The 60958-nt window shown below is 41.3% G+C and overlaps 1 protein-coding gene across 5 annotated transcripts; it reads right to left on the bottom strand.

The window, feature by feature from the left end:
- Positions 1 to 10445: 10445 nt before the first annotated feature.
- Positions 10446 to 46986, bottom strand: siah1 (siah E3 ubiquitin protein ligase 1). 5 transcript variants are annotated; one of them, XM_078257833.1, is made up of 6 exons: positions 46835 to 46986; positions 45833 to 45917; positions 20301 to 20357; positions 15391 to 15572; positions 13296 to 13592; positions 10447 to 11100 (listed from the first exon to the last, which is right to left on the bottom strand). In XM_078257833.1, the coding sequence occupies exons 3-6, from the start codon at positions 20308 to 20310 to the stop codon at positions 10729 to 10731; spliced, it is 861 nt and encodes a 286-aa protein (XP_078113959.1). In that variant the 5' UTR covers positions 20311 to 20357; positions 45833 to 45917; positions 46835 to 46986; the 3' UTR covers positions 10447 to 10728. The 5 variants fall into 5 exon arrangements, with proteins under 5 accessions (XP_078113962.1, XP_078113959.1, XP_078113958.1 ...); XM_078257832.1 differs by lacking the exon at positions 45833 to 45917; XM_078257834.1 differs by lacking the exons at positions 45833 to 45917; positions 46835 to 46986 and adding an exon at positions 29414 to 29550.
- Positions 46987 to 60958: the final 13972 nt, after the last annotated feature.

Raw genomic sequence — 60958 nt, 5'->3', positions numbered from 1 at the left:
GCGCCATTGCTCCGTCCGGTGTTTAGCGCCACCCAAAGACGATTCTGATTGGTTTAAAGAAATGCCAATAAACCGGAGCACATTTTTCTCCCAACCCGGAATGTTGTGTGGACTAGTCAGACCTTCCTCAGCAGCGCTGTGGAGGAAGGTCTGGCAATGCGAGACTAACCAGTCGCTAACTGTGCCAGCCTGCCATTTGGTGCTGGGCAGCTAGTATTCAATGGGGTTTTAAAGCTTTTTTTTTTGCTTAAAACAGCTGCCTGCTGCTGCCGTAAAAACAATGCAGTGAGAGTGTACCAAAAGCAGTAAAGTTGCGAGTGAGAAAACCAATATAATCTCATAATGTGAGACTTTGAGTAATGGATCTGTTGGACTGGCCCAGGATCAGGTGGAGGGGACCTTGGAGGTGACTGTGAGTCACAGAGTAAGTGAGTAGGATTATCTCAAGAAATGGATCAAGCCTTGCATTCACCATTTAAAAAAAACTCATCTTAACCCAGTAAGTTTACAAGAGAGACTTGCAGTTACTCTGAGAGTCCTGGCATCCGGTTGCCCTCGAACTCGTCCATGCTTCCTGTTTCTGCTTTGTCGTGCGGCGCTGAAGAAAATAGTGTAAAAAAAAAAGAAATAGACTTAAAATCCTGGTGCGCCAGCGCGATCTACGTCATTTTGACGTCACATTGGCACACGACGGTTCGGGTGCGCCGACTGTAAAGAAGCCCTTAGTCTATCTTCTCTTAAAGTAGGCTACACACATTCCACATTCTGACACCGCAGCCTCTGCATTGGTTGTACCGTGTGAGGGAGTTCTCCCCTCCCAGATAGAGTTGTTGGGTCCATAGCCCGTCTTTTCCAAAAAGTTTGCTCAGATAGGCTACCGATAGCTGGGCCAGCCCTACCGTAATGACACACGGATGGATGGTCGGAAGAGGACAGGAGGGGCTGAAAAAGCCAGGTTGAAAAAAAGAGGCATTGGAGGAGGAGGATGCCAAATGTGCCAAGCTTACCGATTTATTTTCAAGAGGACAAACACAAGTGTCAACTGGTAAAGAGAGCTATAAGCCTAATCATTAGCATTAGCAACGTAATTATTCGGCTAATATCGTTGTAGCAACCTCAACTCAACCTCTTCGCAAGCAAAATATTAAATTTAATTAAAAAATGTGCCTTTTTCTATCACCCAATATATGGCGATTCATAGACTTTGCAAATATTGATAACAAAACTCAAGCTTGATCTGTGTATGCAGTAAAATGACCTCGTAATTATTTGTTTGTAGCTTCTGAGCAGCAGATATGCTGCAATGAGGAGGCCATGACTACAGGGACAGGTAGAGAGGATAACAGAGTAAACAATATGAACGTGGAATAATGGAATATTTTTTGTTAACTTCTCAGCTTAAGTGAATTATTATTTAACCTTTACATTATTTGTTGAACCATGGTATTAATAAAAACTACTGAAACTCCCGGGCTGAAAAGCGGCCCCACTCCGGTACACACTGAAGTTTGTATGTATTTCCTGTTGATATTTTCTGTCCCCAAAGATCTATTGTTTTCAATCAATCCCTGACCATTCTTGCAACCACATTTCCATTTGTACACACAAATAAAAATTTCATTTTCCATTCATGCTCTCCTCCAGGAGCCTAAATGTCAACTTTGCACGCACGATATCTCATAATCTCACAGGCCGTGTCATGTGTTGAGCATCTTAGAATGTAGTCCTTTCTGGTGTAATGATGATTTCTGCCTCTTGGGGCTGCTATTTAGTTGAAAAAGGAAAGAAGCACAGAGGCCCTGCAGATGGTGCTGGGTGCTCTCTCTGTACTTTACCACAACATATATCACCTGCATTTCACATCCCTCCTTGGTCACGAAACACTTAAGCCAGAGTATTACGGTGTTTGCATGTGGCTCTTTTACTATGTCTATGTCCATGTATGTACACTGCATGTGTGTCACAGAGAGTTCACTGCAGACACACCCAGTATTAGGACTCCCTCTCTAAGCCCCCTGGATTCAACATTCACCGTCACCGCAAGCACACATGCACACATTTTCCCTCTAGTGAATGGAGGACCTTAATGTATAACATAATTACCCAGAAGCCCTTGGGGGGTGGTTAGCGTACTTGCGGCATGCCCACTTCACGTGGCAGAGCACCCCTACACACACACACACACACACACACACACACACACACACACACACACAGCGCTCATACTGTATGCTCTTACTTCAGCTAATTTCAGGTGTGGTCCCTGCAGAGCGGCTGGACCTCTGTGACCACATGAGGCAGGGAAGGGAAGGTGTAGTAAGGGTTGAACCATCATGTCTGGATTTGTCTTACACCCCACTTCAGGTTGCAGATGGTACTGTCCAGTTCAGAACGTTCAAATATTTGATGTATGTGCACCAGTCTTTTACAGAGATAAAATACATAAACTAATATGTGTTTCTGTAGGATTTAAATGGGTTCTTTTGAAGGAGAAGGATCATTAGGGACTGTAGGAAAGTTATTTGTGTGTGTGTGTGTGTGTGTGTGTGTGTGTGTTCAAAATGAGCAATTATCACATTTTTATCAAACAAATAAACCTCTCTGTTTACTAGTGTCCCAGCCACTCTCTTTCTTTAATCCATGAGCTACAAATGTTTGTTTGTTTTATGCACAAGTGATTATATAAACGTAGCCTTAAGTGTCTTGGTTACAGTGGGACAGTGGACAATAAAGTGTGTGTGTGTTCAGATAGCCCAGGGACTGGAGAATATGAAGTGATCATAACGGCAACGTATCAAACTGTAAATGATCAACGATCATTTTTGCTTCTCGATTAGTGGAACATTTTGGTGGAAACTCTAATTATAACTTAAGATGACACATTTTACCGAATATGTATTTAAAAGTGATGCCACGTGTTTTTTAGGCTACAACATTTTTTTTCACATACAGCAAACATTGCCTCACTATCCACGAGCTGCCTGTCCCTGAACACACTGTAAAAAAAACCATAGACTGTATATAGAATGGACCAACAGATCCCGTTGCTCTGGACGGAGACTCAGTGAAGGATATTAGAAGCACTTTTCCAGTGAGCGAAAGCGTCACTGCGCAGCCTCCAACTGAGAGAGACGACGTAAATGTGACGTGAGCAACATGTCTGAAAGTTGGAAGTCTTCTGGTAGCTGTGCCAAGAGAAATCTCAATCATTCCCAATATTATATTATATTATAAATATATTTTTGTATATACGGTAATTCCTCTACTATGCGACAGTAAGTCCCGTGGTTATGACACAATCGTTAGCCTATTTTTTACAAAAGCGTATACCACAGAGCCATAATGTGAGATACAAGGTAATGGAGCCTTTTGTACATTGTTGTGTTTCTTTAGAAATAAACAATGGACAAATAAAGTCTTTAAACGCTTCAGATGTAAAGTTATTCGCTGTCAAAGTGACGTCACAATGAATGGCAGTCAATGGGATGCTAACGGGAGGGGGGGTGAGTGCTTGTTAGCATCAAAATGGCGCCATAGGAGCTACGCGTTGTGAGGAGAAGCTTACCCCCTTGAAAAAACCGAGGTCTCTGTAGACAGCCCAGGCTCCACAAATGGCAACAAAAACAAACTGCTGCCAGCCAATAACCGACAAGAAGGATTTGGGGGTGGGGGTTGGGGGGTTAGGGCGCGGAAAGGAGGGGGAGGGGACGGGATGAGGAGGAGGGAGGGGCGAGCTAGCCTCCGTTTTGTTTGACAATACTTCGAACGTCAACAAGAAGTGACGTCACCCGACATCGCTTAGAGCACCTTTAATGTGTAAATACTCACCATTAATGATGCAAAACAAAGGAGCGACTGTATAGGCTTGTTATAATACTTTAGAAAAAGAAAAAACATTAAGGACCTGTTAAGTTCCTGTGGTCTCAGCTGGTTGCATTTTTGCATGAATTGTCATTTTTACACTTTTGCTTTTGTACATATTAAACAAGATATTACACGTTAATTAGTGAGCTTTAGGTGTGCTAGTTGGCCATCGAGAACCGATTCCTACTTGGAATCGTTTCAAAAATTACGATTCCAGTGGAATCTTTTTTTATTGGAATCGTTTGGAGGATTTGGTTTCAAATCTGATCATGGGTTCCAAATTGAACATGTGCAAGTTTTGGTTTCCGTCCCGGCCAGGCTCTTGTTGTGTTGCAGCTTCGGAGCACGGTAAGCGTCGCTCTAGTGTGGCTTTATTTTACGTTGAAAAAGCCCGGTAAAACTGCAACCCACCATTCAATCAAAATAAAACGTTCCTCTTATTTGTGAAATAAGCATGTGACCCGTTCCAACTCCACCCCTCAAAGAATCAGAATCGATGAGAACCGGAATCGAAAGGAAGAATCGCAATTGGAATCAGAATCGTTAAAATCCAAACGATGCCCAACCCTAGTGCTAGTGAGTGTCACCTTCACATGAGCAGAGCCATGCATGAGAGACTGTTTCACCAGTCCCAGTCTTTAGGCAAAGTTAACCATTAACCGTTTTATAAAGTTTTTTATATCAGAAGTATGGGTTTTTTTCAAAATTGCCCAAAATGAACATTGATGCATGGAGAGCAGGTGAAATATATGATTACTTTAATTGATTTTGGGGTGTTTTATTACATTTTAAAGCATTTGAAAAAAAAATTTAAATAGTTTTCACAACAGGATATCCTGACTAAACTTTGACATAAAGCAGTCTGTAATATCCACTCAACATCCTCTGATCTTTACTATTTTTTTAACTAAAAAATAGGTATAATGTCATAAAAATTTGGTTTATTGACCATCAAACAAAAAAAGCTTTGAAAAAAAGTGACAAAAACATTGAGGAAAAAGAGCCAAAAAAAAAGTTCATTTTCAATTTTGACGCAAGTTAATGGTCGACGGGAAGACAACACAAGGGTTAAACTGACCAGCTGATGGTTACAGCTAAATATTTAGCCTACAGACATTAGGAGAGGTATGATCTTCTCATCTAACTTTTGGCAGGAAAGCAAATAATCATATTACCATGTCTTTTTGATGGAACAAATGTATCTCTTTTTAAATAGTAAATCTCCATCCCCCTTTTCTGACCTGCCATCACTCACAAATCATTTTGCTACAGACCCTAACCTCCAGACAGTGGGACAGACATTACTGCGTGAACGTTATTTTCAGCAAAATGCTTGTTCTCCTAGGCGCAAAACTATTCCTGTGTTCCACACTTCCTGTCTGATCTACCTATCTGACCTCACAGGCTGGCCTACATTCAAAGGCCTACTTAATGATAAACTTGGGAGGCTGGCCGATGCATCGAGGACAGTATCACTGGCTCAAGCTACAGAGTTTTGGCTCACACCTTTAAAGTGCTCATATTATGCTTTATGGCTTTTTCCTTTATTGTGTTATATATCTTTTTTTTGTGCACGTTATAGGTTTACAAAGTGAAAAAGCCCAAAGTCCACCCCAAAGGGACTCACCATCTCCAACAGAAAACACTGTTCACAATCTGCTCCAAGCAGCTCTATTGTAGTCCAGCCTTTACGTCCGGGACAAACGTGCGTCACTTTGTAACACGTTATAATGCTCGCCTAGCTGCTAGCGTGGCACGCCCTCATGCTCTGCTTCTGACTGGCTAGCAGTGCTGACCTAGGTACTGCGCATGTGCGACTCCCAACAAAGATGGAACAGAAGTGAGATGCCTCACTCTGGAGCTAAAACAGAGAGCTCAACACACAGGGTGAAAAGAGGAGCTGCAGCAATGTGCAGTAAAATATGGTATTTTTTGAAAATTAAACCATGTAAACCTAGTCTGGTACAACCTCTCAATACAATTATAAACCTGAAAATTAGCATAATATGAGGACTTTAAGTAACTGTAATGGTAATAAGCTCCCTGCACACTATGCAGCAGCCTCAAATCAAGTATCACTTCAACATCAAACAACATTAATTGTGTTTGTATTGAGGCGTTTATTTGACCTGGGTAAGAAGCTGAAATGAATGATTCATAATCATGGTTCATAATAAATGGCCTTGAAGTATTATTGAATATATTGAATTAGCAGTGTCAACATATTCAGCCGAAGCTTTGCTGAGACTGTGTTTTCCCCTGATGCGGTAATAAAGACTCACAGATTCACAGCTGGGGGCTGACCAGCACAACATGCAGCCTGACTGCACATAGCAGAGGCACTGTGGGAAATTAACCACCTAACGGCATCATTTAGCTTCCTTCTGATATCAGCACCAGTGAATTCCTGGTCTCACATATTCTACAGAAAATACCGAAATATTAATTTGATGACACATGAGACTTTGTTCTTAGCAGCTCTTGTGCTGTTCTGTAGCCAACGCAACTTTGATCTTTCTGTGAACCAAGGCTAGAGACAGGTAAGAAAGAAAAGGTTGTCCAATGTCTATACACTGAAATTTGCAAGCTCTAAGGGGTGATAGAATGCAAAACCGAGTTTAACTGGACTACCAAATGCTGCCACAGGCTGCCGGCCGCCCCGGCATTTGGTAGTAGAGTAACCCAGAAAACGGTTACTTTGCCCTGGGTATGGAGCGCCGCGGACTGCTGCTTTCTCGTCAGACTGTGTGGAGCTCCTAAAGTCCGACACCGTCTTACCAAATTTGCAATTAGCCATACATTTTTTCGTAAAACGGCCCATATTTGAGCTTTAGATAGTCGATTTTTCGCATAAAAAAGTCTCAGAAGTGAATTTAGTAATGAAATAGTAGACGAACAATGTACAACATTAGTGTCTGAAAGATAAGACCTGCTGTCTCCACTGTGTGTGTATGTGCTTCGCACAACCAATCAGCGCGCAGCTCATCTAAATATTCATGAGCATACCATATTTGGAAGAAAAGCTCTCGTTCCAAATAGGACCATTCCACAGGGTAGCATTAGGGCCCATAGAACAGCACCCGGGCCATTTTCAGCCCAACCAATGTTACATACCCTATTAGGAGACCTTAAGGAACAGTGTGAAATACCCTATATAATCAGTCTATCACCCCTTTAAAGATTTTATTTTTGACCTACAAGGTCTTTTGCAGGCAAAACGGGCTTTGTTTACTGATTCTTGTCCTTCCCCTGTACCGGTTGTGTGCACATTATCCACCTTCCACTAGTAAAATATTGTACGTTTGTACTCCTACCAGATTCTACCTATTTCTTCAGGTACTTTAATCCCACATCCATTACAGTTTCAATCATTTGAAATAAGAGCATTTCATTGCGCTTCAAAACGTCCTTCCCGACATGAAAACAGCTTGACAAAACAATCTTACCTCGAGCTCCATGGCACGCAGGATGCATTATGGGGCTTTTGATCACATTACATGGTCTTCAGCAGCAGTTTGCCCAGCTGTCATGGAAATTAACTTTAAAAACATCTACAATCCCAGGACAACTGGACAAGTACGATTTGCCGAGAACGCTCACGTGATATGATCGAAAGCCAGAAACAACACTAAATAGACCTTGAGGCGAGATTGTTTTTTCATTGACATTTCGTATCTTGAATGAGCAGGCTTGACAACCAGAGCGCTCGAGGGACTCTAAGGAAACTATCTCATATAAATATTTAAATAAGTGCCCTGTAGAGTTTTCTTGTAAACAAAGTTCTCAACCAAATGGATTGTATATCATGAGGTCCAACAGATGTGTCCTTCCTCAAAAAAGCATTTGCAAAGCTGATTTTTATTTTTTAAACATTGCCTTGTGTGCATCTAAAGGATGAGAACTTTCTTGCAGTCTTCTTCGCTCGATGGTGTTTTAAGTCCCCCCACGTCGACTTCAAGGCACCTAACCATTGCCTAATCCCAAGGGGCTAAGCGAGCGTCCACAAAGCGTAGCTCCTATGGAGCCATTTTGTTGCTATCAAGCCATCACCTGCCGTTAGCATTCCATTGACTACCATTCATTTTGACGTCACTTTGACAACGAATAACTTTACAGCTGAAGCGTTTAAAGACATTGATCCTTTGTTCATTTCTAAAGAAACACGACAATGCATAAAAGCGACCTTCCGTCGCATAGTAGAGGACAAACCGTACAGTACAGGAGAAGCTCACAGGCAGTTTCGACTTACAGTAGCTAGTTTAATTACTGTTAACTAACATTTTTGTTAGCAATAATTAGCCTGTGCCTATTGTTATCTCCTTACATGTACCTACGCTCTCTGTCTCTGCAAGATTCAGAGTGATTGAGATTTCTCTTGGCACAGCTACTAGAACACTTTCAACAACTTTCAGACAGGTTGCTCACGTCACATCTACGTTGGAGGCTGCGCAGTAACGCTCAGCCATCACCGGAAAAGTGCTTCTAATTCACTTCACTGGTCTCCGTAGAAAACAATGGTGTCACTTTGTCCACTTCAACTGTCTATGCCTAATCCTAGTGCCTTCCAGGCAGCGCTGCCTGGAAGACGACATTGGGGGCTTAAAACACCATCTTCTTCACTGCCTTTGCAAGTGCATTGGTACATTTTGCACATTACTGCCACCAATTGTCAATTAGTGGGATATTTTGAAACCCGCAGCAGAATAAGAATCGTGCCCATTATGTGCAGGTGCAATCTCATGCGGGGTACAAACAAAACAGGGACCCACTCAAAACACATTGCTCAATAACGCCACTAGTGGCCAAAAACTCCACAGGATACATTTAGGTATACAGACAAATACATTGGCACTCATTAGTACTGGATTAAAAAGACGCAGCCATAATCAGGATCTGAGGCCTACAATAAAAGAAGAAAAGGCACCAGGTATGAAAAAGATAGATTTATTTAATGACAAATTAAAACAGAAAAAGTCAAGGAGTTGAGGGGGAGCAGCAACATTACTGAGACTCCACATGAAGAGAAAGGGAGAGATGATTGGCTTGACCTCCCTCCCTCCTCATAGACGACAAAAAGAAAGGACTTGTCCACACAAACAAGAGGACGGAGAGACAAATAGATGAGTGAAAACAATCAAACTTCGGGGAAAACACAAACCTTCAGAAGAACACCACAACTTGCTTTTTAACTACAAACACTGAAGTTTAGCCACAAGTTTTACAACTGCCTTTTAATTTTTTTGTTTTTAAAAGTCATTACAAAAAATGATAATTATGATAATCTCCATTTAATAATAACAATAGCAACATTGTAACGGTAGAAACTGTCCCTCATTCCTGGTTGGGTGATCAGTCAATCAGTGGTTGAGGCCGACACTGGCAGACAGAAGAAAGGAAAAGAGAGCGGAGAGAGAAGGGAGAAAGTGAGCAGGCTTTTTGCCACATGTCCATCTCGCCTGCACACACACATACATACATACATACATACACACACACACACATATATATATGAGGAGTTCTTTCCTCATACAAAAAAAAAAAAGACACCTAAAATAATAAAAAGGCTTTAAAAACAGACTTAAACACAACCACAAAAGAAAACTGACTCAACTGAAATGCAGTGTTTTTTTCCTCGTTCGGAAAACCAAAAAAATAAAAAACAGAACCCTCTAATCCTCGGTCCAAAATGCTCCGACACGCACTCGACTCGCCCACTATTACACCTGCACACGCGGCCTGTAATGCAAGGAACAGGTGTGAGAACTCCACTGTTGTGCCCCCTCCCATGAAAATAATAACAATACAAACAAAAACAAAAATCCCAGGGCCTTCCTAAATTCATACAGTATGAGAGCAGAGTCTGTTCGATATAACTATGAACGTCTATTTTCAGAGCGTCCGAAGCACAATCTTTAGCCTTGGGTGGACCGATGTGGGCCCGGAAGCAAACCAGATGAGCCTGTACGGATGTTCTGTAGACAGGACGCCACCCGGGTGTCTATGGTTATGGCTGCTACTGCCATCCGTGCGTGCGGGCGACGGTTCCAGTCCCAGCCATCGATCGCTACGTCAGTCAAGGGTGAAGATAAATACCCAAATCTGCCATAAGGAACTCTTGTGGGCTCTGGGTTCCAGTCTGAGCTAGCCAATACACAATGACGCCCAACCGTGGTGCGTCCCAGCCACGGCTGTGAACCGTTCAATCCAGGAGGTTTGGGGGAGGAGGAGGAGAGCGAGCTAGCTGGCTGGACCTGACCGAAAGTCCATGTTGAAATTTTTGTAGTCTTGCTCAGTGTGTAGCTGTCAGCGCGTAGGGCCTGCTCCGTGGCGACCGGCCTCCAGTGGCTCTGAGTGACGGGCGGAAGGCTGTAGTGTCTGAAATGTCCGACGATCGAGGGAATGAAAAGAAAGAAAGACACTAAAAAAAAATAAATAAGAGGAGTGGTGGGAAATCACTTGGAGAGACGAGAGTTGACTGAACAACTTTGCCGTGTTTTATGACCAAGAGGGCAAGACAGCATGTTTGTTTATATATATATATATATATATATATATATATATATATATATATATATATATATATATATATAAATAAACACATTGTGTGTGTTTAGAAGTCTATAGCCATCACTACACAGTTATGTTCTTGGGTTTATTCATTCCTCCACTCATCCATCCATCCATCCATCCATCCATCCCCCTGGGGCTCCACGGCTGCCCGATCAGACAGTCCAGTTCCACGTCTCAAGGGGTGAGGCAGAGAGGGGGGCGGGGAGGCGCTGTGAGGTCACAACGGATTTGACCCACTTAAAAAAATGCCCCCTGACCACCTGTAACTTTTTGACCCTCTTTTCTTCAAAGTTCCTAGCACATGGAGATGGTGACGTTGATGCCCAGGTTGCCGTTTTCGGCGAACAGCTGTGCGATGGATGTGTCGAACACGAGGCAGTCGCTGTTCATGATGGCCGTGGCGATGCCCTCGTGGATGGAGCGCGGCGTGGCCTCCCAGGTAAGGCGGCGCCGGTGCCCGTTGAGCTCCAGCCGGTAGGCGAAGTTCTCCGCCTGCTTGCGCGTGCCGATGAGCTGCACGATGGCAAAGAACTGCTGGTGGCCGTCGTACTTCTCCTGCTTCTCCAGCACCAGCATGAAGTGGAAGCCGAAACACGACTGCATCATCACCCAGTCCACGGCGCCCGGCAGGTTGATGTCCGTGGCCAGGAACACAATGTCCTCCCCCTGGACAGAGACACACGCAGGTCAAAAAGGTTCAGTCTGCATTCATTAAGGCTACAATTAACTTAGGAATGGTATATCTAAAAAAAACTAATTTGTATACTCTTGAAAACGATGTCTCAGAGAGAGAGAGAGAGAGAGAGAGAGAGAGAGAGAGAGAGAGAGAGAGAGAGAGAGAGAGAGAGACTTGTTCAATTGTATTTGTCTGTTCAAAAATATAAACTATAAATCTACAAAAAAAAAAAAAGTCAGGCGACAGTCGAAACAGTCGGCGACATTAAAGAACGGCTTGTGTATCGCTAAGGCCACAGAGTCAAAATTAAATGATTTATTAAAAATGGAATAACAATAACTTATTTCACCAGTAAATTCCTGTTAAACGACAAAAACGACCACTGGATGGGTATTTCACAACAACTCTGAATGCCACACGAGGCTGGCAAGGCGAATTTCAAGTGAACGCAACATCTGTTGTTTTTCAGACAACGGCAGCTACAGACTGTTGGAATCCTCTCCAGTGAAATACAGACACTTTTACACCGGTTAGCTGTCGGCATTTTAACCGCGTTTACTCCAGCTGCTAGCTAACGGTAGGCTAACGTTAGCTGCTGTCAGGTGTAGTGTTGACTAGCGTCCCGTGCGGCGATGTTGCAGTTCCCTCCAACGTCCGTTTTTGGAGCATCAGAGAGAAGCGTAGGCATTTAAGTGGCACCTAAATAACTGAAATCTGCGTTGCTATTCGGACCGGTAGAGAAGCCCCCCCCCAAAATAAAAACTCTTCGGATCTACACGATTCACGTGGATGACATTTTCTGCCAAAAAGCGACTAGTTTGCAGGTTTTTTTTCTGAATTTACCAGACTGTTATTATATATTATATATTGCTTATGTCGATAAGCCATTGCTTATCAATATAAGCAATGGCCCGATGACCCGGGGCCAGTAAAAACGTATGTCGGGCTAGTTGATCATCATCAGCAAACGTCATACAGAGTGGCGCGAAGCGTGTTTATGTTAGTTAACATTTCACATTTTCACCTCAGGTAATTTATAACCAGTTCATTTGGATACAAGCGTTGCATTTTGGAAGATAGACGGGATTCTGAACAGCGATGCCCGTGCTATTGCACTCACACTCACAGCAGGGCCGAGGTGTGTGCGTTACTTCATGCCTGCAAAATGCCAGCATCTTATAAATTCCTCACTTTGTAGTTTGTAGTGACACATTCATAGTCTCCCTGCCAGCGCTGAGACAACCCTGATGGCATAATCAGTTATTTTCTCTGTGTGGACAAAAGCTCCTTCAGACCCTCAGAAGACGTACACCGTTTTCACAGGCTGAGTACTCCCTACGACAACTAAACCGACTTTACGTGTAAAGCCGTTATTGAAAATTGGAAACGACGGCAGAAGCATTTTGTAGCGCCTGAGTTTGGACCTACTGAAAAGGGAAACCACAAACCATTAGCTAAATTGATCAAAAACATCAACATAAATTTGGAATATGATCAGCTGTATTTTTATGAGACCAGTCTCTAGGACTAACAGGGTAGCCTGGGAAAACCCTGATGATCTTCCAGTAAATTTGAGATTTGCTCTGCAAGTCCGTCTGGCCAAGAGCCCATTTAAGCCCACTTCCAATTTTTCCAAATCGAGGCACCAATCACAACCGTTGAGGCGGGCTTTATACGATGACGATAGCGCAGCGACGCCAAGCAGCTTTTGGTTTACATTTAACATGATGGCCACTGAAGCGCAGCAACCCGTTGATGCCGCTGTCGCTGCTACGTCACCCGGATCGTTGGTCTGATTGGTTGAAGGACTATCCAACTGCGCCAAGAGGCATTTAAGCGGCGTCTGTTGGAAATGAGCTGTGAATGAACCTTCCCCAGACCCACTCTCAGTTACAACTGAGAAGGGTCTGGTGTCAACCAGGCTACTAACAGGGTACCACAAACAACAGAAAGCATGTCCCAGTATGGCAGCTAGGAGACCGGTCCAGGAGGAAATGCTAAATTCACTCAGGCTTTTCCTCGAAGGATTCATTCCTTAAAATCACCTAAAATGCAAAACGTGAATAAAATGGAGATTCTTCCTCCTGTGTCCCAACAGACTCCCATTTGCTGTGACAAATGTCACTCTCCCCCCCCCCCACGCGTAGTTTATAAAAGAAGCCGAGGAGACGGGTCGGTGTCTGACCTGCAGTGTGGTGATGGACTTATGCTGGTGCATCAGATGAGGCATGACGGCGTCCAGGGAGCCCTGCCACTTGCAGGAGGCGCCGGGGCAGGGGCAGGAGTATGGCCGAAACTCGCACAGCTCTTCGTGCTCCGTCTTGTCGGTGTGAGGCAGCGTGACTTCGCAGCCCGATGAGGCGTACTTGCAGGGGAAGAGGACAGAGTTGGCCACCTTCTCCATGGCCAGGTTCCTGATGGAGCCCAGGGGGCCTCGGCAGGTGGGACAGCAGGTGAGCTTGGGCCGGCAGTTGGAGCATACCTGGGAAGGGACACATGAAAACAAGTTAGCGTTTATCCTCCGCGAGATCTTAAGAGAACGTTCTGAAATGTCCTCATGGGCCCAAGCACCCACGGTTTGTTTTCATAATCGCTCTCATTGTATTCTGGTTGGCCAATTATACTTTTCTCAATATACTATAATAATAATTTTCTTTCTAGTGCCAGCAGTTTGAAGTAAAACTTACATTTGAGCCTGTAACTTGGAACATTTTCCTTGACTCTCGGTCAATCAGTGCATTCATTTGGCAGCCATCATGAGCTGTTACAACCTGCAGCCTATGCCAAAGGAAGCATCTTTAGGGATGACTATTACTGATTCGCCCACTCATGATCAAAACTGTTCAGCAGACATTGACATACCTGTATTCAAAAATCAGACTACCTTTTTGGGACTCTACCCCTTGAACCCTTGCACATATTTAAAAAAAAAAAAAGATTTTAATTTTTAAACCTAAAACAATATTTTAGGTAAGACAGTCAAACATAGTGGTTAAAAAAAAAAAAAAAAAATAGAGTGAAATGGTTACTATTTATTAGTTGAGAGCACCATGTCAAGGCTATATTAAAATATAAATGGATGTGTTATAATAGGAATAAATACAAATGAATATTATTTTAAGGTTAAGTCAAGCAATCGGTAGTGATGGCCAAATAAAGCTTCGTGAACCATTTTCTTTTTTTTTGAGCTCACTAGATGGTGCTCTCTGTTCAAAGAAAAAAGGTTAAAGGAATGGCAATTCAGTGTGTTTTCAACCTTTTGTTGAGAGAGCGCCATCTAGTGGGCTCAGAAAAAGGAGAAACTGGTTCACGAAGCTTCATTTGGCCATCACTAGCAATCGGCTTAATTTGACCAATTACTTATTATTAACACTGATTTCTGAAGGTCCTCCTGAATGAATATTGACCATGATTAGATTCATAACATTGGAATTCAGTATCTTGTCATTTATTTACTCCAACGGGACAGAATTTACCTTCAACTCAAATGCTTATAACTGCTGTCATGATGATGTACGACTGAACCGCAGACCTTACTAAAATGCTAATTTGCACACTTTATATATTTGTGCATAGCACAAACACACTGGTAGCTATAGCACTGAAAACCGTGTCATGCAGGTTCTCACTGAGCTTGAATGCAGTCCAATAGACTATTTTTGGTCTTCAAAAACCATGGTAACACGGGAAACTGTGCTATACACGACTATTAAGGGTATAGTGACTATTAAAGCAACACTAGTAAAGCCTGACTTGAGGGACCGTCCATGAGGGAATGTTGATTACTTTACACCAAGGCGTCCAAACTTGTGGCCCACGGGCCAAGTTTGGCCCGTGCTCCCTTTGTTTTGGCCCGCCATGGCATTTGACCTGCTCATGCTTATTCTCCTCTTAATTTGAAAGTGCTGTAAAAACCTTACTGTAAATGAGTACAAAATGTACATTTTCTGCAGCTGAACAGTACTTAATCTCAAATGTACAGCAATGTAAAGCTCAGTGCTGGTTAATTAAATTACATACATAAGTTTTATTCATGAAGATTTACAAGATTTATAGTATTCTCCAACATCGGCATTTATTTTTGGCCCGTGGCCTTCCATCCAGATACATTTTGGCCCTTCATTTGAAAGAATTTGGGCACCTCTGCTTTACACATTCAACTTTATGCAGTATGTGTACAGCACATTTACCTTAAAATGTAATGCAAGTGAGACACTCGACAGGACTGTAAAACGTACAACAACCGGCTCTGCTTACTTTCCATGCTGGTCAGTACATACCAGGTGTCCAGACTGGCACTGCAGGATGGGGGGTAGGACATAGTCGAAACAGACCGGGCACTCAAACAGGCTGGCCAGGTCGCTGTTGGAGGCAGTGGTGCCTGACAGGGTGGGCACGCGCTGGGAGGGGGGGCACTTGGAGGTTCCTGTGGGCAGCGCGGTGGCAGTCTGGCGACTCATTTCTGATAAAGGGAGAGGGCCATGATAAAAGTGTTCTGACATGATAAAGAGACTGACAACATGGGGCTGGCATGTGTGATATGACATCAAATCTTATTTGTAATTCCATGCAAAAAAACAAACAATAATAATAATTTCTTTATACCTTGTTTTTACCTTGGTGAATAAATACTGTATTGTAGAAATGTTTACTAGCTCATTCTAGTTGTAACCATTTCTGGTGTCAATTTGGTTTTTGTTTTGTCATCAGGTGAACAAGCTTTCATCATCATCGTCATCGCCATCATCATCACCATCATCATCATCATCATCAGGTGCAAGATTGCCATTTCAATGTGGCCCTCAAACAAATCTTGTGCTGCATGAAATATAACTTTCCTCCTCCTTGTTTGCCTTCACCAGTTGCACTATTCAGTTCACATGATGACATGCAGGTACTTGCTAATCTAACCTCGTGAGTGGCACTCGCTTCGCTTTGTAGCTCTGTGCAATAGATGCAGAGCCACATTCCACTGTGTGTGGGCCATATACTGCATGTTTAGCCATCAACAATAACACACACATCTGAATAAAGTATCCAATCTCTGTGATCAAATGTGTATTGTGACAGTTTTACTACGCATGTCATGGATTCCATAAGTGTATAAATGTAAACTCAAATGTCATACAATCCCAAACTGCTTTACAGAAGCATCCAGTGTGGTTACCCACTTGTCTCAAACTCTGTAGACTAGTCATCCTACCACACCTCCACATTTGTCTAACTGCTGTACAACAGTGCTTCAAACCAATTTGACTGTTCTTTTGGGAGTTTAGACACTGGTAACTGCAGGCATTTGGATTTCATTTGGACTCTTAAGGGGGTATATACCATCTCTCTATGCTACTATACTGTATGAGGATTGAGCACAGAACATGTCAGTATCCTCTCTGGCTGTCTCTTTATGGTCTTAACCTACCATGTGCAACATGACTATTATTGTCCCAGCAACAAGTCAGAGCTCTGCAGACTTTCTAAGTAAAATAAATAAAAATATATATATATATATAAAAAAATAAAGAACCACAAGACACTAAAGTGAATTCAGATGTGGTGTGTGGAGCTGCTGTTTCCTATCGTGCTGAGCAGTTGCCTTGGTAACAGGTTTGTGGTTAAGTATGGGATGGCCTGTGAAGCAGAGAAAAGGAGAGGGTAGAGAGGAGGACAGTAAAAATGATGGGCACTATGTGTTCAGGGGGAAAGAAGGAGAGTTACTGGAGACAAAGGAAAGCAGGGAGTGAGGAAGAGACGATAAACAGGGGGGGGGGGGGGGGAACGAGACAGCAAAGTTTAGAATCATGCAGGGAAAGTACATCAGCGGTGGACAGAAAGACCTTAAAACCCCCCCCCCCCCAAAAAAAAAAAAAAAAATTCAGTTTCAGTGTTCCTAATAATAGGAACACTGAAAAATAAATGAGGATGGGTTAAGAGGACACCGGAGGAGGATTGAAAAATGTGCAAATAAGCAAAGAGTGGACACAGCAGTGTGGGTGTGGAGATAAAAAGGGAGGGAAGGACAGGAGGATAAAGGGGATGTTTCACAAGTCAGGTCTTTTCTGAGCAGTACTACTCCCCCTACTCCGCTACCTGGCATAGTTCATCCTTTTTATAGCCCTACCCACAGACAGATGCAGCACACAGACCCAGAACAGAGAGGAGAACATGTGGAGAGAAGAGAGGATAGTATGTGTGGGAGGTGAAGACAAAAAGAAGAGAACCGGGTGGTGAGACAGCGCAGCAATATGTACAGACAGTACAACAGCTGGGAAATTAACACCCACCAGCAAAATCCTGCCAAAGCTTTAGTAATGGCGGCTCAATTTGCCTAACCTAGTGGCTAATTTAACAATGTGTAGGTGTTGACTGAAAGAATTCTGCTGGAATCTGGGGACATCATAGGTGGTCTTTGCATGCGTTTCAGGATCTTTGTGGTTAATGCAGCATTCAAGTCCTACTTTTTTTCTTTTGACCTTTTTGAGGATTCAATGTTGACTACTTCTAGGATTAGCACTTAACCATTAAAAAGAAATCTTACTTGTAATAGTTCTAGTACTCCTACAAAGGAGGCATTTTTAAAATTGTGATTTTCTGTTGACATCTTTGACCACTCCCAGAACGTTTCTGGTTGGTGAATACCAAATGTGATGCTTTTATCTACGTCATCACTACTTGCATAAGCTTCCCTTTTACGTCTAGCTTGGTAGCTGGCAGCACTGCCAGCAGGCAGACCACTTCTGTAAGTGCATCTGTTAGGGTAAAGCCTCTCTGCACGCACACATGCCAACTGCAGTGGTACAAACTGGACCTAATGAGAGACAGTATTAGCTAGCTGTAACTGTGTCTGCCGGCTTGTAAACACATCTGCTGTGGTGGAGATAATGCCTTAGCAGCTATTTATAGAACGTCTTAGCTAGCTAGCATGCTAGCAGCAGCCCTGCAGTAGCAGCAGGACCACATTATCCCAGGACATTCAGCTAGGCCAAGGCTAGGGTCACAGTCAGCTAGCATGCACGATTGAAATAACTAACACAGAGTAGCTTCATACAGGCAGTCACTAACCAGACAAATGCAGTTTGAAGACAATGCAATTCACCCTTAAAATGCTTCACATAGGGGTGATTTTATACGGTCTCTTTTTATACCGTCTCTTTAAGTATAATACCGTTTAGTAACATGGGCTAACAAGGTGCAGCACCGTACATTTTACAATTAGAGCAGGTCATTTCACAGTTTTTGAATTGGTCTGAAACTTGTCTTTCGACTGCCGCTTCTTAATCACGTTACCCGTCTGATAAATGTTTTAGACACACTGCTGTTTACACTTGTCTTTCAAGTTCCAGTGATTTCTCTGAATGGGTTCCACACGTGGATGTATACGTTTTAGCCAGGTGGTCCATTCATGTGTTCATGCAGTGCTTCCGGGAAGTCGTCCCACATTCCGCACATGACTCCGCACTGGTGCAGTTGTTGGCTGAATCTTATGAGACAATGCGGTTATTTGTGCTGGAATTTTCCGCATTAAAAAAAGGTACTGGATTTGCGGGGATCGATTTTTCAAAAAATATGTAAAAGAAATTATGCATAATCCAGCACTGAAATTCAGGCCCCGAGTAATCCTAAATATTTCTAAATATATGGTATTTATATAAAAATAACTACAACTGACCCATGGCAGCATTAAATATGTTGTGAATGTCCATGTGTGTATGTTAGGAAAATGATGTTAATGATTACTTGCTATATTTTGAAAAAGTCCTTGTGCTAAAACAGAACTAGTCATTTTTGTAAGAGTGGAGGCTTACTGCCAGCGGTGTGTGTCTGCGTGAAACACTGCAGTGCCATCTTTATGAAATGTGCGACCGCTTGAAATGACAAGTGTGAGTGGAGCTCAGAGAGAAATGTGTCAATCTGCCAAGCTGGACTGGCTGGATCCAAAATACTTGCATACTTAATTGTAACAAAAAGATACATTCCCTCTTTAAATTGGTGAAAGGAGCCTAGAAACGATAAATGGCTTACAGTTAATACAACTTGAAAAAACTGCTGCTCAGTCAGCAGAATTACTGTATGGCTAAACACACTTCACTGAAATAGAACACCACTGGACCTCAACCAGGAGGCCAGGAAATGGGGGGGTAAGTGTTGTAGTCTGAGTTGAGAAACGTTTGAGCTGCCACACCCAGTCCTGGTAGGAGTGAAGTAACGTATTGTTTTAAATGTATTGTAATTCCACTATGAGGATTTCATCTGTTTAGAGGTTATATTATGATATCAACTTAAAATTTGAATTCTGACGAGATCGTCAGTCACTGATTATCACTGGTGCACAGCAATGTTTGAAAAAGCCAGCTCAGTTGCGATTGATGTGATTAACGCATTGCTTCTGATTGGCTGAGCTATGGACACACTTTTGGGATTTGGGCACGCCACCAACAGCAGAACTGGTGATAGTATAATGGCTGTAAGAACAATATAAACATGTTCCATTCACTTTAAGGAAACGTTAAATAGTTTTGTTAGCGGTTTAACCTTATATTTAAACATTACTACTAACCCTAATCCTAAATCTTGCCTGGCTAACATTACCTACAATAGCTAGTAAAGCTACATCAAGTAGCAACAAGCCCAGCTAAAGAGAGCCAGTGGGGGGGGATAAACATAGTATCACTTTTTCAGTTGGCACACTGGGAGCTAAGAAGTGACCATAACAATAAAATGGACAGAAAGATCATTGAACTGTTGTAACACTGAAATGGTGATTGTAGTAAGTTGTCATGGTAACAACACGCATAAGTGTGGCCGTAAACACACAGCTCGGGAGACATCCTCCGGAGCAGTGGGGAGTAAAGAGGACAGTCAGACCCAGCGGCAGCAGGTCAGTGGACTGCAATATAACGATAAAAGGGAAAGGATTGAGCATAAACTATTCTGTGAGTGTTCTATTCATCTAACAAAAAAGCAAATTGGAGAGGCTGGTAGCAGACAGAAACATGTTGCACACCTCTCTCTGTGTTGGCGAAAGAGTAAATGGCGCTACATGTTGCCCAAATGGAGCAAACTTGTGTCACAAATTTGTCAACAGAAAAAGCAGCTGGAACCATTTTCATTAAATACAGTATATAATATAACAGTAGACGGACAGGGAGACAGACGAAGAGGGTGGAAAAGACACCAACAAACAAATACCAACCTTCGTCCATAAGATTTCCAAATAAGGCTTTCGTCTTCTCTTGAAATGTTGGGACCTCTGAAAAAGAGGAAAAAGAAAAACACAAGGTAAACCACATGACTTTGGGGACAGAGCTAGAAAGTACTGTGTGAGAATCATACCAACTAAATCACACCACAACAGTACACCTGCAATAACCACGCGACAGCGAGTAAAATACTCAGTGAATGAAGATGTTAATTTACCACAGAGTGATGGCCTGGTTCTGTTGTTTCTGACAGTGGGTATTACACATGCCCCAAGTCAGTTCACATATGAAGCAGATCAGATTTACACAATGACACAGTCTAATGTTTATGGTAACCATCTCTGCTGTGCCAACAGGCTATAAGAGACCAGTAAAAAGGCACTGCCCATCTTGTGCACTTCCATAGACTATGCAAAGCTCATTCAAGGCATTTAAGGCACTTACTGCACTGCTAATGCAATGTACATTAGACTAGACGTTTGAAAGCATTCCTAATGTGCCGTCTGTTGGCTCCACACTGGCTCCTATGCGGCCAGTGCATCACTTTCCAGAAGTGATCGAACAGCTGGCTGAACGCCGTTTCCTACGCCGATATTAATGTGATTTTAACTAACTTACTATCAGAACTAAGATGTTATAAAAAAATAATCTCTAGAATCTTGGCCCTACTGCGCATTTTCAGGTGTTTCTGGTGGAGCAGCAAGCCCACCTGCTGAGCCCTGTAAATAAGCACGAGTAACGAGTGAATTTTAAATCCTAAAATACAAACTAGTTTGCCGTCTCTTTCCCATGGATCTGACACCTGATGGGCTATGCTTCTTTCGGACTTCTGTAAATTGAATAATTAGCCGCTGTAATATCGGCGATACAAAATAGACGTTACAAAAATAGAAGTGATCGCCCAACCCTAGTTGATATGCTCACTTCTGACCACATAGCTGCCATCAGCCCAAGAAGATATACAATACACTAAGGACTGGAGCATATCTGTCATTTAAATAGAAACTTTATAAAGCAGTGTTAATTAGCTACGTTTTAGCAAAATACCCATCACCACTTTTGCAGCCACTGAAACCATAGCAACCTAGTATACCAGTCATTATTTTATGTGAAAAATACACCTACACTACTTCAACAACCGTGACAGAGCCCTGAAATACCTGTAATGAGATACGAGATCACTTCTGAAGTGGTAAACACAATCATGATACTTCTAAATTCACAATTTGGCCCTGGTTTCAAATGCACACGTAGTCCACAGTATAAGATCACCGTTACAAGGTTTCGACATTTTGGACACAATTAAAAACAGGTCAGTGTGTACACCATAAACAGAAAGAGATCACCAGCTTCCACTCTCCACTTGCAACACTGTTTCTTAAAAAAACACCACAGCAGGCATACCTAGCAGACAGAACGTTTATATTCTAAACAGTGTGTACCTGCAGGTCTTCTTTAGTCAATATGTTGAAAAACAGAAAAGATAACAGGGCATTCCTTTAAGAAGCACTGTGACATTCCCTCAGTTATTAAGAGTCACACAAATAGACAAATCATGTGACCGAGGCAGTGATGTAAACAATACACAATTTATAAACCTATACTTGTTTTACACAATGACAGGGCATCCTCATAGAAAGACGTAGAGAGTTTCCAATTTAGGAACATTAAAAAAAAAGGCATCTTTGCCATGTAGATGGATTAATCCAACTTCAGCAGATTATAGGGGTGGTACGGTTCATGAAAAAACATCTGAAACGCTCGGTTCGGAGCGTGTGCGTGCGTCGCACGGTACGTCAGCACACCGTTAATGTGCACTAACCACTTACTGCCGTAGTGCCCACTTTCAACACCTATGTTAAAACACTTACTGGAAACGACGAGGGGAATGAGCGTGACGAACGCAACACATGGCAGCTGATTGGACGAACGCGTCACGTGGTTCTTGCTGCTCCCGAATTTCAAAACGGACTCTAATGGCGTCTCGTTCTGAATACGATCTCGTATTTTACGAAAATAGTTCCCCGAAACGCGTTTCTGACAACATTTTAAGCGAGAAATAGGCCATACAGTTGCTGAATCTGTCTGTGATTTTTTGATCGACAAAGGTCAGTTTAAAAGATTTGTCAGATTTTGAGAGGCGCCGAGCCGAGCGCCCCTCGGGAGTGTGGAGTGCTGCAGGTCACGTCACATGCAGAAATGTCAAGTGGGAGAGAAAAGGAATTCTGTGAACCGTACCACCCCTAGCAGATTATTCACTGATTTATGCACCACAAATGGTAAACAAATGCCAAACGTGTTGCAACAGACAGACAGACAGACAGACATAAATAAAAGTCAATCTTCCAGTGGTTCAAGTTGCATTATAACGTAGTGTGTTTTTAAGGAGAAACATATTTGCTTTATCCATGTTGAATCCAATATAAACACAATGGCTTGAAGCAGCTTTAGTACAATATTTTTACACATCGCAAAAACTGTGTGCCATGTCAATAAAATCTAGTTTGAGCTAAAAGCTATAGTGCACGACTATTTTATATTAATGAACACCTGTTACAGTCAAGCAAATGCCAAGTGAGTTGAGACAATGCTAATTAAGCCTATCAGTTCCACAACACTCTCTGTATTTCTCAGTATGGCTATGTTCAGAAAGATGGTGTAGTCCGGCGACATCTGTGCGCAGAAACTCTTTACGTCACTGTTGAGAACGAACAACAGCAGCGTTCTGCTTTGCAACGCTTGCAGAGACGTTTTTTTAAAACTTTAAACAAAAAAATAAAATACGCAGTGTCCGTCGTCGAATCACAAACAAATTTAATTATAACTCATTTATCGTTACAGGTAAAATGTGCAATTAATCATGATTTTGATTTCAGGTCATATCGTGCAGCCCTACTCGTCAAAACAAATAGTGCGTGTGTTTTGAGCGTCGTGAGTTCCTCTCTTTCTGGCTCGCTCATCTCTCAGTACTTCCCACACTGGGTGTTAGATACTTAGTAGATACTCCTAAGCCTACCTTTTCAGTGGAAGTTTAAAATCACCTTTGATAGGAATGTTGTTTCGGTGTTCAAATAAGCACCATTCAAATAAAAAGTTACTGAACTAAAATAAAAACAGCAGATTGTGGTTTCTGTATTTATTACTAAAGCATTCATCAGCAATACAGTCAAAATGGGGATTTAAGGTGTGCGCCCCTACATTTTCAGCCTGTGCCCCTAAAATCTTTTAGTTAGCGGCTACAGTGCTCCAAGTAAAAAAAACAACAAAAAACAAGTTAGACTGGAGCCCTGTACAGTGCACAGCTGTTTGGGTGTCTATATTTTGTTTTGTGCATTTGAAGAGTTTCTCCATTCTCAGAGGAGATAGCGCTGCATTCTTTCAGGGTTTACAGGGTATAAATTAGCCTAGCGGCTAGCGGGCTTTTCCCATTGACATGTATAAAATGGACCAACAGATCCCGTTGCTCTGGACGGAGACCAGTGAAGGCCATTAGAAGCACTTTTCCGGTGAGCGCGGAGCGTTACTGCGCAGCCTCCAACCGAGAGAAGACGTAAATGTGGATGGGGGGGGGGGGGAGATGGCTTGTTAGCATCAAAATGGCGCCACAGGAGCTACGCGTTCCGAGGAGAAGCTTACCCCCTTGGCTTTTCCTCTGCTCTTAGCTTAATCCCGACTGAACACCATGGTGAATTTCAGCCTGCATGCACGTGTTTTCAGCCTAACATTGTTCAAACAGATCCGTTAATATTGGTAGCAAGGAGAAGAGAGAAAGACAGCAAAAAGACTTTCATACTGAGCTAAAAATGGAACACTGCGCTGCAACACGTGTCTTTCGGTTTAATTAAAAAAGTGGTTTACGGATTTTTGTTTTTATTCTACAGCAGGGGTCAGCAACTGGCGGACTCTGGACAAAAACCGGATGGCGAGAGGCTTCCATCCGGACCGCGAAGCCTTCCGACACAACTGGGAAATATATATAAATTATGCATATTTATCTAGTCATTAAAAAGGAAATTTCAACAGGCTGAACAAGGTCAGCTCTGTAGACCCGTATAGGTCCTGTGACCGCCTGCAACCGTTTGTTTCCGTTAGGAGTTCTGCGGTGTGCCCTGGGTGTGCCTCATTTGCACGGAATCTGTTGCAATAGTCAAAAGTGGAAATATCAAAACGCCACTATATGAAACTAGACACACTTTGAGGCAACTTACCCACAGTAGTCTGAGGTGAGGACGTGGAAAATCAATGAGCTCAAAGCCTATATTTGAGCGATCTACACAAGTCCTGCCTCACTATCTCACAGTGCAACACGGGGCATGCATGTTCGCTGAGAATGCAGCGGATTTTAGGACAACATAAAAATCTCTTTAGCTATGGAGAAATGGTAAAAGGAGTGCATGTATTATTAGTGACAATGCCCAGCTTTTGGTTTATGTGAGATTTTATAATGCAGAGAGGAAATAGTTTTGAGGACAACCTAGGTGTCACAGCTCTTACAACACCTACCAAAGGGGAAGACATCAGGCCATAAAAGAAATGTTGACGCAGAGAGGGATCAGTCTGAAAAATGACCATGTGTCTGATCTCATGGATCTGATTTGTGATTTATTTTTTTATTTTTTTAACCAAAGAAGTTTGTGCTTCTATCTTTAAGCAAATATTATGCTCAGGGGAGCCTAAAAGAGCACTTTATTTAGTTTTCCTTTGAGGAGGTTTTATTTTTTTGGACTGAAAGAAATATTTACAAAAGCAAATTTAGATATGTTTATGGCACTTTGTTTTTCATTTCATCAGCCTGTTTGAGTTTATTAATGATTTTAGCATTTTACCAAAAAGCTTTAACAAAAGCAGCCTGAAAGACAGAATAGAGCAGTGTTCTATCCTTTTGTTAAGGTCCTCCCCAAAACATAAAACTGAGAACATTGTGGGCTGCATTGTTAAAATAAAAATGATGAATAAACTGATTCCTTTAGTATTTGTAGGTATGGAATTGTTTGGACGTCAGCAGGGGCGGAGGGTTGACTTACTGGACCTCTTGCAATTTAAGTTGAATACCCCTGTTCTACAGTATTGAAAAACAAAAACAAAAAAACTAATGCGAATCCCAAAATTGAAAACCTAATACCAACACAATGAACAAATATCCAAATACTGACTATTCGGGTCTAGCCATAGTAATCGGTAACACCGATGTCACAAGTAAGGCTGCAACTAATGATTATTTTCAGTGACTACGCTTACACACATTCAGTTTACATGTAGCCGTGCAAAATAAGTTTTTTTCTAAGTTTTCCAGCAGTGGTGGACTTGTTGGACCGTGCGAACACAGCCTCCCTCTTTCATTCCTTCAACCAACTTCTTGAAAAGGTTGACGTAGTGATGTGTGCACATATCCAAACACCTGTTGATATCCAAGTCTTTGATAATGTTTAAAAGTAGCTGTAGTGTTTCTCCTTCTTATCGGTTCTGCAGCCCTGCATAATGTTGGCTGGTTGGTTTGTGTACAGCAACCATAGCAACCCACAGAGCTGACCGTGAGCCGTAAACAGGCAAGAGGCCGTAAACTGGGCGGAAACTGCGGTAAAAACCCAGATTGAGACGCATATTCTGAATAGGCTGTATACATGTCCAAAGAATGCCTCTAAAAACCGGAATAATACCGGAATATCCCACGTCTTTATCGGAAAATGCTATATTTCGGAAATAGGCCTTATTCGGAATACCAAACCCGTATCAAATTCGGAATAATAGTGGAATATTGGTGTTCCTGTAAACATACTCAGCAGGGCTCCAGACTAACCTTTTGCCTTGGTTGCACTGGTGCGCCTAACATTTTTATTTAGGTGCACCATCACAAAATTTAGGTGCACCCAAATTTTTTCTCGCGTCGCCATTAGCGCTCAATGGCGATATACAGCTCTGTATGTTACTAACGCCAATTTTCACAATTCTCTCTCTCTCAGACAAGAGAGACGACGCCCGGATAGCTCAGTTGGTAAATATAGAAGTTTGATTCCGACCTGCGGCCCTTTCCTGCATGTTATTCCCCCCGCTCTCGCCCCTTTCATGTCTTCAGCTTTCCCATCAGCTTTTAAATTAAAAAAAAAAACAGACCGAAAGACATAGGGAGACAGAGGGAGAGAGGGGGAGTGTGATGGACTGAAGCGCATGTTACTCACAGAGTGACGGCTGACTCATTATGAATGGGTCCAGCACGGGTCGAATGCACTTTGGCGGGTCAGCGGCGTTACACACGTCTTGTGTAGGCTATGAAATGTCTGTATCGTCACTGCGCTGCATTTTTATGAACTATGATATTCTGGCCATGGGTCACATCTCTCGCCCAGGTCCAGCAGGCTCTGTCTCACACACTATTAGGCTACTCAACGAACTGAAGTTAGTTGCATCTAATAACTTTTGTGTTTTTTGCCGTGGCGGCCGCAATAACATAGTTACCACCGGAAACACTGGTACCAATACAGGTTTCCCTCTCATACTTAACAATATACTGCTGTGTTAACAAAACTGTAGACAAATGTCAGCAGTTTGGACCGGGGGCGCTGTATCTCTCCATGTTGCAATGGGGCGGGGCTGCAGGGAGGAGAGATCCAAACACAGGAACGGCTTTACAGAAGGAATGGGTCACGTAACGCAACATTAAACCATATCGATATAAACGACTCGGATGCGAGGACGTTAGGTGCACCGGTGCGACCTAGGAAAAATCTTAGTCGCACCCTTACAAATTTTGGTCGCACTCTAGAGCCCTGCTCAGTGTTGATTAATCTGTCGTTTAGTCAATTAGTTGTTTGGTCTATAAAATGTCAGAAAATTCACCGTTTCCCAAAATCCAAGATGACGTCCAAAAATGCCTTGTTTTTTCGACAACTCAAAGATATTCAGTTTACTGTCGTACAGGAGTGAAGAAACTAGAAAATATTCACATTTAAGAAGCTGGAATCAAATAATTTTTCCTTTCTTAAAAAAAAATGACAAACCGATTTATCAATTATCAAAATAGTTGGTGAGTTATTAAATAGTTGACAACAGCTCTAGTCACAAGTCTATTAACTGGTGGGAAAATGTCCTCACCATGGCATCCCTAGCCTGCAGCAAGCGTCAAATTGCCTTAGACATATATATATATATATATATATATATATATATATATATATATATATATATATACACACACACATACATACATATACACACACAGACATACAGATGCCTTTAGCACTACACACAGATGAAGAATTGATACAAAAAAGGAAAAAATATTTCCTGAGACAGCTAATTCTACACTGAAGCCAAGGATAGTGAGAAATAAAACTAAAAAGAAAAACAAAAAGGGAGAGAAACCAACAGCAAGTAAGGAAGGGTAGCATACAACTGAGGGAAAAGATAAGCTACAGTAAAGAGGATATGGAAGAAGACAGGAGACAGATGAACAGAGCACGAGCAGAGGGGGAGAAAGAAAACAAGCTGGGCTTCAACACAAAAAAAAAAAAAAGCCATTCTTTGTGCTCAACTCATAGCCCACTCTTTATACACACACACACACACACACACACTCTTCTGTACTCACAAGACACAAGCTATTCAACAGACATGCTGTCACAACACACAGAACGTACACTTTTGTTAACCAAGCTCCCTGAACACAAAGTACCCATTTATCAACCTAACACAGACAGACCTACGGCCGGACTGTGCACAGGAATTTACGACATTTTACACCTTGGCTGCAGCTACGCGCATAACGTATTGAGCTAATGAGTAGGAAAAAAAAAAAAAAAAGGGTGCAATGTGTAAACGTTTCCAGAAGTAAGTGCACTTTCATGTGCATTATATATTTAAAAACTCATTCACCTTTAGTCCTGTGCATGCTCCTTGTGGCTACACATGAGAAGAGTCGGTACAAGGAATTCCAGGGCGGAGCTTGCAGTGCTACGCTAGCTGGCTTTGGTTTCACTTGGACCAAAGACATAGGAGTAGAGCATTCACGCAGTCCGTCAACACCATATTTCTTTGGCCTTTTCCATGGAAACCACACGGTTACCGCTGGCCAAAACTCACCACAAAACCAAGGATCACATCTGTGTCCAGACAAGGACCAATAGTAGCTCAATACCCAGTGAGGGGATTGGACTGGAGGACACCAGAGTGTCTATGTCCATGGAATCCAAAAAACAACTCTTTTTTTTTTAACTCCAAAGTCCCCAAGTCACCACACAAAGCAAAAGTGGCATTCACCAGACCTGCCTATCCAGCCAAACTGAATGCCAAAATTAAAAAAAGAACACCACATTGCTTTTGCTGCAGCACAGAGAAACTCACTGGTTTGCTTTCTGTTAAACTGAAAGCCTTGCACATTTAGTCAACTGTTAGTTTGTCAGTGTGGTCAACCTGCCACTCCCTGGCTCCCCCCAATCAGCCACTAGGATCTAAAGGCAACCTGAGGGTTGAGCCAAGTCACTGCAGATTGTATTCAACACTGAATAATTATCCGGTTTAAAAAGTTCCACCTTTGCATTTCCTGGTGCCAGATCTTTAAAGACCGTTTGGCACGGCACCACTACAGCTTTAAAAAAGGTATATCCTCTTCCAAAACCATTTTCCAAACTTGCAGGTTTGCAGCACAAAAGCACAATTCCCACAGCAAAAGAAGGGCTGAATTGTATTAAATCTTGTATGGTTTAAAAGAGTTGCTGGAAGAATAATCCTTTGCCGATTGGAAAACAAAGCCCTGCTCTCTCTTGCTTTCCCGGTGGAAGAGGAGAGGGTTGTAGCTCGAGAAAGGAAAAGGAGGGAAAGTCCCGAACAAAGTAACTCTCCCTCTGACTTTTTCTCTGCTGCGTTTTTTTTTGTTTTTTTTTTTTTATATTTAAGCCATGTTCTGTCCCATGGAGTGTGGTAGGTGTCACTGCTTGCTGGGTGTGTTTCTGTGCAAGACGGAGAGAAGCTAAGCCGGCATCCAATGTCAGTCCAAACAGAGCATGCTCACTCACACCCTTCCCCTCTTGGCGGCTCTCTAACCAAACACATAACCCCTTCTTCAGCACGACACATCATTTCTCTTTCACACAGGCTATGACTCGATTCTTACAAATTGCGTTTGCCCCGCTACACTTCATCCTTCAAGTCAGTATCACTCCATTTTCCTCTCTCTGCCCCACACTTTCTTGCATGCATCCCCTGCCCCGAGCCTGCATATTTTGCCTTCTCTTTTCCTCGATGGCCATTCTCGCCCCTTGTTTTTTCTCTCTCTGCCCCCTCCCTCTGCCCGGCTCTGTGGTTGTGCAAGTCTCAGATTTCAGCCTTGTCTGGCTTGGAGGCTGCACCACCAGCTGCCCTCATTGACACCATACCTCACTGCCTTTTCTTTTCATTCTATCCTTCTATTGACTTCCCCTCTCAGTTTGCCACAATGTAATAGGAGTATGTATCACATTCAATAACTTCACACCACTGAATTTGAAAAATGTGTTAAAACTCTGGGAATGTGGTGCGCTACCACCGGATCAGACATTTGCAAAAATCACAGATTTGACCAAAAGCCACAATTTGCAGATCAAAACAATACAGGGTTTCCCGCAGCACTTTGCAGCTACGGCGGCCGCCTAAGCAACACACGTAGGGGCCCTATGAAATCCGTTTTATTCTTTTTTCAAATTTCGTGTTTTCGGATTTATTTTTAGCCCTTTCAGATTTGCTTGATTTCTTTTCCACTTCTAAGCAGTATTGACCTTTAAAAAACTCAGTGACACAAACTCACAATTCAGCTTTTTTTTATTTAAACTTAATATATTCAGCAAAGCACATTCAAAACTACCTAAATAAAAGCTTTGGATGCTCACCTATAACAACGGTTGAGGACACTGCGATCTTGGTTGTCAGAGGTTTAGTTGACAACAATGAAGATAGTCTTTCCACGGATCTCTTACAGCTCTTTTTGCATGTGCTGGTCAAAGACCGGCGGCAGGTGGGTCTGCCTGAGGCTGCTGGCGCTTTCTAGAAGCGCGCCTCCCTGCTTGCAATGTTTAACAAGAAACGGACGTATCCTCTTCATTCTCTCTAGCGGTATGTCAGCTTCAGCACACATTGCAACAAAATCTTCCACAAACTCACGCCTTGCATCTGTTGATTGTCGTTGCCTCAATGGTTACCTGGAGGGGATTTTCCCGCTGTAGATTAGATTTAGCTATTCTTGAGATGAGCTTTTGATTTCAAATGGTCGTTAAATGCGTCTTTGCGGGTCCAGTCAACAGTAGGTTGACAAAACTTACAGTCGTTGTCCAGATTCATAGTAGTCATTGGGGTATTGTTCAGCCCGGTGCTTAGCAGTTCATTCAGAGTTTCTTAATTTTTTTGCCACCGTTGTCTTATCGGGAGGCGCCACTCGCTTCGACATTTTTCCCCTCGCAACAAACTCAACGTGAACGTGATGACGTATGGTTACTAGGCAACAGGCTGTGCCATTTGGCCACGGTTTAGGTAGAGACCTGTCTCTGCTTGTTGTGAAGACCTTTCTCCGCTTGTTGTTTTAAACTGAAAAATGAGAAGTAAAAAAAAAAAAAGCATTTAATATGTCAACAAAATATATGCAAATTCCGTGTGATTCCACGTGTCTAACAGAATTCCATTTTCATGTGTAGATTCCGCCCGTGTTTTCCGCATCGCAGAACTCCTAGGGCCTTACACACGCCTGCCTCCTTAACTACATCGTCCAAAACAAAGTATATGAGCGATATCCGCCGTGTTACTCTGTCCTGTTTTCTCCCTTTCATTCCAAACTGTGACCAATGTCAGTCTCCCTTCTCTGCAGAACGCATAAATCTTTAAGAATCTTTAAATGTGTGACAGGGCTCCAGACTAACCTTTTGCCTTGGTTGCACTGGTGCGCCTAACTTTATTTAGGTGCACCAACACAAAATGTAGGGGCAGCCAAATTTTTCCTCGCGTTGTCGTTAACGCTGAATGGCAATACACAGCTCTATTTTTTATAAAGTGGGCTAAATGTTCAGTTTTAAGTCAAAGCCACTTTTCACAAGCTCTTTTATTAAAACAGATTGTGATTCAAATAAAATGCAAAGACAGGGTTTCCTTTACCAGTTACAATAAGACTAAAAGAGAGAGATGACGCCCGGGTTCTACTCCGACCTGCTGCACGGAGGAGAGATCCAAACACGGGCACGGCTTTACAGAAGGAATGGGTCATGTAACGCAACATTAAACCATATCGATATAAACGACATCGCTTCGTTAGTTGAGAGGAAGCAGATGCGAGGACGTTAGGTGCACCGGTGCGACCTAGGAAAAGTCTTAGTCGCACCCTTACAAATTTTGGTCGCACTCTAGAGCGACCAAAATGGGTTTTTTGTGAATTGTGAGGAGGGATTTCTCTGCGATGAATAGGGTAAGTCCATCATAATCTCTCAATCTTAGAGTCTAAATTATTACACAAAAGTATAAAATGATCTAAACTTCATTCACTCTCCGTGTATAGATCAAGACCGACTTGCGGAACAGGCTGCAGGGCAACAGTCTGACAGCCTGCATGAAAATAAGCATAAATGGTCTACTTGTAAGAGTGCAATTACCAAAGACTTTGAATTGTTCTTTTTAAAACCAAGGAGGAAAGCCTGTAGCGATGCTAGATGTCAGCTCTGCCATAAGCAGAGACTGTGATCACCTTTGCACATTTTGACAACGTTTTGCACTGCATTTAATATTTAAAAATTACATTTGGAGATGGCAGCGGCGGCTGGGTGACTGTCCGAAAGAAGCACAGCCCATTAGGGGCCCTATCTTGCACCTGGCCCGACGCAAGTGTCTTTGCTAGTTTAAATAGAAAATGCACCTGCGCCCATCTTTGTGCCCATGGGCGTGCTGGTCTTACAGGGAGGCGTGTTCAGGTGCATTCTTGGCGTATTGTTAGCGGAAAGTGATGGCGCGATTGAAAAAGTCAACACAGCGGTTCATTGTTATTTTAACAGCGCATTAGTAAAAGGCGCCCAGGCTAGTGCACAGCGTGCACACAAACGCACACACACACGCAAAAGATTAAAAATATTACAATGTGAATATAGTATTAGCATATGATCTGCTCGTGCACTATCACTTCATGAATGAGCAAATCTGTTTCTTCTCCTGAAAATTTCTCCTTCCTTCTTAGCAAATCCGCCATTATAATAGCAATGCGACAAGGTACAAACGCACCTGGGGTCTCATTTATAAAACTGTGCTTAGGATCCTTACTACAAGTGTACGTACGCCCAAAAGCCCAAAATGGTGTACGGCAAAAAAAAAAAAGTCTGATTTATAAAACCGCGTGTACGCACTCCTGTAAGCAATGTTCCCTTTATAAATCAGATTACTTACAAGTGTGTGTACATGGATCAGCCAATTATCCCGCCCTGTACACGCCCATTTTAACCATAAATTATCACTGCAAAGCACCTCGTGAATGGTGATCATGATATGAATGAAACTGGCAGTTGTTACACTGTATCATGATGACTGGCGGAGAAAAAGCAAAGAACTTCTCAGACGTTCAGAAATTGCTGCAAATTCACTTACAATGTCGGCCTGTTCTCACAGTGTATGGAAACCTGATCTATAGACTACATGTATTAATAATACGTCCAAAACAGCAGGCAGTACGGCACTCGGGGACAGCTTCGATATTCCAGACGTATATAATAAGATAATATATAATATTTATTTAAAAAAAAAAAAACAAACAAACACACAAACACCACTTCGCTGTCTGACATTTCCCTCTGGAAACAGCCGGTGGCCCCCAGAGTGGCGAGGACCTGTATTTGGACCGAGATGGCACGGTTCCGGCACGTTGCCCTCTCTATTGGACCCAATTCAGTACATATATCCAAGAGCGCAGCTTTAGGGAATCCCTGGAGTCTCTTTTTCTCCTGATTCTTCCATTGGGGTTAGTCCTCCTGCAGGGCAAGCAGTGCAATCATGCAGCACGCACGGGGGTCACCGCAGTATTTATGTTTACAGCAATTTGTGATTGTTAACACCTTGCCAACACAGCATCAACTAGTGGTATCCCCCCCCCCCCCCGAGATACAATCTGAAGACAAAATAAGGAGTAATAGGCAAACACTTTTCTTCATGCAGGTTTTGTTATGAACAGTATTAAAGTTCGGACTGATAACGAGGACATTAAGGGTAACAATTGCGCGGTAACAGCTGTATTTTCAGACTTTGACATTTGATGATATATGCACAGTTTTAAAGACATATTTAGTTATTTACACTGTGTTCTGCTGTTATCTAATGCTAGTGTATTTGATATTCCATGCAGTCGTCGTCCTGCGCTCCGTAGCAGACAATGTGACGGTGAGACAGCGCCGACTAAACATTAACATTACATCTTTATTTAAGATTTGAGTTGGAGGTGTTTATGGAACAATTATCACTGTTGCGCAAATATCACTGCTGGATTTAATCTTCATGGTAACGTGGATGATGGGGAGTGAAAAAAATGTGCTTGACGCATCAATACTTGAAAATATTACGAATAATCGTTATTCCCATTTACTCTCTGCAGTCTGACTTCAGTTCACCACCTCACCATCAGCGTCGCCAATTCCTATTTTGTCTCCAAAATGTGCGTACGCACGGGTCAGAGTTTGCGTGGAGGACCGCACATCCTCCCGTCAAGTTTGTTTTTATAAATCCCAACCTTTGCGTGGGAAGTGGCGTACGCACATTTTCAGCCCCGTTTTGTGCGTACGCCACGTTTATAAATGAGACCCCTGGCTTTTAAAAAGGGAATGGGAGATGACACTCCGATTGGTGTATTGCATGTTATGCCCAAAACACACCTATGATTAACTAAAGACATTACACTGACCAAATTATTATGCAAATGATATTTTACACTGATTTACCTAAATAGTCGAAGCAAATGACAGTCAGTATAATTTTCACGTCACCAACTGTTAGGGTATAAGTCAAATTTCATTGAACAAACCACCCAATGAAAACTTATCTTTTTCAAAAAATAAAAACACTCAAAATTAACTGTTCCAAATTATGCACAACAGAGTTTCAAAACATTTTACTGTACGTACACACCGCCACCGACTTGAGCTTCTAAAGATACCGGAAGTCATTCATTTTCAATGGAAGCTGGCTTCTCTTAGCTGCAAGAAGCGGAAAATCTGTCAGCGTCGCGTTTTGAGCGACCAGAGCGTCAATCAGAAAGTTGAAAGTAAGTCAACTTTATGGTAATGAGCTATGACACGGTTCAGCGGCAAGCAGCGGCCAACGCCAGCAACCAAACGGAATATAGACGTCCTTCGCGCTGGCTGATTCCGGAGAAACATACGATGTAAACTTTCGTTCCTACAAAAACATTAGTTCCGAGAAAAAAGGAGGAAAAGCTCATCATCGCCGTTGCTGGGTTCCCTATCATTTATGATATTTGGGTATAGGGACCAGTTAACGTTACCTGCCGGTCACATCGTCTCTAAACAGTCCGCTCACGGTGAAGTCCTGCACAGCTCAACAGCTGGCGGTTGCTCACTCTGCCTGCATTCTGCTGTGGTTCAGCAGCTAACAAGCGAGTTAACTGCTAACAGACACCGCTGCGACCAACAAACAATACTAATTATGTCATTATATATGTAATTCATAAGTTCAAAAGTTTCTGGTGTCAATGTATTGGCCGTGCAGCGGCTGCGTTTTCCATGATCGAACATAGAATGCTACTACGTCAGAGCGGCCAAAGCGTCAAACAGCTTCCCTGTACTTTTTGACAAGCGTCCTTGACCGGGCGGCCAGAGCTTCTTTACAGCTCAAGTTGGCGGCAGTGTGTATGTACAGTTATAGGTTGTAAAGAAGTGAAAATGGTCATTTGCTGAATTTGCAGCATTAGGAGGTCATATGTACTGAAATTAGGGCTGTCAATCGATTAAAAAATGTAATCTAATTAATTACATACTGTGATTAATTAATCGAAATTAATCGCATACATAATTAACGGTGCCTGAACCGATACTTTTTAATAAAGTAAAAAAAGAAAAGGGAATAAAAAAGGGTACTAAACAACAGTTGGTGACATTAAAGAACGGCTTGTTTATTGCTAAGGCCATATGGTCAAAATTAAATGATTTAATAATAATGTATAACAATAACTTATTTCACTAGTAAATTACTGTTGGACAAAAACAACAACAACCAGATAGGAAAAGGACATTTACAATAACTTCAAATGCACCACGAGTATGTAGTTTACCAGTTTCATTGAACGCACCGTCTGTGGCGTTTCTCTGACAGCAGCTGCAGATTATTACATCCCGGTGTTGAATCCTGTACAGTAAAACACAGTCACACTTTACACCGTTTAGCGTTAGCTGTCAGCATTTTAACCGTGTTTAATCCAGCTACTAGCTAGCGGTAGGCTAATGTTAGCTGCTGTTGAGTATTGTGTTAACTAGCGTCACGTGCAGCGTGGTTTGTGTTTCCTGTAACGTCTGTTTCAGAGCAGCAGAGAGAAGCGCAGACATATCCGTGGCACCAGATTTTCGTCTGTATGCAAACGTCAATATGGAATGGATTAATCTGCGTTCATTTTTCTCTCTTTTTTCCTCAGATTAATTAATCGAAATTAATGCGTTATTTTGACAGCCCCAACTGAAATCAAAAGCTATTTCAAACAAACATCTTAACAGGGCAAGTGACATGTTAACATAGTACCCCTTCTTTGATATCGCCTTCACAATTCCTGCATTCATTGAACTTGTGAGTTTACGGAGAGTTTCTGCTTGAATTTCTTTGCAGGATAGATAGGATAGTCAGAATAGCCTCCCAGAGCTGCGGTGTTGATGCAAACTGCCTCCCACCCTCATAGATCTTTTGCTTGAGGATGCTCCAAAAGGTTCTTTGATTTGATGCTTTGATGTGTAGCCCAGAATGTAAGTTAAAAACTATTCTGGAGCTTGTTAAACTGTCACGGGTTTTACTGCCTCATTATCTGTGTCAACATTAAAGCCAATAAGTGTTCTGCTACGATGTGGATAAGTTTAGCCCCTGTTACGACATGACATTTATTTAGGGGGGAGAGAGAGAGAAAAAAAAATCGCCTTGATAATAATGCTGTTGCTGAGTTTCTTATTACATAGCTGATAGATGTCCAGATTGTTTAACATTACTTGTGCAGCCACGTGTTGATATTCAGGTTGTGTTAGGGCAGTTTGCTAGCAATGTGCAATCACCAGTAAACAGACTAGTGCTGTGGAGCCACATGCTTTGCTATTAAAAAGGTCTATTACACTGATTAGTCCGTTATGGATATGTGCGCTGTAATAGATGTGGCTTATTCTCAGTTTGTGTTACTGAGCAATATGTTACATTATTTATTAATTATTACAGATAAATGACTGTAATTCTTAGTATTGTTTCTTTTTATATGCTGGTGGCTATAGCATTTAGTTTTGGTAAATAATGTTCATAGTAAGTCAGATGCTTATTAATGTGCATTATTATTTGTTTATATTTCAGAACCACATCCAACTTCACATGTAACGTCAAATATAACTTCATAGTTAACTTAATGTTGAGTGGTAAATAAATCTTCAGTCAGACATCTCCGGTTCAAGTTCTTACCGGACACCCTACAGCGGGCCGGTGTTTCAGTAGCCAGTTTTCAATAGTTTTTACAAGCCTATTGCCTATATTTGTGTAATATAAATAGAGAAACGATATAGCATAGCAATATTTTCCGTGGCAATACTGCATCGATACACAGACGCCAAGTATCGATCTTTTCTATATGTGTGTTGGTCAGTTTGTCTACTTGACAATCCCATTTTGCAGCAATACAATTGTAGTGAGATGAGCAAACAGAAATGTATATTTTTTAGATAAAACAGATGTTAACAAAATTTTCCTTTGGGGACATCATTTGAAATTGGGAAAAAAAAAGGTAACCACCCTTAAAGCCTACCATGGAACCCATTGTCCTTATATCTTGAGGTGAGGTCACAGGACCTGCTACAGCCCCTGAAAGGTTTGGCCGAGCTCGCTGGCGGGCCGTCTCGAGTGGCCAAGGGGTTAACTTGTTACTTGAATCATTCTAGCTGTGAAAAATGTTCACCCCCTCCTCGGCTCCTTTCTTTTACATACTCACTCTCCTGCACACACTTTGGCTCCCTCCCCCTCCCTAAACACACACAAAACTGATCTAGCCAGGAAAAGAAGCCCAAGTGAAACCAAAACATCACTGTGAGTCAGAATCTGTCTGTCAGCAGGAGATAAAGCGATAGCTAGCTTGGTGCATACAGAAAGACACTGGCCCTGTTCAAACGTAGCAATAAATACATCTTGGGTGATTCAATCATAAACAGCCAAACAATTCATGGTCCACAACACTGTCATTATAGGTGCCCTTTTTGAAACCACAGTTGCACTACCTCCCTTAAAAACAGCAAAGTAGTGAATTAAAGTCCTTCACTACCCTCCTAGAAAAAAAACAACTGTGTAGCATTAAGTTGGGCTTGAATGTCCATCTCTGCCAAGACATCATTATGGGGCTGCAACATGATTTTCATTAGTGATTACATGGCCTGCAAAATATTTGATAAGAGGAGGATCCAGATTTTGTTGACACGAGATTGGGTTTATGAGGTCGAGACAAGATTTTAACACTATTTTAAAGAAAACTTCAATGAAGAAATAAGACTGAAATATTAGTCCTTTATTCAATCGAAAGTCACAAAATCAAAAACTTCTCTCCTGTATAACTAACGGTTGCCAATACTTATTGCATATTGTAATTTCCCCACTGGGGATCAATACATAGTATAATAAACAAACAAACAAACAAACAAACAGTCTCTTCACTCAGAGAACCAAGGTTACAGCATAACCAAGCAATTTCTGGCAGTAGTTGAGACCAAATGTTTTGTACTTTAAATTTACCATTGTACAGTAGACTGAGAAATAAAGCTTATTTCACTATGGTTTCACAGCAATTACGTTCTAAAGCACAAATCAATTACCACCAAACACGAAACAGATGATTTTGGGAAGACGGATGCTCTTTTCTCCTCCTCTGCATTTTATTCATTGCAGCAGTAAACAAGGAAGTAGGCTACTCTAGAATCGATTCATGACCATTATAGAACACAGGGAGAACATTTCTCTTTGTTTAATATCATTAAAAGTAAAGTTAGCTTTTGCTGTCCGCTTCCTGACTCTTTTTTATTTTTTATAAAAAAGGACAGAGAAAGAGTGGTCTGGGTGAGACAGCGCCACAGTGAACTGCACAATGCAGACGTGTGTGTCTCGGCTGTGTGAGTGAGTGAGAGAGCTTAACATTAACATCCCTACAAATGACCTAAACATCCATACCACAGCTTGTCTGGAACAGGGGTTCACAATGCCATTATTTTGGGCTGCTCCTGGATTTTGGATAAACTACCAATGGAAAAGCTCCATTTAGACTTGTTCAATTTAAAGAGACGACAGGAGGCACACTGCTGCACTCCCTCTGCTCTATTCTCTTCACTATCGTTACACTACATCTGTTCCAATTATCATTAGACAATATAAAACTTAATGCAGTCAGAAATCCAGCAGCACAGAAAATATCAGCACAAAGAGAACCCGCTGTGACACGCACACACACTTAAAGGGGCAGGGCAGCAGATACAACAATGAGCCATCTGGACCAAGCAGCAGTTCATCACCAGGGACACAAACACTTCATCACCTACAGCCAGGGGTTTACAATGGGGAAGAGAGTGGGAGGGCGGGGATATAGAGAGACAAATTATTTACATCTTCAACACACTTTGGCAAGTGTCTGAAAGTTGTCATGCTAATAAAGCATTACTGAATTGAAATTAAGGGAGCAAGGAGAAACAAGACAAGCGAGATGTTAAAAGCTCGCTTTGGCGGCGAGGTTGTAAAACATGCTAGAATAGAGTTGAGCACAAGCTCACATATCCACATGAAACGACTGCTGCTGTTACTCCCATTGACAGTCCGGCCTGTACCAATAGTGCGTTCCATTTACCTCGGAACTCGGAAGCTGAAGCTGGGAATGGCGTCACACCCGAGTTGAATGCGTTCCATTTACAAGTCAAATTTTCATTAGCTCTAGCCAGGTTAACCATTGTTAGCAATACCAGTCGATAACAACTAGAGATGTCGCGATCAGCTTTTTTTGACCACCCCCGATCCGATTTTTTAAATATTGAATATCTGCCGATACCAAGTCCTGATCCGATACTTGTAGTTGCTCAGATAATAGAACTGCACAGCGGGTTTTTTTGTTTACAAATATAACCAATTACACAAAGTAACTAAAAGATGTCTTAAGCTTAATAAGTTTAACTTAGTGCAGCAAATGAGTCTATTCTCTCAACACCAAAAGAATAAACAGTCTTGAGTTCCCCACTGCACAACGAAAACTAAACTGGGCGAGTTTCCGACTTTGACCTTGGAAAATCCGACTTCCGAGTACAAATGGAAAGCACTAAAATCCGACGCTGAAGCAGAAATATTGTCTTTACTGTTACCCGTTTAAAAGTACATGCTTTGATTACATTAAGTCTCCATTTGCAATTACAAGTATGTTTTTTTGTGTGTGTATATATATATATATATATATATAAAAACAATGCTTTGGGTCTAATAATCACACTTTCAGTTTACCATTGCCGAGTACATCCTGCAGCCAATTGTCCCTCTAACTCAAGTTACACTTTTTGCACTTAAGAGAGCACCACTCTATTGGCGCTTACCCACTGCTAGTACCAGCTCTACTCGGCCGCGGTGGCCTGCCCTCCTTTTTCCATTGCAGATTTAGTACCGCCTCACACGTGAGGCGAGCATGGCTGGTCGCCATAGCGACGCCACAGGAAACTGCCATGACCTAACACACATAGAATGTCGAAGGTGTGTTGTTGTTGCCACAGCCAGAAGACAAATTTTGTTTCAAAAAGAAGCTGGAGGGAGCAAACCCACACACCGCTGGCTGAACTATTTAAAAACGGCGGGTTTGTTCAGTACAACCCCGTTTGTCGCTAGCAATGATGACGCGGCGATTAGTGACGATTCTCTCTAACCAATCAGTAGTCTTCAGGTTTTCATGTCACCTTTTGGTATCTCCTCAGCTCGCTTGGAACCTGGACGGAGGAGATACTAAAAACAAAAGTACATGCCGGCAGGTGCCAGGGACTTTTTTTTTTCCCATAAAATTGAAAACCAAAAAAGTAGAGTAGAGGCAAGCAGAGCAGGGGACACACACACACACAAAAATTGTGGGGCCTCTGGTGATTTCCACCCCTATAAAAAGGTGGTTATGTTGTAGGCTTCCTTTGCGTCGGCAGTCACAGCTTTTCCACAGCATGAAAAACCACTGAGTAACAGTGCAGCTTGCTAACATGGAGAAGCCACACAGAGCTGGGACATCAGGGCAGAGGCAAAACTCAACTCTAAAAAGCCACACACCTTGTGTTTTAACAAGCAGACATGTGACTTACACACACACACACACACACACACACACACACACACAGGGACTCCCTTTGGCATTAGTAACAGATCTAGAATTACGTCACTGTTACAGAACCAATGAGCCACTCTGTGTGTCTCTCTCTAGGCCGGCAGGAACAGCTGTCATTCTTGTGAGGAAGAGCTGAGCTTTATTCACTAGACACATGCTGCTGATGTTGTGCCAGGACAGTAAAAAAAGGCAAAGGTCTGGTGTCAGGATGTCCTGATCAGCTTTTTTGACCCCGATCAAATTTTTTTAAATATTGAATATCTGCTGATACAGAGTCCCGATCCAATACTTTTAGTTGCTCAGATAATAGAGCCGCACACCATTTTTTTTGTTTACAAAAATAACAAAAGTAAACAAAAGTAACAAAAAGAGGAACAGTTAACCATAGTCCTCATAAATCCACCGGAGTTTAAAATTCCAACACAAAGAAAGCGGAAGGTAACGGATATCCGGCCGAAAAGAGTGTGATCCGGCGGAATTCCTGGCGGCAACGGAGCAATCCCGGAAGTGGAACGTCGCGGATACAGACTAACTGCATGCCAAATTAATCAGAGCACAAAAGGCCAATTTACCTCCTAAGTCACCTAATGACCGGTCGCTGATAAGAAATGTAGCACTCAAAAAACCTCGTCGAAATGGAGTCTGTCACAGTGCTCACTCCACATAAAAACGCACCGGGGCTACATAACATTACTTCCAGCAAATTTCACGGAGAACAGTGAGGGCAGAACAGCATCCCTGATCTGTTCAATAAGTTATTTAATAGCGACTGTTTAATTATTAACATACAAGTTTGTATGTTGTCAATTTAAAAAAAAAAAAATAATAATTCTAATTCTTAATGAAAATACTTGTTAGTTGCAGCCCTAGTATTAATCATTTGGTCACACACTGTGGCCTATGAGTCAATGCTTGCATATGAACTTACATATTGTATATCTCTGCAAACAGTTCCAACCCTAGTACAAACAGTGACTGAGTCTGTGCCACTAGATCTGAGCTATATTACCTTTTCATCCAACAAAATAATGAAAAGCAAACCTTTATTTTCTTGCATTCCCCCCAGTATGAGGATGAGTCTTTCCTATCCATGACATAAATCACAGTCATCTTGGCATCTGTCAACATCCATCCACATATGAAAACCGCCATTGTGGCTACATTACCAAATGACTAAAGCGAGAATTATACTCGCAGCCCAGCTGGCGCGTACAAAAGTGACGTCATGGGATCGTCGTGACTATTTATACCCGCGCTGGTGCTCACGACACTAGCTGCAGTCTTGAACAGCGGTGGCGCTAATGAGCAAAGGCTACCGACGTTGCTCTTTCTACGGACTAGAAGAAGTAAAAAGTAAACAACGGCAGAACTGGCTGCAGCATTGCCGTCAATGCTTCGATTTGATTGGATGACCTACTTCGTCGGATCAAGCCTTTCATTCACCATAAAATAACTCTTCTTAACCCAGTAAGTTTACCAGAGAGACTTGCAGTCACTCTGAGAGTCCTGGCATCCGGTTGTCGGCGAACTCGTTCAGGCCTCCCGTTTCCTGCTTTGTCGCGCGCCGCTGAAAAAAAAAAAAAAAGAGCCGTGCGCAACAGCTGGGCGCGTGCCATAAAACGGCATGCCACCTTGGATGCGTCCAGTATAATTCTCGCTTAAGCCTCTGTTAAAAAAAAAAAAAAAAAACCTATGAAAAACCCTTGGGTCAAGACTAGAGATGTTCCGATACCAGTATCGGTATCAGCTCCGATACTGCCTAAAACGCTGGTATCGGGAAGTACTGGAGTTTATGCACCGATCCGATACCACGTAATAAAGCCCTAAAGAAAATCTACGTCAAAAGTAGTTTATTTATGTTCTTTTTCCGTTATAACTGACTGTCAAACTGCATAATAAAAGAAAGTTCTGTGGCATAGAAAATGCAAAAATAGAAATAATAATCACATCCATACAGGGATAGTAGTATACAGCTGTTAAACATAAAATAGATGACACACTGGTATCGGAGCAGTACTCGGTATTGGCCGATACGCAAGTTCAGGTATCGGAAAGCAAAAAATTGTATCAGACCATCTCTAGTCAAGACTAGTTGATCTCGGCTGCTGCACTTGTGTAATACAGACAACCAACACTGTACAGAGCATACTCAGCAAAAACAAGAAGCCAATTGTTTTCCTCAGGATTGTATGCAGGTGTATGCTTATTTTAGCTCATCAGACCTCATCTCAAGGCTGCAAGGGCATGTGCAGAGTGACTGCACTGCCTGTTAAGTTCTGTTGCACCCATTAGGGCTGGACAATTTAAACCTGAGCCAAGGTCTAACCGGTCCAAATAATAGAACACGTGGCAATGAATCTCCAAGGCCTTTAAACAGAAAAGGTTTCAAAGGGATGTTGCAGTCAAGCTTTAGGCAGGTTTCAATTTGGGTCTGGAGAGAAGGCTTTTTACCTGGATTTATCCCCATAATCACATCTTGTACTTGGTTGTAAATGTGTAAATTCTGGACCCTGAATACTCTTTAGTGCTGTTTCAATAAGGCAAAAATCACTGAATTTGTTGTGGTGTGTTAACAAGCTTCCTAAGGTACTAGGATAGACAGGACACGCAGACCAGTGCATCACCGGTTTTCAATTAAATTATCCAAACAGGGGCGGATTTACAGACAAGTTAAAATGCATGTACAAATTATTACAAGCTGTGGGCAATTCCAATCTTTAACAAATGGGACAACCTCTCTCCTTATCGAAGCTCTCAAGTCTGTCTTCAGCCAAAATGAATGAAAACTGAATCCATATCGCAATGTAATAATACTTAATTTTCAAATCCTAACCCGCAGAGCAAAAGGACTTCATGTCCATTCAAAATAGACCACTTTATATATAGTTCTGTCTCATTTCAACAAAACGCCTAATATGCCGTAGGTATTTATCAAGCTAATATTGATAGAAGCACAATTTGTGTGCCATTAATAGTTGCAATAGAACCACCAATACAGGGATGACATTGAGGTTCTTTCTCTACAGTTTGTCAAATATTTAATGAATTGTAAAGAACTCGGATTGACTCAGGGTGTTCCCGAGGAAATTGGTAAACAGAGTTTACCACCTCTGTAGAAGTCTTAATTCTTCTGACAAACTGCTTTGCCTTAAGGCCCGGACACACAGAGCCGACGGCCAAACGTCGGCAGAAAAGGCAGTTGGGCTGATCAGTCTCCGCAAATTGGTCAAAAAAGTGCCTCCGAACACACCAAAGCGACGAGACGCAATACGTCTCCATAAACAGCAGGCGGAGCTAATCTATATTGTCGCCCAAAATGAAAACCTGCAGCTGATTGGACGAACGCGTCACGTGGGTCTGGTTTCTCCGGAAATTCAAAGACAGACTGTCATGGCGGCTTGTTCAGAATACGATCTCATATTGTACTAAAATAGTTCACCGACACATGTTTCTGAAAACAATAGACCATACAGTTGCTGAATCTGTCTTTGTTTCAGATCAACAAAGAAGATTTGTCAGATTTTGAGAGACTCTAGTCACGCTGATTCTGCTCCCCATTTCCGGGTTAGCACTCTACCAATCAGATGGGTCATATGAGTCTGACTGCCAGCATTGCCCGCCCCGCCGATTACACGTTAAATCGGCCAAAATGACGGACGACGGCACGGAGCACACCGAACAGACTCGAGTCACTGACCTCGCCAGACTGTCCAACAGCCGATTATCGGCTCTGTGTGTCCGGGCCATTAGGCACAGCGTTGATGCGTTTGTGTAATGTGCTATACGCTAGGTTTGAAGTGTGTGTATTTTCCATTGATGAGATGCAGTCAGACTATTGATGCGGCTGTACTTGCGGCGTACTCTACCGTGGTCAGCGAAGACCCCCCCCATACATAGTCATCTAGTGATTCAAATCAATAACCAGACAGGCTCACCAGCATGTCCTATGATTCCTAACACCATCACACATTAAAAAGGGTGTCATTTTGCTGGAACGAATAAAAATACTTTTTATAAATACGTCGGCTAACGTTAGCTAATCTCTCTCTTCTCACCATGGCCTACCCACATGTGTCACTCATGTCACGTCTTACGGACAATAACTTAGCGGTCCGAGTGAGGCCTAAGCTAACGTTACGTACCGAGTAATGTTAGTACAAGGGGGAGTGACAGGCTGCGGCTGGAAACCGTAACGAAGGACGGGAAATAGTTTTAACATGACTTTAAAAATCGACATCCACCGAGCCAAAGTGCTTACGTTAACATTAGTTAGCTCGTTGTTGTTTTCTAACTGCGTCGCGAGGTATAGTAACGTTAGCGTAGCTGGGAGCTTCATGGAGACAGCTAAAGGTAATGTTAGCTGCCCTACAGCTGTCAGAGTTAGCTTCGACTTCATATATTACCTTCTAATAGCTGTATTCTCAGTAACGTGACAATCTGCAAGAAAAGGGTTACTTATAAATCACAAACAAAAAATTGGCTTGGTTATGACAAATCGTTTCGGCTACTACTTACTTTCTAACATGATGTCATTGTGCTAACTGAGCACCGTTAGCCTTTACAAAAATGCCGCTTCACTACACTTAGATAATGTTTCATTACAGAGTTCTCTGCCGATTTGTGTTCATCCTCATGGTGGAAAATGAATGTACACAAAGTTGCGTGCAGGTCCCCTCAAGGCCAGGCTAATGTTAGAAGTCCCTCTAGTGGACAAAACGTGTAACAACCACATGCTTGTAGTGGCATTGACAATGCATAAGCCTGAGTAGTGTAGTACATATTATTTAACAGGCTGCAATTGAGCATTCATTAAATATTCATGGCAAGAGTTTTCAAACTGGCAAAGCTAACATTAAGCCTCAGTTTTTGGCCTCTCTTTTACATCTGAAGGTTTTGCATTGATAATGACAATGGGGGTCACTTCCACGCACTAAAAGTTACTAAACTGATGTACATTTTAGCCCTGGATAACTTACTGACCTTGTCTTTCTTATGGGTTCATTAAATGTGTTGATCTCACGTAATTCCCAGCATAGATCCATCCCCCCTCAACCTGAGCAGAGACCTTAATAGCCAGAATAACAACAAACAAAAGTGATCATTAACGAGTCTACTTTACTTGACTATAGTAACTTAAACATAAGGTCATACTGGGATACCATTAGTTTTGTTTTTGACAGCTTAGTTCATAACACATCTACAAGTGTCAACGTTAATAATAATAATAATAATAATAATAATGTGACCTGTTCAACTACTGCACTAGCAATGCACACAGAGGTTAACGTGCAATAAAGCAGATCAGAGCAATCTCATGAACAATTTAAAGCCGACATTCACTCGTCCTCCCCTTCAAGACAGGTCATACACACAGTCACGGTGGATCTCTGACAGCAGCCGCAGTAGTTGCTTTGAGTAAACATTAGTCATCACTTCCTCTACAGCCGTCACTAAACCAGGTTATGCTAGTAACGTTGCTACACAAAACAAAGCCATGATGGGCTTCTGTTGACCTGAACTAACCTGCTTTGAAAGCACAATGGTCTGACAAGGCGGACATCAACTGTTTCAGACATACAAGGCCTTGTCTTGCCGTAAAGCTGTACCCCATAGCATATTAGCTAGCTGAGTCGGGGACTTGTTAGCTTAGCAAGTGTGTGAACAAGCTAAGAAACCAACACCATAACGTTTTTCGTGCACAGTTCAGTGGACGTTGACAGCCACGTTTTCTCACCAGGCCTGAAAATCGACTGCACATCGCAGACAAGTGTGCATTTTAAAACGTCACGACAACAAACAAGCTAGCGACACGGCTAGCCAGCTTTCTGCCAAGCACAGCTAGCTAACAGCCAACATTAGCTAACACCGCGCTAATGAAGGAAGCTAACGTCTGCTACAGCAGGGCTGTTGTTTTCCCCAGGAACGTTACACACACTGCACTCGAAAATCCGATTTTTCACTTGCCACGGCACACCCGCTTACCTCGGACGAAATATCCTTCAGTTCACTGCAGATAAATGGGTGAATGTATGGCGAGGTGATAGACCCAGGATCCCTTTTTTGTCGTCGTTCATTCGGTGTACACACTCGCACTGCTGCTGTAACAGAGACCAGACGCCAGGCGTTAAGTACCAGCCGCTCCAGAGCGCGCACAGTTGTTGAAGTTTGTCGCGGGAGTGCGCTCTGCACGAATCGCATATAGTAGGCTCCAAATATAAAATTCATCATTTCAAAATAAATATATGCATGTACATACTTGCCTTACACTCAGTTTCCAACTTTGGTATTGTTTGAATCAATGTCATCCAATATGATATTCAATTAATCATAAATAAACTCACCCTCCACATCACACACGCACTCACGCACGTACGCCCACACACACCTGCAATATCCCCCAGAGAATCAAGGTTGGCAGTTAGCGGTGCTGTTTACATTTAATGTTACTTTCACATCATTTTACTTTCACTTCTCCAATTCATCCAGAAACTGCACGTGTTTAAACCCATAAACTATACAATTATTTGAAAAGTTGATAATTGAATGTGAAGCAAAAAGTCTTCAAAAACAAGTGTGGTTACCTTGAGATGAGTATCAGTATGATAATCTGTATTGGCATTTCACTAGTGTGCATAGAAAAGGTTCTAAAAATGGGACATTTTAATCATGATGTCCCTTAATAACACATGGTATGATAATTTGGGCAGCTGTCAGTATATATATATATGAGCTATATATATATATATTTTTTTTTTTTACAGCAAATTAAAATAAGGTGACAGTCTGAAACTATCACGCTTCCTAACACAAAACCAGGGCCTCATCAGTTGAAATTGCAGCCATGTGATTCAGTCTTGATACTGAGCATACATGTAACTGGGTGAGATTAAGATTAAGAGGTCATGTTGCTTCCACCATAGTAAGGGAGTCCCCCTACCAACACCGGGAGTATCAGGAGGGCGAGAGATTGGAAGAGAGAGATAGAGAAGAGAGAGACAGAGAGGAGTGTAGGGAGGGGGTGGGAGGGGCTACACAGGCTGGGATTACTGAGAAAGATTGGTTATGTAAGTGCATTGTCCCAGTGGGCTATAGCAGCAGTACAGGACGAAGCAGACCACATCTATCACATGTAGAGTTCATCAACATGACCTCTTTTTCTGGATGTAAACGATATGTTTCTTATTTATCCTTGGTATGTCATCTCCTTATCCAGTAGATGGTTAATATACAACTCATTTTCCTGGAGTTATAGGTTATGTAACGCATTGTTTTCTGGACAAATAGCATACACCACTTTCTATGTGAATAAGCATTCTCTACACAAAGCGTTTACCATTGTTTAAGCTCTCTGTTTTAGCTACAGAGTGAGGCATCTCACTGTTCCATCTTTGTTGGGAGTCGCACATGCGCAGTAGCTAGGTAAGGACTACTAGCCAGTCAGAAGCAGATTATATGGGCGTGCCATGCTAGCAGCTAGGCGAGCATTATAACGTGTGTTACAAAGTGACGCACGTTCGTCACGGTAGTAAAGGCTGGACTACAATAGAGCTGTTTGGAGCAGTTTGTGAACAGTGTTCTCTGTTGGAGATGGTAAGTCCCTTTGGGGTGGACTTTGGGCTTTTTCACTTTGGAAGCCTATTACATGCACAAAAAAGATAACAGAATAAAGGAAAGGGAAAAAGCCATAATATGAGCACATTAAGCGCCACTATGAGGTCGACATTTGTGGTATTTGTGATGTTGGACGACTTGCAATTGCATTTGGGACTGACATTTATGTCCCCCTCAGAATGAATTGTAATAACTTTGGTAAACCCATACCTTTCTATTTAGTGCCATCATCAGGCCATTTAGCTCAAAGCACCGCTTACAGAGCTGCTAGCATGGCTGTAGATTAGTTATCCACTATACTGGATGTTTATAACCATGTTTATACCATGCTTATTCCTTCAAACTAAACTGTAAACTCTGGAGGGTAGAATAAATAGAAGGCTATACAAGTCAATTACTGCTTATGAAGTTGATTTTTTTAAAGAAGAGAATTAAATGTCTTTGCTAACTGGATCTTCACTGGCCAGTTATTTTCAAACTCAACGTCATATAATGAGCCTTTTGGTTATCCAGTTGTGGATGTTTCGGAGAGAGTTATGAAGTGAGCCCACTTCCTTATGATGATAAGAAGAATACAGTGGGGGCAGACAAAGAAGGAATGAAAGTGCAGAAAGAGCGGCAAGGAGTATGTGGGAGAGGGGTTGGGGGAAGGAGGGGAGAGGAAGTGGGGCGATCCAAACCCAAGAGAATGTTAAGCTGTGCTGGTATGCTGTTAGAACTCGAATTTCTGGTCGGACGTAACAACATACACAAGTCCTTTTTTTTTTTCAAGTGAAAAGGAAAAGACACTAGAAGAGAGTTTTGAGGAATGGGAAAGTGTGGAAGGGAGAGGTCAAGGAAGAGGAGAGGGGAGGCTAAGGAGAGAGTTTGAGAGAAAGGGAGGAAGGAAGTGAGGAGACAGGGGCGGTGGATGCAAGGAAGAGGGGAGAAGAGCAGAGACAGGAGAGGGTGGAGTGGAACGACAAGTTAAACGAAAAGGAGAGAGTGAGGGAGAGGAAGAAGGTGACCGGGAGCCGGAAGAACTGAACTGAATTAGCAAATTCCAAACGTTAACGCTGTTTGGCAGTAGATGCTTATCCTGAAACCAACGCAAATTCTTAGCTGTGGATTTCTCACGCTCCTCACTGAGGACTTGTTTACTGCTGAGATTCTTGTGGAGAACCCTGACCGGAATCGGTCCTTTAAGCTCCAGCTCAAGTTGGCTGACTGCGACAGGGGGAGGTCAAACGTGAGAAATAGCCGAGTATAAAGCAGGCAGCTGGTTGGATTGGGAATGTGCATGGTATTCAAAGCATTTGCTGCTGATGATGTGGCACTGTGCAAGAGCACTTTCTCTGAATATGTTTGTCTGAAAATTAATGTATCATATATTATCATATATCAAATCAATTTTGCGTGACACCGCTTGTGTGTGTGTGTGTGTGTGTGTGTGTCTTTGTATCCGTGTGTGTGATTGCTGCCGTTTACCAATTATGCTCTGTTGCTCTTTTAGTGTTTCAAGGGATTTCGATTATTTAAATACTTTTTTTTTTGTGTGAAATAAATAAAGCATTGTTATATTTTTTTGGGGGGGGCATTTTAGGCCTTTAATTCCACAGGACAGATGAAGACATGAAAGGGGAGCGAGAAGGGGAACGACATTCAGCAAAGGGCCGCAGGTCGGAGTCCAACCTGCAGCCGCTGCCTCGAGGAGTAAACCTCCCTATATATGTGCGCCTGCTCTACCAACTGAGCTAACCCGGCCACTGAAGTATTGTTATTTTCATGGTCATGATTATTATTGGTAAATTGAAACCTATATTCTGTGATTTAAAATAACATTTTAATGCTTAGAAAAAAACACCAAGGTTTCATTATTATTATATAAATATTATTATTTATAATGAATTGTTTAGGGGTGCCATATATGTACTAAGATATGGAACGTGAAAAAGATTCAGTATAAAAAAAATGCTTGTTTACACGTCTAAGAGTCCAATTCTAAAAATCCACAGGGAGACAAAAGTATTTGTTCTGTTCTTCCTGAAATCTAGAGTCAAACAGTGTCACTGTCAAACTAGTTGTGCAGTAGCCATACATGCTTTGCATGCAAAGACCTCTCATTGCAACAAGAAGCACCCCCAATCTGTTCCAAATTAGACTGCTTGGCCCTGGCCTGCAGGGAATTGCAGGGAATTCCCCCAAAGCAATCTTTTGGCTGGAGCAGACCTGCATTCGATAAGCATCAGTATTTATCCCTGCAGTCAGGGAATAATCTCTAGACGCACACACATTGTCAGTGTTGGCACATTGTCACTTTGCCTGAAACACAAGCCACATGCATTTGCAAAATGAGAGCCAGGTTTGCGAGCTGCATGTTGCTTATGTAATGCTGCTCCTAGTATGTGTTTCTAAATGTGTGTTTCTTGTGTCTCTGAATAAACAGCTACAATAAGGGATAGTATGGTAATGGAAATCTCCAACTAAGAAGTTCATACATTTTTTTTTTCATTATTCTGGTCAATAAAGAGAAACATGTAATAACCTAAGTCCATGTGTTTGCTTGGCAGGGATCAGGCTGGATGGGATCTGCCTGAAACACACACCGCACACATTTGCATGAAGGCAAAGCGACTGAAAGGTGTGCCCTCCTTATATAAGCATTTACCTCACACATGTCTGTGTGATCTCGACACCTACAGGGCCTCCCCCCCTTAAAATCCCTCCTTATCCAATATCAGGAAGCACAATATTGAGTTTCAGTCTGACAGGATTGATTACCTTTTGGCATCTGTGGTAGCCTGCTTTGCTTTGTAGCAGCAGACACTCGTGTGTCTACATGGACACAACCTTTAACTGTTGTCTTCCCGTCAACCAGGAAACTTTCTGTTTTTTCTGGGTCAAAATTTAAAATACAAACTTTTTTTTCAACGTTTTGGTCGTCTTTTTCGACACTTTTGTCGCTTTTCCTGATGTTTTTGTCACTATTTCCAAAGTTTTTGTAGATTGGTTTTTTTTTTTACATTTTTGAATCTTTTTCTGACATTTTTGTCACTTTTTTCAATGTTCTTTTATCGTCCCCCCCCCCCCCCCAAATGCTATAAAATTGGAGAAAAAAAACAACAAATTCAATGAAAGTAGTGAACTGAAAAACTGAAAAAGTTTTTAAAAGTTTTAAAGGGCCCATATTATGAAGAAAATCACTTTTTCTGGGATTTGGGGTGTTATTTTGTGTCTCCGGTGCTTCCACACGCATACAAACTTGAAAAAAAACCCCATCCATGCTGTTTTGAGTGAGATACGGTTTCTGAATGTGTCCTGTCTTCAGTCTCTGGGTGAGCTGGTCAAAATCGGCACGGCTTTTTACGTCACTAGCCGAAACGAGGTGGCTAACCGTAGCATGCTAGCTCGTTCTGACTACGAACACACACTAGTTCACCATAATCTACAAAAGAACTACTTAAATGTACCTATTCTGCAGGTATTCCACGCAAAGTTGGAAGTGTGCCCTCGAAGTCTCCCGGCTAATCCTGCCTTGTACTACTGAAGTTGGAGAAACAAACAAAGATGTTACAGCAGTGAGAGGTCTCACTCTGTAGCTAAAACAGAGACCTGAACACAGGGTGAAAAGAGGAGCTGCAGCAATGTGCAGTACAACAAAAAATATGGTGTTTTTTGAAAATTAAACCATGTAAACCTATTCTGGTACAACCTCAAAATACAATTATGAACCTGAAAATGAGCATAATATGGGCGCTTTAAAAGTTTAAAAGTGGGAAACGGTTCAAAAAGAGAATCCTCAGTCTACTAAATATATATATATATATATATATATATATATATATATATACTACCATTTGACCCTACCAGCTGAATATTTTACTTTCTTTTTTTTTTTTTCACAATATAGAGAAAAGGAAAGCTATATTTTTTGCAATGTGGCTGTAGGACATGAGGTGGAATGCAGGGGAATGCTAGTTTGTCAAAGACCCTTCACAACCAAACAGATGTTTTCAGTTACTCCAGCTCATTAGCCCTCGCCTCTGCACAGGTTTAAGTTGGGTGGAGCTCAGAGTTTCCCGATGAACTAAATGTGCGTAAAAAAAGAAAAGGGAAAGGTTGTCCTGCCCTAACAGGTGAAACAAACCAAACAGGAGAGTCTGGGATGTGTTATCCAGGCCCAGTTTATACACAGCACACCCACACAGTTCTTAGAAAAGGTTAAATGAGGGAAGAAAAGGTGCTTTTAAGCACACACAAACATATAGGACAAGGAAAAAGCATTTGAAATGCACAAGCTTCAGTGTGGTGTGCAGAGGGCCACAGGTTTGAGATTTTGAGGTTGAATACACTTCAAAAATGTCTTTGTCTGTGTCTGTGTTTAACCCTCCTGTTGTCCTCGGGTCAAATTTCACCCATTTTCAAAACATTTGAGTTTCTTTCAACCTAATTGTCAAAGAAAATAACGTGGATGGTTCCGTTCTTCACAAGTAAAATAAATCAGTTTAGTACTTTCATTGAATTTGGGTGCTTTATTCAATTTGATAGCATTTGAAAAAAAAAAATAAAAAAAAAAAGAAGACAAAAGAACGTTGAAAAAAGTGACCAAAATGTCAGAAAAAGCTTTAAAAATGCAGGAAGATAAAAACAATCGACGAAATCATCATAATACCATAATAATTTAAAGGTGTCCTGCCACACAAAACCGTTTTTTTACTTGCATTTTTTTTAAATATGTTAGGTCCATATGTGTTTGTGTTATGTCGTGAATGTGAAAATGAACTGCTACCTCCTCTGTCAGCTCTAGCCACTGAAAAGAAATGAGCGGAGAAATCAGGCCAATTACAAAAGCTGGTCAGTCTGACGTGGTGTTGCCTTAGCTCATTACTATTCATGAGCTCGCCCAGTTGCGCTGGGTAAAGGGTGCTGATAGCCAGGCTCTCATTGGCTAGCTGTTAGCCAATCAGAGTCAAGCAGCTTAGCTCATTGAATATTAATGAGAACTGGCACAAATCGAGCTGAGTCTTCCTGCAGGCTTTCTATACCACGCTAGAATGGCTTGAAACAAGGTAACCAAGGCATTTTTTCCACAAAGAAATGTACCAGAGTACATGGTAGACCTTCAGACATTACCACAAAGTAATGAAATACGTGTGGCAGGGCACCTTTAAAATTTGGACCCAGAAAAACTAAAAGTTGAATGGTCAATGGGAAGACAACAGCTACTACCAAAATATGTCAAAGCTTGAACAGCCTATTCTAAACGCCTGGGGACTTTTAAATAGTCACTCTGAATTTCTTTTTTCTTTTTTTCTACTGAAATACTTACCTGCTTTATTGTTTGCTTCTTGCATCTTATATTTGACCACTCCTTAGACGGGTGGACTAAATGTTTTGGAACCTCTTAGGTAGAGTTAGGGTAGTTATGGTTTCTCTTTTCTTTTTGTGTAGGTTGTAAATGCTATTGTACAATACATGTTTACTTTTGTAATCCAAACAATATGATTATATATATATATATATATATATAGAATGTCTATCATTTGCTAGTGTCTTGGCCCCTTTACACACGCTTTGAACAGCTTACCAGGGTGTCCCATTTCACACATCTGCATCATGTCTTATGATTGTACTTGTCTTTTAACTTTTGTGAATACATTGTGAATTGTGAATAAAGGGACACCTCCTTTTTAAATATAGAAGAAGGAGGACAATGAAAGCAACGAATGAGTGGATCGAATGAACAAACGCCTCCCTCTGCTGTCAGATTTGAGCGTTTCATTCTCTGGCGATAATCATGTGACAGTAGCCTCTTTCCGACCAAGTAGTTACAGGAACGTAGTTATAGGAACAGTCCACTTCTAAACAGTTCTACTAACTACTCTCCCCCAAAACCGTTTTTTTTCCATTTGCATTCGCACTGGCCAAGTGGCCATAGGGAGCACAGAGAAACACAGAAGACGAAGGCTCCAGCGTAATCTGATCCTAATTAATATGATGGAAGAAGATAGAAGAGCAGAGCGCAACAGGCGAACAAAACGACGGGTGAGTTTAACTAGCATTAACAGTTAGCTGGTTGAATGTGTGATGTTTGTCTTATGAGTTAGCGTACGTAGGCGAATTGCAACAGACAGTGAAGAATATGTACTGTTTGTGTTTCAGACGTTGCTAGGTCACTAAGGGTTCCTATGCGGGAAAAGGGAAAAGACCCTGCCCTGAAGTAGGAACTGAAAGAATTACTGGAACTGTGGTCAGAGGAATTTACCGTAATAATCCCCAAATTGGTCCAGTCGGAAAACGAGAAAAAAAGGATTCTAGTAACGTTACGTTCTAGAAACTGCAAAAATCCCTCCGGTCGGAAAGAGGCTATTGTTAAGCTGATGCCGTAGGGATTTACAAAATCCTCCCCCGTTGGTCCTAATAAACTCATTACAGTTTTTCTCAGTCGCTTTGGTACATTTCTCGAATCATCCTCGACATTTGCAAAACAGTAAGTGGATTTCTCACAACAATTCATACAAATAGCAAAACACCATGGATTACCTGCAAAAGCCAGTCTCTTGCTCGAAATCCTTAGTTCATCTCTCAAAAGTAAATATCTGTGTCAATGAACATGTCAGTACCGTCAGACTGACAAGTCCTTGTGTCTTTGTGTACGGAAAAGACAGTTAAATTGCTTAGTCATGTTGTCAATATAACAGTGTACTCTGGAGAGATGTTCTGATGTAAACTATGGCTACAGTTTTGATGACAATTATTGTAAATTGTAGGTTACAGCTTATTGTATGTGGGAGTTTGATTGCAAGAGACTGGACAAGATTCACATTTACACTTTTACTGTTTGTACTGTAATTTGTTGACAGACCGTGTCATTATGATACAGAAAGGAAAAGACAGCACTGCATAGCACAAATAGAACAAGAAATGTGAACATAGGACATCTCCTTAGGGAAAACTGTACATGCAGTGCTGTAGGAAATACAGTGCAGTCTTCCTACACCTCCTGACGTTCATTGTAACATTGTGTTGTCCTCCGGCTATATATATATATATATATATATATATATATATATATATATATATATATATACTTGCCAGTTGATGGTTCATGAGATGCACCTTTGTTAGAGAAAGTCAAGATTCACCTGGGAGCAATTTACCAATTCAGGACAGATTTAGAAAAAAAAGTCTAATGGAAATGTATAGAAATATGCTTGACATATTATGACAACTTGTTCAACCATTTTGCATGTAAAGACTTATGCTATGAACTAATGCCTAAATGTTGTGGGGGGTGACACTATTCAACAGAGACCCATTATAATACATTTTGATCAACACGACATAAGCAATTGATAATGTAGGAAACAGCAGAGAATTGTACATAATCATTTGCATGGATGTACCAAAGCATTTGCAACTTGTTCAAAGAAATGAGAAAATGCTTTTTTGATGTGCACAAGTGACACAATGATGTGAAGACTGAACATGTAGTTTTGAGAATTTCAATTCTGATCGGAGAAATGTACCAAAGCGACTGAGAAAAACTGTAAGATACTTTTTCGTTTTGTTTTTCACTGCAAGACTTGATCAGGCCTCAACTGCAACTGGGACAGCTTGAGCTTGAGCGGAGACTCCTTCACATGTTTTTGTCTTTTCTTCTGACCTTTTTAACCCTTTCGTTGTCCTCGGGTCAAATTTGACCCATTTTCAAAGTTGTTTTTATATCAGACATATGGGTTTCTTTGAACCAAAATGCTCCAAAATAACATGGATGCATGGATGTACGTTGCATGGAACCCATACAACGATCTTTGCACGTAAAATGAATGATTACTTTTATTGAATTTTGGGTGTTTTATTCAATTTTATAAACATGTTTGAATGGTTTTAAAACAGTATCGTGACTAAACTTTGACATAAACCAGTCTGTGATTCACTCAACATCCTTTGATCTTCACTATTAGTCAAAATAATTAATAATTTCTGCTTTTTGAACTAAAAAAGTAGGTATAATGTGATATAAATTAGGTTTATTGATGAATTTAAAAATAAAACGTTGAACTGTTGACCGACTGACTGACCGACCAACAGACAGACAGACAGACAGAGAGACAGACAGACAGAGAAACAGATAAATAGATACATATATAGATAGATATATAGATAGATAGATAGATAGATAGATAGATAGATAGACAGACAGACAGACAGATAGATAGATAGATAGATAGACAGACAGATAGATAGATAGATAGATAGATAGATAGATAGATAGATAGATAGACAGACAGACAGACAGATAGATAGATAGATAGATAGATAGATAGATAGATAGATAGATAGATAGATAGATTTTTTGTTACAAGCAGCAAGTTACTTGGACATACATGCATACTCACTCACACACATACAGAAACAATACAAGAAATATACTAAAAATAATAAATGAAATAAAAAAATAAATAAGATAAAATAAAATAAGATAGCAAAGATAAAAATGCCAGAACAACTACTGAAAAATATACTTAAAGGAATGAAATTTATTTTTTACATGTACAAGTGTGGACTGAAATGTATAACCTACATACATAGTGTATATATATATATATATATATATATATATATATATATATATATATATATATATATATATAACGAAATAAAATATGTATAATATTAAATATAAAGTAACCAGTGTGCAAGTAGCAAACATGACCACAAAGCATTTTTATTACACCAAAAAAGGAAAATATTTTCCTTTATACAAAAAGGGGCTATGCATGAAAAAATATATATTACTTTGGTTTACCAAAAATTCATTCACAGGCAAAAAAAAAAAAAAAAAAAGAAATACAGTATGTATTTGTATAGTTATGTTATATCTTTAGGATTTAGGAGGGTAGTGATATGGAAAAAGTACTGTTCCCACCAATCACATATAGCTAGAGCATATTCAAATCCATTGCATTAACCAGGTTTTAGTCTTGTTTGATGTAGCTGACTGTTGAAACCCATCAGTTCAAAATCATTTATAATCAAGTATCAAGGTGGTAAAACAATAAAAAAAACTAAGTATGTTTTATTAGAAGTCTATAGGACCCCAATCAGGACATTAGTATGGATTTGGGGGGAAAAATGAGTTAAAAGGCCACGTTTAAATTTGTGAAAAACATCATTTTGTTCTAAACTGCTCCTTGTCAGGCTAAAGGGATTATCCCTATACCCTACACAAATATGTTCCTCATCAAAAACTGACCACAATAAACGCAGAACTTTAAACGCACCATTGTAACTCATTCAGAGGGCTTTGGCTTGGTAAAGAAACATCATCCTCTATTCTTAGCACACTACAACTGAAGCCGATTGTAAACAGTGTGCTTCAATAGAATTTCACACTGTATTAACACTGCTCACAAAAGATGTGCCACGTATGTAATGAATCGAAATTTTCAAAAGGTTTCTATAGCAGAAATGTCAACCAAATGGAAAAAATAAATAACGTGGATGGCTCCGTACATCTCTCTTCACAAGTGAATGTAATGATCAGCTCACTACTTTTTTTTCATTGAATTTGGGTGTTTTAAGTCAATTTTATAGCATCTGAAGTTTTTTTTTTATAAAAGAATGTCAGAAAAAGTGCCGAAAAAATTTGAAAAAAGTGACTAAAACGTTAAAACATGTCCAAAACATCGAGAAAAGCGACAAAAGTGTCAAAAAAAGACGACCAAAACACTGAAAAAAAAAGTTTACATTTTTACACAGTGTGTTTTTTGCAAATGAAACCATGTAAACCAGTCCCTGGTATAACCTCAAAATACAATTATGAACCTGAAAATGAGCATAATATGGCCACTTTAAGACCTTTACAGTATTTAGATAGCACCTCGACCTGCTTTATTATCATTTATCATTATTATTTATAAAAAGACATGAAAATCTGACTTTTTACAGTATGGGACTTTTATTGCTTTACGTAAAGTGCTTTAAATTCCCCTGTTGCTAAAATGTGCTACATAAATAAACTCGCCTTGCCTTGCCTTTGTGGCCCTCACCTGATTGGCTAATGGTCCTCTTTCCCCCACTTCCACGTGGTTAAATAAAATTATTATTTATTTATGTATTGACTTATACTTTTGGCTTTTATGATAACCTTTTACTACATTTTGGGGCTCTACACCTATGCTATATACAGTTTGTATTGTATTGTTATATACCCTGAAATTAAATAGATCAAGTTAGAGTTTGAAATATCCATCCATGTGTTGATTTCTTCTTTTGCAGTGGAGAATAGTGAAAAAAGATGTAGTTGTGTCATTTTTTTGGAAATGCCTGCTGGGATATGATGGCATCCTGGTTCATTATCTCTACAATCTACAATCTACAATCCACTTCCATGCACTATTCTGACTCGCCCAATGTGAGGTCACAGATGATATATATATATATATATATATATATATAGATATATATATATATATATATATATATATATATATATATATATATATATATATATATATATATATATATATATACAGTATATAAACTGTAAGACATCTGGTAAAGCCAGAAGTTGTAAAGTGAACCGAGCGAAAACATTACTGCAGCGGCCATATGTTAATGCACGCTGACCCCTAGTGGATAATCTGCAGAAGTACCGCTGTGCTGTCAAAGCACGTAATTCAGGTTGATTTCAATCTGATGCGGAAGCAGAACCTACGTAAAGTAACGTTAATGCTTAATTATTATTATTATTATAAAGACTTTTTTGGGGGGGGAGGGGGGGCTTTTCCCTTTGTTATGAAGTGACAGTGGATAGACATGAAAGAGGAAGAGATGGGGGATGACGCGCAGCAAACGGCAGCAGGTCGGATTCGAACCCTCGCCGCTGCAAGACTGAGCCAACATGGGGCGAACGCGTTTACTGTGTGAGCTAGAGGATGCCCCTGTTAATGTTTTATTAATGCTTTGGGAAAGTAAAAGGGCTTCCATACAATGCAATTAATGTTGTATGGGGACTGTTTTTTGTAATAGCAATAAGGCCCAAAGTGTATCTTGAATCTTAACTTATAACTCATTTCACCGGGAGCCCAAATATCTACACTGCAGCTAAACACAAATCATAACCACACGTGGATGGGTGTGCACTGTGCAACATGTAACACATGCACAGTGACATTAGGGTGGGATGTTCAATAGGTAACATCCACTTCTACACTTCTCTTCGCTTGCATCGGAATGCCTGTAGCTCTCTGTTGGCCTGACTGGGGTGTAGACTGCTATCTGCCTCTGTTACACACAGGCTCACAAGCTGCTGTTGTAAACGGAGAGTCTGAACCATTCTTAGGATTCTAGGACTGTGAACAATGTACAAGGGGATGCATATTGCCATTTACATATGTACTGTCAATATAGGTTACATCAGTAGTAGGGGTGGCAGTAGCTCAGTCTGAAGGGAGTTGGGTGCCAGTTCATCGCCTCTTGAGCAAGTCACCGAACTAGGGCTGCAACAAACGATTATTATCGTTTATTACAAACTGGGATCTATATTCTCAGAAAGGCGAAGCTCTGCTACTTCTGCTACTTGGGCGGAGTGATTTGCTTTGCAGCAAGCCTTTCTGAGAATATAGTTCCCGGTTTGTTTACGGTTAGAAGATGGCTGTGTCTCATGTTACGTTGTTTTTTTTGTACACGCTGTGACTCTACAAATCACAACGTGTAAATAGTAACATGTTGGCGTTATTTTGTCACTTATTCGGAGCAGTAGGCTAGTTGGAACCAGTTACCTGCAGGTTCTGTGCTAGGCTAAGCTACCGGTGGAACCGTCAGACAGCGTTACAACACCCACGGAGATGAGAAGAGTATGTATGGACTTGTGTAACTCTGGGGGTTACGGTGAATAAGCTAAAGTCCCAATAAGTCGGCGTGTTCCTTTAAGAAAACGTGCCGCATAATCATGGATTTTTGCCTGCAAAAATCACAAAAAAACCTCTGCATTTTTCTTGAAGGACTGATTATTATTATCATCAGAAGGACTAATGTTATGGGTTAGGGTAAGAGAGGATTCCACACGCTGCTCTCCTGTAACTCGAGCACCAAAATAAAAGTGAAGTAAAGCAAAATGTGAATAAACACTAAGCAAAGTCACGCAAAACAAAGTTGTATGGGGACTGCCGCATTTATTTTGTTTATCCACATACATGAAACCATATGTGCAACGTAGCCCAAAATGCTTGTATTTACAAAAAAAAATTAAAAAAATCGATACACACGAAAGAATTATAATACAACAAAAGTGGAAATCCTTCAGTAATCCTTACAACAACAGAGCAAGTACGAACAAAATGATTTTGACCCCTTGTAAAAAGGTTTTTGTGCAGAGATTCTTTTTGTTTCTTACAAGGAGATAAAGTGTTTGTATGTTACAAAACTCAGATGCACGTCAAATATGCAAGCTGCGGCCCCACATTCTCTGGGTGTAGGAGGGTAAAAAAACCAAAACAAGCTTTCTGA

This window comes from Sander vitreus, chromosome 8 (genome assembly GCF_031162955.1).
Source record: "Sander vitreus isolate 19-12246 chromosome 8, sanVit1, whole genome shotgun sequence".
Classification (NCBI taxonomy): Eukaryota; Metazoa; Chordata; class Actinopteri; order Perciformes; family Percidae; genus Sander; species Sander vitreus.
Note: the sequence above shows the minus strand (reverse complement) of the source record. Positions and strands in the feature narration are given on the sequence as shown.

Excerpts from the sequence above, each read along its gene's own strand:
- siah1 (XM_078257831.1), bottom strand. The coding sequence starts at position 28,294 with ATGTCTTTGGTCCAAGTGAAACCAAAGCCAGCTAGCGTAGCACTGCAA. Across the intron at positions 15,573-20,300 it reads TGGAAATCTTATGGACGAAG|AAATGAGTCGCCAGACTGCC; the intron begins GTTGGTATTTGT and ends TCCCTTTATCAG. Across the intron at positions 11,101-13,295 it reads AGTCCATCACCACACTGCAG|GGGGAGGACATTGTGTTCCT; the intron begins GTCAGACACCGA and ends GTCTCTGTCCAG.